Source organism: Arvicanthis niloticus, chromosome 5, assembly GCF_011762505.2.
Source record: "Arvicanthis niloticus isolate mArvNil1 chromosome 5, mArvNil1.pat.X, whole genome shotgun sequence".
NCBI classification, from domain to species: domain Eukaryota; kingdom Metazoa; phylum Chordata; class Mammalia; order Rodentia; family Muridae; genus Arvicanthis; species Arvicanthis niloticus.
This window is the reverse complement of record NC_047662.1, coordinates 31,464,318-31,525,265: the sequence shown is the minus strand read 5'-3', so window position 1 is coordinate 31,525,265 and position 60,948 is coordinate 31,464,318. Positions and strand designations below refer to the sequence as shown.

General features: G+C 44.2%; 1 protein-coding gene and 2 long non-coding RNA genes across 6 annotated transcripts in view; 1 reads left to right on the top strand and 2 right to left on the bottom strand.

Moving 5' to 3' along the window:
- Positions 1-261: 261 nt before the first annotated feature.
- Positions 262-18,213, bottom strand: LOC143442360 (uncharacterized). Its single transcript, XR_013110471.1, has 4 exons — positions 18,023-18,213; positions 10,962-11,078; positions 1,365-1,429; positions 262-530 (listed from the first exon to the last, which is right to left on the bottom strand). It is a non-coding gene; the product is annotated as an uncharacterized LOC143442360 (long non-coding RNA).
- On the top strand, positions 9,677-26,419 carry LOC143442361 (uncharacterized). 2 transcript variants are annotated; one of them, XR_013110473.1, is made up of 5 exons: positions 9,677-10,239; positions 18,452-18,510; positions 20,899-21,051; positions 21,162-22,646; positions 24,482-26,419. It is a non-coding gene; the product is annotated as an uncharacterized LOC143442361 (long non-coding RNA). The 2 variants fall into 2 exon arrangements; XR_013110472.1 differs by having other exon boundaries at positions 21,162-26,419.
- Positions 26,420-57,305: 30,886 nt separating this feature from the next.
- Positions 57,306-60,948, bottom strand: part of Mfsd2a (MFSD2 lysolipid transporter A, lysophospholipid) — a 14,185-nt gene continuing 10,542 nt past the window's right edge. For all 3 annotated transcript variants that reach the window (XM_076934268.1, XM_034502806.2, XM_076934269.1), the window contains 8 exons: positions 60,943-60,948; positions 60,699-60,820; positions 60,429-60,512; positions 59,933-60,016; positions 59,714-59,826; positions 59,243-59,386; positions 58,974-59,150; positions 57,306-57,759 (listed from right to left, as the gene is read on the bottom strand). The exon at positions 60,943-60,948 is cut by the window's right edge and continues 85 nt beyond it. In XM_076934268.1, coding sequence (XP_076790383.1) covers positions 57,696-57,759; positions 58,974-59,150; positions 59,243-59,386; positions 59,714-59,826; positions 59,933-60,016; positions 60,429-60,512; positions 60,699-60,820; positions 60,943-60,948 — 794 coding nt within the window. In that variant the 3' untranslated portion in view covers positions 57,306-57,695. The remainder of the gene's footprint in view (positions 57,760-58,973; positions 59,151-59,242; positions 59,387-59,713; positions 59,827-59,932; positions 60,017-60,428; positions 60,513-60,698; positions 60,821-60,942) is intronic.

Below are 60,948 nucleotides of genomic sequence, written 5' to 3'. Positions count from 1 at the left end.
ACAAAGTAGATATTGAAACTTTAAACAGAACAACATTTGACGGTCTTAGAACCAGTGAATTTAATTATCCCCAGTGATAGATCGATCTGGAAACATTTGAGGCATTGGATGCCTCTAGTTGTAGACGTAAGTTGGTTCCGTTCCTGACTCCGAGCCCTTTACTAGAGGCCTGACTTTAGTCAAGTCGCTTTGGACAATTTACTGGCCTCTCCCAATTTATGACTCCCAGTTTGTTTAAAACAGAAATGACAATATGCCAAATTATGGCACAAAAATCATACATTTAAAATATATTTATTTTGGGGGCAGGTGTGGTAATGCTCTCCTTTAGTTCCAGCCCCCGGGAGGCAGCCGCAGGTAGATCTTTGTGAGTTCAAGGCCAGCCTAGTCTACATAGTGAGTTGCAGACTATTGAGGGATACACATCGAGACTCTGCCTCAAACAAATACATTTGGGCTGGAAAGATGATGTTTCCGGATAAAGACATCTGCTTGCAAATCCTGACAACATGGGTTTGATTCTCCAAGATCTACATGATAGAGGAAGAGAAGACTTCAGAAAGTTATTCATGGTCCATGTAGGTTTAATCTCCCATACAACAAATAAAATTTGTGTTTTGTTTTGAGACAATTTCTCATAACCCTTAGCTATCCTGGAGCCAAAACCAGACCAGCTTTGGACACAAAGATCTGCCTGTCTTTGCCTCCTGAGTGCTGGATTTAAAGGTATAGGCCAACATGCCTGGTCAATAAATAAAATACGTTTAAATTTTGAAAGTATATGCATATGTTTAACCAAAAAAAAAAAAAATACTGTCTTAACATCAAAAGGTTAGACAGTTGTGGTGCACATCTATGATCTCACCTCTTAGAAGGCTGAGGTAGGATAGTTCTGAGTTTGAGGCCAGCCAGGGCTACATAAGCAACAATTCGCCCCCAAAAATCAAAAGGTTAAATTTAAGTATGTATGCAGCTCAGAGCGGACAGTCCCTCCCCCAATCAATTTTACCCTCCTAAATCTCTTTTTTGAGTGGGTACAAGAAGTATTCAGATCATCCGTGCATCTTAAGAGCAATAGCAGGAAGAGGAGATGAAAGAGGCCCAGTGAGATGGTTCCTGAATTAAAAGTGCCAGCCAAGTGAGCCTAAAGAGCCCTGTAATATGCATCGAGATGGAAGGACCTCCACACGTTTGAAATGGCATGCATGCCCACATACATGCATGCATAATACATGCGTAAATTAAAGACCATTTCCTTACCTATAAAACTGGGATGATAATGTATAGGGTTGCAATGAGAAATAGAAGCAAACTTTCTGAAGTCGTTTTGTAAAACAATGATAGAAAATGTACACATAACTTACAGCCACTATGCTAAGGAACTGCTCGTTTCAGCTGAACATATAGGTGCATACGCTTATGACTCCCGCTACGGATAGAAGGAAAATATTAGCTGTGGCGGAGTTGTCTGTACATTGCTGGAACTATATTTGGCCTTTCCTATGTACCGAGCACTATGCTGCCTTATTCCAGTTCCACAACTGTGACAAAACAGTAGCTTCCAGCCCTTTCTTTTCCTTTGCTGATACTGTCCTGTGCCGAGACCACGACACGATGCTTCATCTACAATTGACTCACATCTAGCACGTGTTCAGCAAGTGCCTTGAATGCAGAATAATCATTTCCTGAGCTAAGATGGATGGGGAAAACAGTAGAGTTATGAATTCGGCCAAGATGGACAAAGAGGCTAAACCAACCCCTCGAGAGGAGAAGCAGAGTCATACGCTCTACCCCTGGGCTGGACCCCCACAGGAGGGGTCGACTGTAATGGAAGAGCTATTCGATTGCATTTTAGAAATATGCTGTAAAGTATTGGACTTGAGTGGGCAAGACAAAGGGAGAGGGAGACCCATTAAAAGACAGAAAGAGGGCCGGCACAACGGCTCAGTGAGTAAAGGCACTTGCTGGAAAGCCTGATGACCTGAATTCTATCCCTGGAACCTACATAAAGGTGGAAGGAAAGCACCAACTCCACAAAGTTTTCTCTGACCTCTAAATGGTACTGTGGTATGCTCTCTCTCTCTCTCTCTCTCTCTCTCTCTCTCTCTCTCTCTCTCTCTCTCATGCATGCACACACACCAGTAATAATAATTTGATGATAATCTGTATTTTTTTTTTAAGAGAACAGGCACTGGAGAGATGGTTCAGCAGTTAAGAATGTGTCCTGCTCTTGTGGAAGACCCAAGTTCAGTTCCCATGTCTGGTGACTCACGATTGCCTGGGCTAAGATGGATGGGTAAAACAGTAGAGTTAGGAATTCAGCCAAGATGAGTTAAAAAGGCTAAACCAACCCCTGGAGAGGAGAAACAGAGTTGTACGCTCTGCCCCTGGGCTGGACCCCCACAGGAAGGGGGACTCCAGCTCCAGGGGGATCTGATGCTTCTGGCCTCCAAGAACATGTGCACTCATATGCATGTACTTACACAGAGATACACACACATGCACATACTTTTTAAAATATATAAATATATCTCTGTTTAGGAGAGAGAGGAGGAGGAAGAGAAGAAAAGGGAGAAGGAGGAGGAGAAAAGAAGAAGAAAAGGAGGAGGAGGTGATTAGGCTATGAGGACTCTACCCTTATGGATAAATAGCACTGATGCCTTTAAAGGGCTTGAAAGCTCTATGCCCTTCACCCTCCTACCTTCTACCCTGTAAAAATTTGGCAACAAGAAACTATCTCAGAAGCCCAGAGCAGGACCTTATCAGACACCTTGAGGACTTCCGGCTTCCAGAACTGTAAGAAATGAATTTATATGCCTTACAAATTATCCAGTCTTAGGCATTTTGCTACAGTAGCAGGAAGCGCTGACAGCAGGGAATATATTTCCAGTATTTCTGCTTTTCCTCCTCAGTGAGCCCTATAACCAGAATTGTTGGGGTGGGGGTTGCTTGCTTGCTTGTTTGTTTTGAGACGGAGTCTCACTGTGTAGCATTGTCCAGCCTGGTCATCATCACTATGATGACCAGGCTGGCCTCAAACTCATAGAGAGCCACCTGCCTCTGCCTCCTAATTGCTGGGCGCAATTATCTTCTGATGTCTTTCTCCCCCTATTAGGTTTTTTCTCTCTATAGTTCCTTGTGTTTCTGGCACAGAATTGATAATAAATATTTATGGAAAATTTGTGTCTAAATAATAAAGTTAAGGAGGTGGCTCTGAGACTGGGGGTATGGAAGATGGGAAGTTGAGAGGGGGTGGGATTTTGGTTTGGGGGTTTTGAGTTTCAGACCCCAAACTGTAGCTGATAAAAGAAATGGAGGACAGACTTGTAATCAGTCTGTAAGCAGGAGTTGCCGCAGTGTTCGAATATCGCATATGTTATCACCTTTTTTTTTTTTTTTTTTTTTTTTTTTTTGAGTAGGGGGAAGGGGGGTTGGGTTCAGCACATTCCAGATCTGCAGAATCGCTTTGTCTCTAAGAGTGCTACCCAAGTCTCCTCCCTTATCTCTCAGGGTTTCAGACACAAAATTCTGGCAGTTCATCTGGAGCACTTCCCAGCCTGGCTGGGAGGACAGCATGGATCCTTGCAGCCTGGCTCAGAGGACTGTGTGCATCTGTGCAGCCTGGCTCAGAGCCTGCGTGCATTCGGGCAGATCCTGTATCCTCTGGCAGGAAGGCTGATGGCAGACAATGGCCTTTGGGAGACCGTTGTCTTACTCCCCCCTAAGGCAGGGCCCCAGGCTGCATCTTGAGTCAGGGTCCCAGGTCACATTTAGGAGTTGCCAAAAGAAATAGCAAGGATGGGTTAAAATCTAACTTTGGGGTCACACTGACCCAAAACTGAATCCCAAATCTGCTACTTACTGTGTGATCTGGGAATTGTCCTCGCTTAACCTCCAAGAACAAAATTAATACCCAACTGAAACAGTTGATATAAATTAAGGAAAAAAATATACTCCTTATAAAAACACTTGGCTCTTAGAAAACAATGGTTAACAGTTATTACTTAGAACAAAGAAGCCATTGTCTGTACCCCTGATGAAGGCCACCAGCGAGCAAAATAGGATCTGAAGTGTCAGCACACTGGCTGGTGCCACCAGAACTGCCTCTACTATCTCGCCAGAAAGAGTCTCTACAGTCCCTACTTACTTTATAGCTATCTTTTGATTCAGACTCAGAAACTGTGTGCTTGGCTGCAAGTGGGACTAAAGTAAATCAGTTAGGAATCTGAATGCCTTTGCCTACAAATAACCAAAAAACCTGGCTGCAATGACACGGTTTTTTTTTTTTTTAAATGTTTTTAATGGCTCAATATCAAAGCCAGTATCTTCTGACACCCACGCCCCCCCCCCCCATCCCTGCTCCTTTTTTTTTTTTTTTTTTTTTTTTTGAAACAGGGTCTTATTATGTAGCCTTAGCTGATCTGAAATTCATCCACCTGCCTCTGCCTCCTGCGTCTCCTCCATACTCCCACTGACTCCTATCTTACCCTTACAGTTGTAAGTTTGGTGCTGCAGCTGAAACTGTCTCATCATATTTAAGGAAAGAGGAAAGGGAAGAGGCAGTGTCTGAAACTGGAAAGCTGACGTTTTCTCGACAACCCACAAAGCATAGCCTGTTTCCTGTCACAAAGCCAGATCTCATGGTGAACTGAGTTCAGCTTCCCTGTCTCTTAGGGGGACCTTTCTAAGTTTCATTTCACAATGTGTCTGAGGTGCCCAGAAATCCTAGCTTTCCCACAGCAGTAAGCATTCACACATATTTATGGTTAAGGTTTCTATCGTTGCAACGAAGCGTTAGACCAAAAAGCAAGCTGGTTTATTCAGCTCACAATTCCACATTGCTGTTTATCATTGAAGGAAGTCAGGACAGAAACTCAAGCAGGACCGAAACCTGAGGGCAGGAGCTGATGCAGAGGCAACGGAAGAATGCTGCTTACTGGCTTGATCTTCATGACTTGCTTCCCATGGCTTGCTCAGCTTGCTTTCTTATAGAACCCAAGACCACCAGCTCAGGGATGGCCCCACCCATAGTGGGCTGGACTATGCCTTGTTGATAACTAATTAAGAAAGTGCCTTTCAGCCGGGCGGTGGTGGCACACGCCTTTAATCCCAGCACTTGGGAGGCAGAGGCAGGCAGATTTCTGAGTTCGAGGCCAGCCTGGTCTACAGAGTTCCAGGACAGCCAGGGCTACACAGAGAAACCCTGTCTCGAAAAACAAAAACAAAAAAGAAAGAAAGAAAGAAAGAAAGAAAGAAAGAAAGAAAGAAAGAAAGAAAGAAAGAAAGAGCCTTTCAGCTGGGTCTTATGGAAGCATTTTCTCTATTAAGTTTCCCTTAATAGAATTGTGTAAGTTTAAGTTGTGTAAGTGTAAGTTGACATAAGATCAACCAACAGACTCACAAATTCTGTATTGGCTTTTCTCCCTTAATTTGTCAGGCTGGAGACAGAGTGTTTGCCTAACATGCCTAAAGCCCTGGATTTGATTCTCAGTATTACATAAGCCAGATGTAGTGGCACACACTGTAATCTTATCATAAGAGAGATGGGGGTAGGAGGATCAGACATTCAAGGTCATCCTGGCCTACCAAGTGAGTCCCATGTCAGCATGAGATGTATGAGACTCTACAAAATTGTCTCCTGACCTCCACATGTCTACTGGGGTGTGTACCATGTCCCTCCAACCCTCCAATATACACACCACTACAATAACAGTAATTATAATGATTTTTTTAAAGAGAAAAAGGAGGGGCTGAAGGGATGGTTCAGTAGTTAAAAGTGCTTGCTGGTTCTTGCAGAGGACCTGGATTTGGTTCCAAGCACCCACACTGGGTGGGTCCCAGCCACCTATAAGTAATTCCAGGAGATCCTCTTCTGGCTTTCACAGGCACCTGCACATGTGGTGTGCTTACAGAAAAGCAGGCATACATAGTTACACTTCAATTAATTTTAAAAGAGAATGGAATTGGTTGGGCCTAGTACACTAGGAAATTAACAGTAAGCATTGTTAGCTTTGGTGGTGGAAGGTGTACTCTCTCACATGTGGGATAATGCCTGCTATCATTTAAATCTTGACTGTGCCTCCAAAAGGTACATGTTTTGAGCATGGTTGGTCCCCACTTATGGCACTATTTTGAAGGCTGTGGGTCCTGACTGGTGGAAATAGGTGACCAGAAGTGGGACTTTGAAGGTTATGCTCACTCATAATTCTAATGTGCCTCCTCTGTTTCCTGGGCGGCTGTCATGTGAGCAGCTCCGCACCCTCCTCTGTGATGGCCACAGTACGCTCCTGTCCCTTTCTCTTTGAGGGGCTGAGATCCCTCTGAAACTGTGAGCCAAAATGAATTGTTCTTCTCTCAAGTTGTTTCAGGCAAGCAGTCTGCCACAGTAACACACCTTGCCCAAGCATGTGGAGGCAGTGCCAATGAGCGCTGTCCAGAGAGAATGACAGACGCACACTATGTCAAACCTTTTTGAGGGCTCAATATCAACATATACCCTTCTCTCTATTCTTGCCCTTCAAAAACTAAAACAATCCCCAAACATCAAACAATTCTTTTATTACCTAAAGAGTAAGCACCACATTCACTTTCTATCATAAAAATGGGATATCATTCCATCCAGCACGGAGTTCAGGATCACCAGATAACATTCACACTTCCTTCAGTTCTGTAATGACTCCATCCCTGTGCTCTGTTGCTATGGTAGTTTGAATTTAAAAAAAAAAAAAAAAGAGCCCATAAGCTCATGGGGACTGGCACTGTTGAGAAGGGCGGCTCTGTGTGGTCTTGTTGGAGGAAGCATGGGCTTTGAGGTCTCAGATGCTCAAGCCTGACCAGTGTGTCACTCTCTTTCTGCTGTCTGCAGATCCAGATGTAGAACCCTCAGCTCCTCTCCAGCACCATGTCTGCATGCACGCCACCATGCTCCCCTCCATGGTGATAATGGACTAAACCTCTAAACTGTAAGCCAGCCCCAATTAAATGTTTTTCTATACAAAAATTTTCATGGCCAGGCAGTGGGAGTGGGGTGAGGGGCACACCTTTAATCCCAGCACTTGGGAGGCAGAGGCAAGTGGATTTCTGAATTCGAGGGCAGCCTGGTCTACAGAGTGAGTTCCAAGGCAGCCAAGGGTATACAGGGAAACCCTGTCAAAAAAAAAAAAAAAAAAAAAAAACCGAAACAAACAGCAACAACAAAAACAAGCAAACAAGCAAAAGGGCTGCCATGGTCATGGTGTCTCTTTACAGCAGTAGAACACTAACTAAGACAGTCATCTATGGATTGAACTTTAAAGTTAGCCACTACAATACGCCACATCTGTTATATCAGAGTGTGAAGGGGAAGAAAAGGAGATGAGAATTAGGTATAATGTGTAAATATTAAGTAGATATCAAGAACCCTTCCTGTTGCTAGCTTTTTAGTGTATGTATTCTACATTTAAAACTTTATTCTACATTTTCTTCATCTCCAGTCAACATGTCAGTTCACTGGGGTCACAGCAATGAAAAGAGGAAGAAGGCCTGAAATCGCCATGCCACTGTCTTAAAAACCCCAGTCCCGGGTAGCACATAGCTCTCGTGTTCACATTGCATCAAGGAGAACTTGCTCTACATAGTGTCCATTTGGGACAATAGCTAAGTTTTTCCATATGTGGACCAGATCAGTCTTTATCCATCCTTCCCTCCTTCTGTCTCTTCCTCCCTCCCTCCCTCCCTCCCTCCCTTCTCTCTCTCTCTCTCTCTCTCTCTCTCTCTCTCTCTCTCTCTCTCTGTCTGTGTGTGTGTGTGTGTGTGTGTGTGTGTGTGTGTGTGTAGGGAGAGGTCAAGGTCATGAATTGCTTTCCATTTGATTATCTATCTCTCTATTAATTAATTTTTATTGTATGTATATGGGAATTTTGCCTGCATGTTTGTGGGTGTACTACCTCCAAGCACCAGAAGAGGGCACTGGATCCTGCCATGTGGGTGCTGGGAGCCAAACTCCAGTATTCTTCAAGAGTATTGGAGTTCAAATGCTCTCAACTATTGGGCCATCTCCCCAGCTCTTCCACCTTATATTTTGAAACTGGGTCTTCCACGGAACCTGGAGTTAGTCATCTCTGCTAGGCTGGCTGATCAGTAAGCCCTGAAACCTTCCTAAATCAAGCCCAGGAATTATAGACAGACAACACTGTATCCAGCTTTTATCTAAGTGCTAAGGAGTCTGGGACTTTACCCATTAAAGCAGCTCCTCAGCCCTAAATCTTCTTTCTCCTGATATTGCAGAGCCTGGAGGCCTATCCTATATAATAGTCTCATAGTTTTCCATTCGCTTTTTTGAAACAAGATCTCACTATGTAGCCTAGACTAATTTCATACTTACTATGTAGCTCCTGGCTGGAATTCATGGCCGTCCCCCTGGCCCAGCTTCCCGGGGGTTGGAATTACAGGCGTTGGCCAGCACACCCTCATATATTTACAATTCTCTTTGTCTGATAATAAGCCTGTCATTGTAACTAGAGATATGTATTCAAGAAAGGTTTAACAGCAGTTTCTCCAGGAGAGTAAATCCTGATTTGTAGCATTTTATAGTTTTTTTGGTTTTCTAGTTTTTCTGGATTTTTGGGGGTGTGTGTTTAAATACTCCCAACATGGCTAAGTTTTAACCATCAAAGTTGCATCACTAACTATAAAGCCAAGAGAAATTCACAACAGAATAATGGTTCTCCAAAAACGCCCACATCCTAACCTCTGGAAGTTGTAACCCTGTGACCTTTAGTGGCAAAACTGACCTTGCAGATACGATCGGACTAAGGATAGCAGGTGGGAGAGCATCCCAGATTATCTGGACAGTCAAACATAATCACACAGAGCCATAAAAGGGAAGGAGGGAAGACAGAGTCAAAAAAAAAAAAAAAAAAAAAAAAAAAAACCAGCAGATAGCACTAGAGGTACAGCTCTGGTTCTCCCAGTAAAGCCCTGAGTTCAGTTCCCAGCAGAGGGTGGGTGTGGAGAAGGAATTAAACAACAATAAAGATCATAACAAGAAAAGGAAAGAGTTTGATCAGGTGATGATAACAGTAGCCATCTCGGTGATGTCACTCAGAGTGTTGGGGGCTTCTGAGAGGCTGGAAAGGGGAAGGGGCCAAGCCGAGGCTGCAGATCAGTGGGATGCTAGCTTAGCCTTCTCCAGGTTCTAAATTCAATCATCAGTGTTGGTGGGTGGGGAGTAGCACAGTTGATTGGTTGGTTAGGGAAAGGAATTGACACATAATTACTCTTCAGGAATTCGCTTTATTAGAAGAAAGCGCCTGGCCCATAGTTTCAGGATGGGTGTGGAGGTGAGACAGCATTAGAAAGCAGAGTACAAGGTACGGAAACAGGGTAACAGGAATAAAGGAGAGGAGAGGCTTCCCTTTAAAATCTGGAGCTTTATTAAGATAGACAGCTTAAAGGAAGTGTAAAAGAGACAACCATCATAACTGATGGGGTAGGAGGCGGGGGAGTGGTATCCCAGAGAAAGTATCCTTGCCAGAAACCCTACCGAACAAAGGAAACATTTGATTTTTATATCTGTTCTGGGGGTAGCAGGAAGTTTCACCCAAGGATAGCCTATGTGACAAGGAAAATGGAGACGTCTTTAATGGGTAGGACCATATAGTAGGAGTTGTAAAACCACAGGCTTAGGGCTGTGGAGATGACTAAGCAGTTAAGAGCACTTGCTACTCTTCTACAAGACCCTAGTTCAATTCCCAACACCCGGGTGGCTTTAACCCCTGAAGCAGGAGACACACACACACACACACACACACACACACACACAATGGAAAATAAAATCAATTAAAACAAACCAACAAACAGGCACAGGATGGACAACTTTCTTAACTCTCTGTCCCAAGGAGGGACCTGCAGGAGAGATCTGGCCAGCTCCTTAAGGGGACAGTCCATAATCTAACACTAAGTAGAAAATGGAGAAGGAGTGGGAGGAAGGAAGAGGACCAGACTTCTCTATAGACCTTCAGAAACAGCACAGTGGAAGCTGTGGTTTGGAGGCAGGGTAGCACGGATCATCATAGTGGTCAAACTTGCTATCAAGCTTTTAAAGTCTTTAAAAGAGGAAGGGTGGGATCAGCTTTAGCTACTACTTCAAATGCATACTGCAGCCTTGGTTTGGTTTTCCTTCACCGGTCTCTTCATTTTTCGCCTGGGACCCATGGAGGCCAGAAGAGGACTCAGACTCCTCTGGAACGGGAGTTACAGGTGAAATTGCTCTTCTGGAAAGTACTAGCATATATTGACAATGTCTGTTTGCCCAATCCTCATTAAAGTTGGAGAGGCTCCCATGTAAGTGAATGTGCTAGGCATGCGTGGTCACTCCTGGCAGAGATCCTCTGCTGACTGTGTAATCCAGCATGTAAACTGCCATGTGGGTGCTGGGAGTCAAACCTAGGTCCTCCACAAAAGCAGAAAGTGTTCTTAAACGTGGAGCCATCTCTCCAGCCCAAACCAGCTGTTTCTTCCCTTTTTCAGAGACTCTCTACTAGATGTAAGTGTATTGGTGGTGATGGCAGTAGGGTTTCATTTTGTTTGAGTTTTGTTTGGTTTGTTTTGGGTTTGGGGTGTGTGTGTGTGTGTGTGTGTTTATTTTGTTTTGTTTTAAGAGTAAGAAATCAAGGTTTATTCCAACAGGTGAGAAAGTGAAAGCAAATAAGGAGCCCACCCCCCAGAGCCAAGAGCAGGCAAGTCAAGCAGCTGGCTCTGTAAACCAGGCCACCTTGAATCCAGAGACTGGTCTGCCTCTGCCTCCCGAGTGCTGGGATCAAAAGCATGCATCAGCACTGCCTGCCTTGGAGTAATTCTTAAAGGTTCCTTCTTAGGCCCTTATTTATTGCTCTTTCCAGGAATGATGCAATCTTGTTATTAACTATTATCTTTATCCCAACGTCCCTCTGGAGTGTCTGACTTACTTTGATATCGCTTACCTTTTCTGAACAACTTTTAGTTGTTGGGAATGACATTAGCCAGCACACATTTAAATCGCCACAAGATGGCAGCCTTACCAATTCCGGCTTCAGGGAGTTTGTAACCCGTTCCTTCAGCTGGAAGGGGAAAGCATTTAAGATTTAAATCTTAAGACTTCTTGAGATCCTGTTCAATCTTGATTCTTTTAATATATTAGAGGGTTTTTAAAATTTTTACAAAAGTTGGATTTATAGCCTCTTCAGATGAGGAAACTAAAATCAACCTTAGTTAACTTGCTTAGTCAGGGTCTGAACCAGAGTTTTCTGCTGACTCCAAAGATGGGTAGTAAGCCCCTCAGTAAGTGAGTAAATTTCATTTGAAAACGATGTTAAGTTTCATTTTGGGGGGGGGTTTGTTTGTTTGTTTGTTGTTTGTTTTGTTGTTGTTTTTTGTTTTTCGAGACAGGGTTTCTCTGTGTAGCCCTTGGCTGTCCTGGAACTTCACTCTGTAGACCAGACTGGCCTCGAACTCAGAAATCCGCCTGCCTCTGCCTCCCAAGTGCTGGGATTAAAGGCGTGTGCCACCACTGCCCGGCAAGTTTCATTTTTTTAAGATTTGTTTATTTTATGTATGTGGGCACACTGTAGCAGTCTTCAGACACCAGAAGAGGGCATAGGATCCCATCACAGATGGTTGTGAGCCACCATGTGGTTGCTGGGAATTGAACTCAGGACCTCTGGAAGAGTAATCAGCGCTCTAAACCGCTGAGCCATCTCTCTAGCCCTAAGTTTCCTTTTTAAACTGCAGGTTAGGGAAAATGAATTTTGGCCAGTCTGACAGAGCAATGTAACCAGCCTAACAAGAATGAAGATGGGCTGTAGACTCATCTTGTGGACCTGGAGAGATGGCTCGTGGTTTGATAATACTGGGGGCTCCTCCAGAGGACCTGGGTTCAATTCTCAACAAGAGGCAAGAACAGGAGGATCTCTGTGAGTGCCCAACAAAGCTGGTCTACATAGTAGATTCTAGGACAGCCAGGGCTGTGTAGTAAGACTAAGTCTGAAAAAAGAAGGAAAGAGAGAGAGAGAGAGAGAGAGAGAGAGAGAGAGAGAGAGAGAGAGAATGGCCCAAGTGTGTGCATTTTATGTAACAGGCTTCAGTGTAACCTCTGACATTAACCTCTAGGAGTTATTGACTTTCTTTTTTCTGCTGATTAAAGAATTAAAAGGCAAGGGAGGAAATCTCAGACACAACATACACAACAAGTAACAGACTTTATTACAGTAAAGAAACACAAAGAGAGAAGAGGACTGGAAATCTGTTTTCCCTTGTAGTGCTGGGGATATTATATATTTCCCGCCTAGACAAGTCTCTGAATTTTAGGTTAGTCAACTTTGACTAACAGACAGGCCCACAGATTTGGGTAAACATGTTAAGGACCTGTCTTAAAGGGTGTGACCATCTTGGACAGAAGTATGGCTGTCGGGAGAAAAAGCCCTCAGTTTTTGCTAGTTTATTGGAAATAGCATATGAGAGGAGAGGAAAGAATTAGATATGACTCACAATCTTCTGTGACTCCTGTTTTGTTTTGTTTTTGAGACAGGATTTCTCGGTGCAGCCTTGGCTGTCCTGGAACTCATTCTGTAGACCAGACTGGCCTTGAACTCAGAGATCCCCCTGCCTCTGTGTCCAGAGTGCTGGCATTAAAGGACTACACCGCCACCGCCTGGCCTGGCACGCCTCTCTGTTGTGGAAGGCTGTAAGGGCACAGAGTACTTCCATTTCTCTTGGCCTTACAACTTCCCTTAGAGGAGCCAGAGGTGTAATTTCAGACACTTGGAGCCTAAGCCTGAAAATCAGTGATTCTTAAGCCTCCTCTGTTTCTCCGGTAGTCCAGAAATGCTCAGGAAACAAAGTGCCACACACTACCAAGCACTGTGGAAACAAAGGTGAGTTCAGACAGGCAGAATCTGCCAAGGAGCTATCAAAGATGAGGACAGATGCAAAACAGACCATAAGGAATGTCAAGACTCTCTAAATGTTGCCATCTTGACCTCAGAAGATCAAGAAAAGACAACTGACAAAGTCGACTTCATGGAGCTGATCCCCAAGGAACACTCTGAGGAAACCCTACTTCCTGTGAGGCTTGAAAGATAGGTGTGAGGTGGCAGGTGACTGGATCAGAGAAAAGCGGTGCAGGGCAGGAAAACAGCCCCGAGGTCAGAAAGTGACAGGCTGCAGAAAGCACAGTCAAGAATGCAAGAAGAGATCAGTGTGGCTGAGCACAAGAATAAAGGGAAATGATGAGGTAGCAGGAGCTGGACCTGATGGTGCAGGCCTTCAATCCCAGCTACAGGTGAGGCTGAGGCAGGATTGCAAGTTGAAGGTTTGCCTTGGCTAAAGAGTGGGTTCAAGATCAGCCTGAGCAGCTCTGTAAAACCTTCTCTTAAAATTTCAAAAGAGTAGTGCTGGAGAGATGGCTCAGTGGTTAAGAGCACTGGCTGCTCTTCCAGAGGTCCTGAGTTCAATACTCAGCAACCACACGGTGTTTTACAACCATCTGTAATGGAATCTGCTGCCCTCTTCTGGCACACAGGTATACATGCAGATGGAGCACTCATAAAGTAAATAGATTTTTTTTTTTTTTTAAATTGTATTAAAGCCGGGCAGAGGTGACGCAAGCCTTTAATCCCAGCACTTGGGAGGTAGAGGCAGGCAGATTTCTGAGTTTGAGGCCAGCCTGGTCTACAGAGTGAGTTCCAGAACAGCCAGGGCTACACAGAGAAGCCCTGTCTCGAAAAAAACAAAACAAAACAAAACAAGCAAACCAACAAACCAAAAAACAAAAACAACAACAAAGAAAAATTGTATTAAAAAGTAAAAAACAAGGATGGGCAGTGGTAGCACAAGCCTCTAATCCCAGCACTCGGGAGGCAGAGGCAGGTAGACCTCTGTGAGTTTAAGGCCAACCTTGTCTACAGGACAGCCAGAGCTAAGATCCCCCGTCTCAAAAAAAGAAAAAACCAAAAACAAACAAAAACCCTCAGTCATGGTGAAGCCTTTGCCTAGCATGAGTGAGGCTCTGGGCTCAATTCTCAAGACTGCAGCAAACAAACAAAACAGGAAAATTTAAAAAGACAGACTGAAGTCAAAGGACCAGAGGAAACCAGATAGTACAAAGTCTCACATCCTAGATTAAAGATTTTGGACTCTCTTCCAAGGAAGACCATTAATATAACATTTTGTGTCTTTACTTTTCAAACAAAACATTTGTATAGAACCCTGAAATATAACGGTATTAAAATGGGGCTATTTTCATGGAACGGCAAATGAACAGACATTAATATCTTGGGCTTCCTTGTTTTCCTCTTCCCTCCCCCACTTTTCTGCCCCTCTTTAGTTCCGAAGCGGGTTTAGCTCCTGACTTTATTTATTCTCTCTTTTCTAAAGCCATACCATGGTGAAGGGGAAAATAAACACAAGGAGACCAGAAAAGGAAGCTGATGCAGAAGTCAGGGGCAAGAGATAGCGATGGCTTGGCTTGTGATACAACAGTAGGAATGAGAAGAAACGAAGGGATTTGCTGATGAATAAGAGTGGGCGGGCGCTATGACCTACCTACCTGTGGGCATGGATGTGAGGAGGCTGGGTAATGGCCTATCACTAGTTTTCTGGCTTACACAGGTAGACGGATATTTTCTTAGGCAGACAGGGTCCCCTGAACGGGAAATAAGGGATTACCTTCATGAATGTTCCATTTGAGGTGCTGTGGGGTTTCCTGAATGTATGAGTAGGGACTGGTCCTCAGAAGCTATCTGGCCAGCAGACATGGATTAGGAAGGAGTTTTGGGCTTGAAAGAGTGAGACGAGGAAAGGACTGCCCTGAACTGGTCAGAGGGGGAGTTAGAAGAGAAGGCAGAGAGAAGATTCAGAAGAAGCAACTAGAGAGAGACAGAGAGGAAAACCAGACAGGGTGCCATCATCCCACCCGGGGCTGAAGGCAGGATAGGAAGGTGCTGGAGAGATGGCTCAATGGTTAAGAGCCCAGACTGCTCACAACCGTCTGTAACTTAAGTTCCCGGGGGAACCAATGCCCTCTGCAGGCTCCTCCATGCATCTCGGGCATTACACCTAAGCACAAGCACACACTCCTTTCAGAATGTTACTAAGGGAAGAAACATTTTTTTTAAAGGTATGGGGGGGAGAGCCGTCAGGCACCATGCAGGAAGAGTTGCAACAGTCAAGGAGGCTCACCAGCTTCCGATGCTACTGGAAAGGCACGGCCCCAGGGACTTTGACCCAGTATTGCTTCTTCCTACTTATGTGCTTTCTCTCTTGTCATTGTCATACTCCTCATTTATTTGCCTTGGTGTGAGTGGACACGGGGAGACCCTCACTGCCTATACCCTGGTGTGATTACTTCCTGGGCGAAAGTCCACTCTTTTGGGCGAGTTTCCACGCAAATCAACATGAAAATGAAAGTTCTTGAGATGGTGCTGTTTAGATGAATTAAGATTTTGTGGAATTCCTGATCTGATTTAAGTAGTTTTAGAAAGTTAGCTTGATTTAAATAATTTTAGGAAGTCAGGGTAGTTGAGAGAAAGTTTAAAGTTAGAATCAAGACTAGAGTGTGTCCCTTCCTCATAGACTGGCAAGAACTGCGTGAGTTAGAGAACAGAGCACAGGGAGGGCTCGAGCACTGCAAGCACAGAATTGTAGTAGCAAGAAAAATAGGCTGGGAACAAGTTAATGATCAAAGAAGGCATTCACTGTGGATTGGGCCTTAGTTCCCTGGTCTGGTGGTAACAGGTTTCACTGTGCATGATGAAACAGAAAGGTTTTGAGTAAAGAATAAACAATTCTATTACGAGTATAAAAACAGAGACCAGATGATTAGCCAGTCTAAGCTGACCAAAATGTCAGAAATAAGACATAAGACAGATGACCTGTTCCTTAGTAAATCCAGATTGTCTTCAGTCAGGTACAGGGAGAAACTTGCTACTATAGACTTGACCTGCTTAAACTTCGTTAATCTATGACAAGAGAAAGACTGCTTTCGGGTTACAATGAGCTTGTGAAAAGAAAATTCAATAAGAGTTGTTTAGTTAGATATAAGTCTCAAAAAAGAAATAAATAATCCTGTTGTAATTTCCTCTTGTGTAATGATTTTAATCTGTTTTTGAAGAATATGTATTTGTGGTGATGGTTTAGCTTGTGGCTAGGAGGTAACTTTCTTTCTAAATAGAAAAACATTGTCTTAGGGGTATAAAAGGGGTTAAGAAAAAAATAAAACGCTAGAACCTACTATTGCATCAACCACTTTGTGTGTGTGTGTGTGTGTGTGTGTGTGTGTTTGATTCCCGCCTTTCTTTTCTCTAATAGCTGGCTGCCAGCAGCAGCAACCCCCATCACTTGCTATCAGCACTGACCCCTGTCAGCTGCCATCAGCACTGACAGTGATCACTGATGCCACACTTCACTGCCTGCCTTGGTTTACCCTGTGATGTCAAAGCTGGCCCTTGACAGAAAGCCGGAGAGATGGCTCAACTGTTAAGGACACTTGATGCTCTTTCAGAGGACCCAAGTTCAGTTCCCAGCACCATGTTCACCCATAGCTCACAAGTGCGTGTAACTTCAGCTTCAAAAGATCCGACATCCTCTTCCAGCCTCCAAGGCACCGACACGTAACTACACACATACACACACACAAATAAACAAAAAATTAATCTTAGGAAAAAAGGCACTGTACGTTTGTATTGCATGCCACAGGATGATCATGTGAGAAGGAAAATGGAAAAGAGTAGCATCATGGCCACTGGCCATATCACTGTCTGTAGAGGGGCAGTAGGCAGAGACCACATAGGAGTGGGATCAAAGTGGAAAGAGAGACAACAGAGACAGCAATGTCAGTGTTGGTCATGCTTAAACCTTCCCATGTGAAAAGAAACAGTCAAAATGGGTCACAGAGGAGGGGCTGGAGAGAAGGCTGAACAATTAAGGGCATCCGATGCTCTTGCAGAGTACCTGGGCTCAGTTCTCAATGCCCCTATGCCCCTATGGCACCTCACAAACTTCTGCCACTCCAGCACCGGCAAGTCCAATACTCTCTTCTGGCCTCTGTGGACACCAGGCACATAGACAGTACACATATATACATGCAGGTAAAACACTCATACACATAAAATAGAAATAAATAAATCTAGCAGAGCATGGTGGTGCATGCCTTTAATTTCAGCATTTGGGAATATCCTTTGCAGGATGTTTGATCACATTGTGATCCCTGAGATTGTGTTGTTTACTGAAAAAAAAAAAAAAAACTGTTTCTAGTTGTGGTGTGGCTCAGCCCTAGCACACAGCTTTAATCCATGAGCTTCCGCTCACTGTAAACAGGATTAAATAAAGTGAACAATAGGTCAAGAGGTGGAGCAAGCAACCAGTTGACAGGGAGTGAACATAGGATAAAACCATAGAGAGTAAGAGGAAGTCAGGAGGATGGATAGAGAGCTGCACAGGAAGTAGAAGGGAGGGACATTGGCTTTGAAGGGTTTTTGAGGTGATATGGAAAAGGAGAACTTCATTTTGGGACAGTGAAGTTCCCAAAGGAGGACAAAGGTCAGCTGGGTCTCTGCCTCTCTGAGCTGGCTTCTGAGTCTTTATTGATAAAATTGAACATTTGAGATTTTGTTAAAAACAAACAAATATCTAAAATGTTTAAGGAGTCACAGAATGTTCATGAACATAGTTCTGGAGTCATATTCAGTGTCCCACCCTGCTCATGTATCACTTCCAAAATACCAACAAAGTCTGTGGGCTGTAACTCCAAAATATATTCTAAGTGTCATCCCACGATCCTTTTATCCAGTTATCCACTCCAAACCACCATCATCTCCTACACAGACTGTCAGAATTCTCCTCGGTTGATCCCCTAAATGTACGGCCCTTCCTCACACACTGAGCTTGCGAACTGAACAGGCAGACTTCTGCCTCTTACAGAAACCAGAAGGCATGACCTTTGTATTATTACACTCTCAAAAACCGAGCAAAGCGGGAGCAAAGACAATTCTGAAACCCTAGAGTTTACCTTCACTGCTTGAGAGTCACTCACTATGGCTCTTGGTCGTCCCTCTGAGTCATCCCTTCTCTTCCAAAAGAAAATTAAGTTCACCTGTGTCTAGGCTGCTCAGTCTACTTCCTGCTTCGAGGGGGGCAGAGGTGCAAAGGCCTCTTTTCATCTCATTTGCTCATGTCCTACTTGGCTCTGGATGTAGAAAACTGTGCCAGAACGATTCTCTTTAAAGTTTGGGTATTAAATACCACTCCCCAGCCCCACCAACAGGTAAATATGTTCGAATGTTTGGTGCTTGGATTTCCAGATGGTGACACAGTTTTGAAAGGATAAGATTTGTCCACATGGGACCTCGCTGGCAGATGTAAAGACATGGGTGTGGGTTTTAATGGTTATAGACTGGCTCCACTTCTGACCTGTGTTCTCTATTTCCCAATTTGCCAGAAACGTAACCAGCTGAACTGCACACTCTGCTGCCATGGACAGGAGCAGCTCTTGGGACCGTGAGTGCCACCACACCATGCCCACCATGATGCACTGAATTACCCCTGAACGAATCTGAAATTTAGTAATGACAATGGTTGGGCAGCCTTACAAAATTTTTTTTATTATTTTATTTATACAAAAAGGTTATTTTATTACATACTTGGAAAGGTTAATTTCATAGTATGGGGATTATAGGTCAAATAAAGAACACCAAAAATCATAGCAAGGTGATTTATGCCACTACCAAATTTAGTTCCTAGATAGAGCTGTTCACAACAACCTGTAATTCTACCTTCAGAGAGTAAAACACTCTCTCAGACACCTGCACAAGACACACACACACACACGCACACGCACACCCACGCGCACACGCGCACACACACACACACGTGCGCGCACATACACACACACCACACCTTAAAAAAAGAACTACAAGCTATTGAAATCCTGTTTTGGATTTCTGACTTTTAAAATATATAAGATGGCAAGATGGCTCAGTGGGTAAAGGCGCTTGCCACCAAGGCTGACAACCTGAGTTCAATGCCCAGAACCTGTAAGGTGGAAGAACCTGATACCACAAATTGTCTTGTGACTACAACATAGACTCTGTGGTACTCTTGTGACCATACACATACATATTCACACGTGTAAATAAATAAATAAATAAATAAATGTAAAATAAAGTAGCTGTCATGCATTTGACATATTAGGATTGATATGTTAAACTATGAATAATTCTTTAATTTCTACAGTAGAATTAAAAGAAATGCTGACTTTCTACGCTATGCTTGCAGGCATTGTTTATATTTTGCAGGCTTTTGTATTGCATTCCTACTTAAAACAACGTATGTTTTTTAAAAGTTAGAGGTTCATAATCATAATCAGTTGTTTTTCTTGTTCTAGCAATAACTTTTCTAGCCCTGCCAGGGACCAAACCTATGCCGTGCTTGTGAAGAACGATGCTATTGGGTTATATTCCCAAACCCATGGACATCCGTTCCTCCTTAACATTGTGGTGGAAAAGATAAAGTTGGATGGTGTTACCAAAGTCCGGTGTCCAAAGTCTCCAAGCACAGACATCACCTCACTATCATTTCTGGTGTTCTTTATTGGCACATAATTCACACACCATAAAATCCACCCTCCCGAGTATAATATGTTCCTTCTCATAAGGTTGCACAACCATCGTCACTACCAAATTCCAGAAACATTTTATCACCCCCAGGAGAAGCCATGTGCTCATTAGAGCCGTTCCCTGTTCCCCTCACCTAGCACTGGGCAAACTCTACCTCATGTTCCTCATGTAAGCAGGACTGTGCAGTGTGTGCCCTTCGTTCCCTTCACAATGCTGTCCGAGTTCATCACATTGCAGCGACTATAATGAGTGCATTTTGGGACTCGTTATTTCATTTATGGGCAACTTTTTATTTCTTCATCATTTTTATCTATTCAGCAGTTAATGGACTTTAGGCTGTTTGTGTCTTTTGGGGGAGGGCTATTTGAATAGCCAGTTTTTGTATGAACTCAGTTTTAATCTTGGGTATGTACCTAGGAATAGCAATAGGCTTATTGTTATTGCTATTCTATATTTGTATGAACACAGGCTTTTTGTTTGTTTGTTTGTTTTTGTTTTTCGAGACAGGGTTTCTCTGTGTAGCCCTGGCTGTCCTGGTACTCACTCTGTAGACCAGGCTGGCCTCAAACTCAGAAATCCACCTGCCTCTGCCTCCCAAGTGCTGGGATTAAAGGTATGCGCCACCACTGCCCAGCAATGAACACAGTTTTAATCCGGGTATGTACCTAGGAATGGCAATAAGCCAGACTGTTCTCTGCAGCAGCTGCAGCACCAACTGCTCCCCACCCAATCCGCAGCAATGGATTGGGGTTCTTTTTGTTGTTGTTTAATGATTTTTTAATTTAGTTTATGTATATGAGTACACCATTGCTCTCTTCAGACACACCAGAAGAAGGCACCAGATCCCATTGCAGATGGTTGTGAGTCACCATGTTGTTGCTCATGGTTGTGGGATTTGAACTCAAGACCTCTGGAAGAGCAGTCAGTGTTCTTAACCACTGAGCCATCTCTCCAGCCCTGCTGTGTGTTGTTTGCTTTTTTTTTTTTTTTTAATTATAAGATTTATTTGGATTAGTCATTATGGCTTTGGTTTGCATTTTTCTAATGGCTAATAGAATTTGTGATTTGTACTATGTGTGGTGTGGTGTGGGGTGTGTGTGTGTGTAATGATGGTATGAAAATTACCTTGATACAGTGAGCAATGTATTTATAGATAATGTATTGAGGAAAACAATAGAACACATGAAAAAATGGTTTTATTCTATACTCTCACATCTTTTATTGACTGGTCCCCTCTACAAGAAACACTCTATTTTATCTCCTTATGTAGCAAGATGGACACAGCTGAGATGACTGAGGAGGAAGAGCTTTGAAGGATTAAATTGTCTTCTCTCCACATCCATGTATCTATTTGAACCTGTCTTTCTCTGCTTGGACTTCAGTCACAACATGTCATGGACTGAATGGCTTAGAGAACAAAAAGGTACTTGCCCACAGTTCTGGGAGCTGGCAAGTTTGAAATCAAGGTTTTAGCTGATTTGGCTCCTGGTGAGCCATTGCCCCCTGGTTTGCAAACTGCTATCTTCATTCTAGGTTTTCAGTGGCTTTCCTTGGTGAGTACCTGTGAGGAGGTGGAAAGGTATCCAGTTGCTGTCTCTCACAGAACACTGATCTGACCAGATCAAGGCTCCCACCTTGCTGTGCCCTTATTACTCCCTTACAGGAGTCGTCTCCAAGAGCAACCACACTGGGAGTCAGAACTATACCCTCACATATGAATTTAAGCACCAGTGCCATTTCAACACATTTCCAGGACGTTTTTGTTGTTGTTTTGGTTTTGGTTTTTTTCTTTGTTTTTATGCAGCCCTGGCTGACCTGGAACTCTCTAACATAGACCAGGCTGGCCTCAAACTCATAGAGATATGTCTGACTCCAGAGTGTTGGGATTAAAGGCAGGTGCCGCTATACTCAGCTCTCCTAGAGCCTTCGTAAGAAAGTCCTTTTTATTTTTTTAGACAAATTCTTGTGTTACCGAGGCTGGCTGTCCTCCAACTTAATACGTAATGGCCTTGAATCCTGATCCTCCTGTCTCTACCTGCCAAGCGATAGAATTACAGGCATGTGTCGCCAAGCCCTGCTGTAACTCTCTCCACCCTTTGATTCAGACACAAAGAAATTGGCTTGGGAACTGGAGTGAGAACTGTCCTTACAGAGGATGTGTGTCTGGCTTGCAGCAGCATGCCCACTGTGTGCCTCAGTCACTTTCTAACTCCAGCTCCAGGTGATCTGATGCCATCTGCTGGTCCCCAAGGGCACTCCTGTGAACATATCTGCATACAGACATACGTACACATAATTTAAAAAATAAAACACAAGGCTGAAGAGATTGCTTGATTGTTCAGCACTTCAGAGCATGTGTTCATTTCTCTTGAAGCCTAGACTCAGGCGGCTCTCACCATGTGTAACACCAGCTCCAGAGGGTCTGATGTCTTCTTCTGGCCTCCATAGGCACCGACACACATACATGCATAGACATGCACACACAAACGCATACATAAAAGTACATTTTTTAAAGACACAACTCTTTAAAACTAAAGAAAAAATAATAAGATGAATCTTTAAAAAAAAATTAGTCTGAATTGATATTTTCCTTTTTTAAAGAAGTCAGTCTGACCAATGTGGTGGTATATTCCTTTAATCCCAGCACAAGGAGGCAGAGGTGAGTGAAACTCTGAGTTTGAGGCCAGTCTGGTCTATATATATCAAGTTCTAGTCCAGCCAGAGCTACATAACAAGGTCTTGTCTCAAAAACAAAATAAAACAACAACAACAACCCCCCAAAACAAAACAGCAGCAGCAACAACAAAATCTATCTGTATTTGATTAAGCCTTAACCACTTACATAGAAGCTCAGTTGTGCGCTTGAAAAAAAATTCCGAGGGACAGAAGAGGCGCCAAAGAACAAATTCATCAAAAGGACTGACATAAAAGGACAAGAAGAGAGAGTGGCACAAGGCCCACACTACACAACAGGAAGAGACTGTTGACATCGCAGTTACACAAACCACAGTCCTAGAGGTTTGTGTCTGCATGCTATTGCTATTGCTGTGTCTGTGTGCATGAAGTGTGTTTGTGCCACTGTGCATGTGTGGACACCAGAAGACCAGTGTCTGGAGTCCACGGCCCGTTCATTTCAGGGATCAAACTCAGGTCCCTCTGGCTTCCAGGGCAAATGCTTTTACTTGAGCCCTTGTGCCTGCCTGTAGCACCTAACTTATACAGCCACACCTTGGGGAGCAGTTCTGGGTACAATGTGTCAGAAACTTCTGGCATTTTCCCAGGAAGCTTTTCTAACTTTACACACTGTGGAGGTATGGCTGGGGAGAAAATTGCCAATGAACGTGTTTTGGAAAAGCTTGATCATTATAATTTCCTCACATCTGGTCCATCTCCTTTGCTATGGTATTCTCCCAACTGAGCTAATGTCAAAGGAGTTCTTTGGCTGCAACTCACAGAAACCAGCTCTGACAAACTTAAGAGGGGACATAAAAGGGCTCATGCCCTCTAATCCCATCATGCAGGAGGCTGGGGAGAGAGGACTGTCTTATTAAGACAGGCCTGGGCTACCTAGCAAGATCATATGTCAAAATTTAAAATACTTAATGAAAGAAACATGTGAAAGATTCATAGATTCAGTACAATCCGGAAAAACTTGCAACCAAAGCAGTCAAGTGTTATATTAAAATATACAGGATCATGGTGGTTCCAGATATGCAGATTACAGACAGATCTCTTGATCCTGCTGTCTACCCTGGAGTTAATCAGCTCCGGGTGGTTTTTGCCCTCTTGTCTCCCACTATTTTTTTTTTTTTCCAAGAGAAAGCACTTCCAATTGGCTTTGTTGTGATGGGATGTCATCCTTTGACAAGAGGGTCTTTGAACCGTGACTGACAGCCCTAGCGAGCCAGTGTGCGGTGGGGGAGGGGCCTTCCTCCAAAAGAAAGAGATAGAACCCTGATAGAGGAAAACAACAGATGTCCTCCGCATTCCAACTGCGGGTTGCCAAGCAACGTCTTCCCACGTTTTAAAATACCATATACAATTTTTAAAATGCTTCTGTCTAACATAATATGATTATTTCAAAAGCAAACAAAAGACACACTCAGCCCCTTCCAACAGGACACAACCCTTGTCCAGTAATGGCATCCTTCCCCGACCCCCACACACCCTGAGTTCCATCCTCCATTGTGATTTGTGGGCAGATGACAGATTTAACCAACACCGGCCCACAACACACATGATTCTAGGACAAGAGAAGGACAGTTACCTTTTGGGGGACTGGTAGGAAAGCTTGAGACAGAGTTTCTCTGTGTGGCCCTGACTGTTTTGGAACTCAGTCCATAGACCAGGCTAGCCTGGAACTCAGAGATACACCTGCCTCTCTCTCCCAAGTGCTGGGATTAATGTTGTCCACCACCACCCAGCTAACTGTCTTGTAAATATATCTAACTTTATGCATAGTATTATTTGTAACTTATACTTCTTACACCCCCTCCCCCCATACGCACAAATGATACATAAAGGAAGCAGTATGTTCTCGTTTACAGTCTTACCTGATATGTGTAGGTTTCATATGGTTGGTTGGTTGGTTGGTTGGTTGGTTGATTGGTTGGTTGAGAATTTAGATTTTTGTTTTGTTTTGACCTGGGGTCAGGGAGAGTCTTTGGTGGGGGCTGGCCTAGAACTTTGTATATAGACCAGACTGGCCTTAAACTCACAGAGATCCTCCAGCCTCTGCCTCCAGAGTGCTAGAATTAAACATGTGTGCCACCACACCTGACTCTGTTTTCGTCTTATGTTTTTGCTTGCTTGTTTGTTTGTTTGTTTGTTTTGTTGTAATTATATGATGCCAGCGAAGGGGAAAGGTTCTCATCAGTGCGGTGCTTCTGTAGGCCAGAAGAGGGCAGCAGATCCCTTGGAGCCGGAGTTACAGATGGTTGCAAAGCTCCCTTCTCCCCCTCTCCTGTGGGTACAAGAAACCTTACTCAGGTCCTTTAGAAGAGCAACAAGCACTCTTGGCTACTGAGGTATCTCTCTAACCTCTCTCCGTGGCATTTGTAATTCTGTCCTCCCATCCCCAGTCAGTGCCATCTGGCCGTTGGCTGGCCAGCACTTTATTTGGTTTAGTGTTTTGCCAGGTGGGCTCTAGAGCCATCAAGGTAGCACGTACCAACTCGCACCTCCTGATATTACACCCTTGTGTAGTGTCCTCCTGCCTGAAGTATACTCCAGAATACTTCCAAATGTTGGAACAGCATTGCTGTCTGTCCTCTTCTCTCACACTGACCACTCTGGATTTCAGCACTGCATTCGCTCTGGACCCTGGAGATTTCTCTGCACTATGAATCAGTTCTGTACCTCTTTTCTTTTTACCCATTGTGGCTAAGCATTCGGAACAATGACTTCTCAGGTTATCTAATCTACGGAGATTACTGAAATTGGAAGACTGTGTTTTGACTTTCCCTCCTTCCGAGTAGAAAAGAAACTCTGTAAGATCAGGGAAGACGTTCCCTCCTTCAGGTCACCTGGTACCCAAAGGCACTCATTTCATGGTTAGTGAGTGAATAAGAGAAACCAAGGAAGGAAGAAATGGCAATACTGTGTATGTGCTTTCTTGCTGGAAGAAAGAAATAAGCCCCCCCCCCTTCTTTTACTTTTTTTCTTTTTTCCCTTTTCTTTCTTTTTTTTTCTTACACAGAAGATCATTGCATTAATTAGTTTCTTTTAATTTAAATACTAGAAAGGCACATAGAAGACTGCTGTCCACCAGACACGATTCTCTCTCACAAGTGCAGACACTTTACCCTCTAGACAAATATCATTGTTTAAACCACAAATAAATCTTGAGTTTATTTCTTCTATTGATTTCTTTGTTTTGTTTGTTTTCTTAAGACTGAGAAAGCTTCCAGGGGAAGTGGAATTTGGCTATGCTGACTTAGTTTTGGTCCTGACAGGACATGGATATCTACTTGTTAGCAGAAAAGGAACAAAATTTACCTGCACACATGTTCTTTGCATTGGTAATTATAGAGTCCACTCCTTGACTGACTTGAAAATTTGAATTGTTTAGACTCACATCCCATAGACTGGGGCATTTGAGCTGGTCAGTTTTGTGAACAAAAGAAATTCCTGGAGCTGGAGAGATGATTCAGCAGGTAGGAGTGCTTGCTGGTCTTGCAAAGTCTAGGAGTTCAGTTCCCAACACCTATATCGAATCTCTGTAACTAGGGGATCTGATGCTTCTGACCTCCACAGACCTGCAAACTCATGCACATACCCACACAGAGACACACATGCACATACCCACACACAGACACACATCCACATACCCACACACAGACACACATGCACATACCCACACACAGACACACATGCACATACCCACACACAGACACACATGCACATACCCACACACAGACACACATGCATATACCCACACACAGACACACATCCACATACCCACACACAGACACACATGCACATACCCATATGTAGACACACATCTACATACCCACACACAGACACACATCCACATACCCACACACAGACACACATTCACATACCCACACACAGACACACATGCACATACCCACACACAGACACACATGCACATACCCACACACAGACACACATGCACATACCCACACATAGACACACATATCTACATGTAGACACACAAGTACACATAATTGGAAAAGTCTTTTTAAGAAGAAAAGAAAAAGAGATTTTCTTTTAAAGCTGTAAGCAATGGCACAGCCTATAACCCTAACACTGAGAAGGCAGAGGCAGGATGATAGGAATTTGGAGGGCAAGGAAATGAGGGCTCTTAGTTTTTAAAAGATTTATTTGGGGGTGCTGAAGAGATGACTCAGTGGGGAAGAGCATTCACTGGTCTTGCAGAGGATCAGGGTTCAGTTCCCAGCACCCACGTGGTAGCTCCAATTCCAAGAGACCTATTGCCCTGTTATGGGAAATGTAAACAAAATAGACTGTCTTTTCTACCAAAGGGTTAAATAAAACAAAACTTCATTTAAAAAAAATTAGAGAGGACACTTGGCAAAACTTCTAATTTCTCCAGGGACAGCACTTTTGAAAATCAAAATATGTGCTCAAGGGTGCACGCTGCTCTCAAAAGTTGTGCATTGCTTACCAGCTTTACGATTTTGAGTTCGCCTACCATGTAAGCGGCTGAGTTCTCACCCCTTAGAGTGAGGCCCAGGACCCTTTGCATTAGGAATAAAATGAGAGTTCCAGGACAGCCCGGGCTACACAGAGAAACCCTGTCTCGAAACCATCACTGCCAAAAAGGAATAAAAATGATTTGTTTATGTTTATGAGTGTTTGCCGGCATATTTGCTCACCGTGTGCCTGACTGATGCCCATAGTGGCCAGAAGAGGGCAGCAGAGCCCCTGGAAGTAGAGTTATAGGAGGTTAGGCGCTGCCATGTGGGTACTGGGAACTGATCAAGGCTCCTCTACAAAAGCATCAAGTATTTCTTTTTTTAGCAGCTGGGCCATCTCTCCACTCTGCCCCCTAACCCCTCCACTCTTAATAAAACAAACAATGGTTGCAGACACAGCTTAGTGGTAGACTGCTTGCCAAGAGTTTACAAGGCCCTGCTATACAGCAGTAGCACACAGGAACTTCCTGCTCCTGTCTACCATTTACTACGCAGTTGCTGGTCAGCCATCGGGGTCGCAGGTCGAAAGCCCTGTGAGTACTTACATGAGTGAATAACCAGCTATCGGGAGGCAGATAAACTTTACGTAGGGTGATTCAAGGTTATAAAGTTTTGGGGGACTGAGGGTAGGAACATCTAGGGTGGGCAAAGATCATTGGCTGGGGGCGAGATGCCTCATTAGCATGGGGAAGATTTCAGGAATCTCAGGTGCTAGCTGAACAGGTTCTTATCAGGAGAAAAGCAGTTGGTCTTGTAATCTAACTAAAACTACATGATGCTCCTCAGGTAGAGGCATGTATGAGCGCTCAGAATTCCCCAGTCAAGGCCAGAGAAGGAGAAGCCCCGATAATGAAGGAAGTCTCCCACCCATATTGTGCCTAGCCCAGAGGCTATCCAGTCATGAAGGACTTCAACCTTAATTAGCAGAGTTTTCCCACAATTCCTGGTCAGTTTTGTCTGTCTCCAAAAGAGAATTCTTGTCTTTTCCAAACCTGCACCTGGCTTTATCTTTTCTTGAATTTCACTTAATAGTTCAGGCAAAACTTAAAAACAAATTTGAGCTTTCTTTTTCCTCCTATTCCTCAGTCTCCACCCTGCATCTAATTCATCATCTGTTCTGTTGACTCCTCTTCCCAAACCCAACATCTAACTGATTGTCAGAAGTCCTCAGTGTCAAGACTAAAATCTCTTGCCGCCGCTGCTCCGATAGCCCCCAGCTCCTCCACCTGCATCCACTCCGTTTCCACCAGGGGCTCTCCAAAGCACAGCCAAGATCAACTCAGGTCTCCTTAGATCTACTCATAGCCCAGGAAAGGTAACAGATAAACACAGCTCTGTAGCTCCTGGCTGCAGTACAGGAAGCCCAGAGGCTATCTTATTAACAATCTACTTATGTCTTTATTAGCTACTGGGGTCTGAAATCAAGGCCTCATACATACTGAGCATAATACACTTATTCTACCACTGAATTATACTCCCAAGCCCCATAAAATGAAAAATTAAAAAAAAAAAAAAAAAGGTAGGGTGGAACCATGTTGTTGCTATAGAAAGTTATAAATAGCTGAGCTTGGCCCTTCTCCAGGCTGCATTGTACGCTGTGAACAACTTCTGAGCAATCAGTGTGAGAATGCTGGGAAGGCAGTCATAATAACCCGGATGTTTTCCAGATAGGTTCTTGCCATGTCCAGTTGCTTCTCTCGTTTCAAAGTTGGCCTTTGATGAGCCAGAGAGTCTGGATTCTGTGACCCAGGCAGCTCTGATGTTCTGCCATCTATTCAGCAGAAATGAATACCATGGACTTTGGGTCTTTTCCACGCTGTCTTCCAAAAGAATAGACAGCCAGAAATATAGTGGGCCGGAAGAGGCCTTCTCAATCTCCGGCAGGCTTGGAGGCATAGTTACGGTGGAACTCGTAGGGGTTTATTGATGACCTCTTCCTTGTGTGACACCTTTCTAAGACCACTTAATTTTGTATTCATATTTTTAAATATTTTGAAACATGTTCTTATGAATCCTAAGCTGACCTCAACTTACTACACAGCTGAGAATGACCTTAAACTCCTGGCCCTCCTGCCTCTATTTTCCAAGTTCCAGGATTACAGGTATGTACAACCATGCCAGGTGCTGAGAACTGATTTATTGAGCTAGGATCTCACCCATGCTACGCAAGCACTGCGTTAACTGAGCTGTGTTTTCATTCTCTGTGTTCATGCTTTTAAATCCTGTTTTATTGTATTATTAGTATTGTATTATTAGTGTGTGTGTGTGTGTGTGTGTGATATGTATGTTGAGGGAGTTTGTGAGCCATAGCATGCATGTGGAGACTAGAGGACAACTTTTTGGACATAGTTTCTCTGCTCCTCCCCCCTCCCCCAAGCCTGGATCTTACTATATATATATATATATATATATATATATATATATATATAGCCCTACCTATCTTGGAACTTGCTATGTACACTAGGCTGACCTTCTGGCCTTGAACTCACAGAACTCTGTCTGCCTCTGCCTCCCTGGCATTAGAATTAAAGGTATGTTCTACCACATCTGGCTCTGCTTCCACCTTTAAGTGGTTTCCAAAGGATCAACCCGGTCACCAGACTTTTGCAACAATCACTTTTACCTGCTGAGCACCTCACTGGCCCTGGGATTCTTTTTCTTTAAAAGAAAATGTCCCTCTTGGCTGGAGGGATGGCTTTGTGGTTAAGGGCCCTTGCTGCTCTCCCAGAGGACAAGTTTGGTTCCCAACACCTACACCAGATGGTTCAAAACCTTATTTACAACTCCAGCCGAGGCATCTGGTCTCTAGGGTCACCTACACTCAAGTACACATACCCATATGCAGGTACATACACATACACAAACAAATAATTTAAATTAGTACAGGCTGGAGAGATGGCTCTGTGGTTAAGAGCACTTGTTGCTCTTTCAGAGAACCTAGGTTTGAGTTCTGCCATCCACATGGCAGTTCACGATTGTCTGTAGCTCTAGTTCTAGAGGATCCAACACCTTCCTCAATCCTCCATGGGTATTGCACAAGTGTGAGTGTGGTGCACAGATACACATGCAGTCAAAACACTGATCCCCATAAAATAAAACAAGAACTTATTTTTTAAAAATGTATACTTTCCCCAGGTTGTGTGGCTGCTCCCAGAAACAGGAAATTAAGGATCTCAGAAGCACCAGGACATAGGGGAAGAGAACAGGCAGTGCAGAGGTCCTGAGGCTCTCCAAATGCTTGCCAAAGGTTATCATTCCACTGGGAAAGCTTCTGTCTTAGCCATTCCAGGACACTTAGCACCCACACCCTTACCTCAACAAATGGTAAAAGAGCTAGCTAAGAATCCCGAGGGACTAGTCCCTTCAACAACACTGGTAAGGCTCCATTGAAAAAGATGTTCCTAGATATTTTTTTTTTCTTTAATGTTTGTGTTTAGTCTTGATGTATGTCTATGCACCATGTGCGTGAAGGCCGGCAGAGGGTGTCAGATCCCTCAAGACTGGAGTTATAGCCAGGTATTAGCTACTGTTTGGGTCCTGAAAATCAAATCTAGATCCCCTAGAAAAGCAGTCAGTGATCCTAAGCACTGAGTCACCATCCCTCCCGTCCCATTTCTAGATATCTTGATGATGAAACTTCATGTCAGCTTACTGGTCCCATCTGTACAGAACAGTGAGATCAGTGAATAAACAGTAGATGTGCTTGCCCTTACCTCCTCCCATTTATCTGGAATTGTGATTCACTGATGTCTGGCATGTTGCAGTTAAACGTCTTGGTACACAAGGAGAGCTCTGCTTTATTTAACTTGCTTATAATTGAGGCCTTTTGTTCTCATTTCTACTCAGTTCCTGAATAGTCAAAGAGTTGAGAAACCGTAGCTACAGCCGTAGCTTTACCCCCATTTTTAGGTAAAATTACCTCCAAGTAATTACACTGATGTGATTTGAATGAGTGTCTTGGAAAGGCCCATGGCTTGAACCCCACAGAATGGCATTACTGGGGAGGTGGTAGAACCTTTCAGAAGTGGGGTCTTGTGAGAGTTACTGAGAGTGTTCCCTTAAAGTACTGTGGGGCCCTGGCTACTCCTCTTTCTCTTCTGCTTCCTGGCTCATGAGCTGAGGGAGGTTTGGTTCACTGCACACTCTTGCCGAGTGCATTGCCCCTACCAGAGACTCCAAGCAATGTGATCACCCAGTCTTCGGGTGGCACCTCCAGGGCTGTGAGCTCAATAGGTAATTGAGTAATCACTCTATAAGCAGTGTCATAGTTAGCTTCTGGTGTCAACTTGACAAAACTCAAAGTCACTTGAGTAGAAGGAATATCAATTGAAGCATTACCTCCAACAGACTGGCCCAAGGGCAAATCTGTGGGGGCATTTTTATACAGTTGAATTTCAGTTTTGATTTGATCTTGTAACTGTGCCCTGATTTTCCCCTCTTGAAATAAGAAAGTGAGTAACTTATTTTGTATTTTATAATTTTGAGATTCTAAAGAGAACTTTTAAGCAATTGGAATTTTTTTCTTAAAAAAAAAAAAAGACTGTGGTAGTTTTAAAAGCTGTACTGTATTTTAATGGAAAAGTCAAACTGATGCCTATACAGAGTCTTTACTCCTACATGCTAGCAATTTTGGTATGGGAAGAGCTACATGCTACCAAAGGGGAAAAAAAAAACAAAACATAAACACCAACCCAGCTACAAACTCTCTAATCTACAATGGTGTCCCACCTGTGAGACATGTTAGTGCAATGGTGACACAAAGCTTGTGGGAGAGACCAACCAATGTCTGTGTGGTGGTTTGAATATTCTTGGCCCATGGGAAGTGCCACTGTTCAGAGGTGTGGCCTTGGTGCAATAGGTGTGGTCTTGTTGGAGGAAGTGTGTCACTGTGTAGGAGGGCTTTGGGGTTTTCTAATGCTTAGACTCCACAGTGTGGAAGAGACCCTCCTCCTGGCTGCCTGCAGAAGGGAGTCCCCCTCCTGACTGTCTTCAGACCAAGATATAGAACTCTTGGTTCCTCCAGCACTAAGCCTGACGACATGCTGCTATGATTCCTGCTATGACGGTGATAGACTGAACCTCTGAAACTATAAGCCGACCCCAATTAAATGTTTGCCTTTATAAGAGTTGTCTTGGTCATGGTGTCTCTTCACAACAATGGAAACCCAAACTAAGACAATCTGATTTAACTGAAGACCCACTCCATGAGATGGAACCCATATCTGACATTGCTTAGGTGACCAAGAATCTGAGACTAGCTAGCCCGGGAACCTAGACTAAAACCAAATACTACTGTTCTTCTGAAAGTGATGAAATAGTGATAAAATGACTCCTGATGACATTCTGCTATACTCATAGATCAGTGCCTTGCTCAGCCATCATCAGAGAAACTTCCTCTTGCAGCAGATGGAAACAAATGCAGATACCCACAAACAGATGATATGCAGCGAGTGAGAGACCTTGGAACACTTAGCCGTAAAGGGGATGTCTCCATCAAATCTCTTCCCTCAGGACTCAGGGAACCCAGAGGAAGAGGAAGCAGAAAGAATATAAGGGCCAGAGGGGATAGAGGTCACCAAGGAAACAAGATCGTCTAAATTAACAGGATGGACACTGGAATGAACTAACAGAGACTGAGGCAGCTTGCACAGGTCTATGCCAGCTGGGGTCCTAGAGCTCAAAGAAGTGGACACACACATCCATCCCTAACCCAGAAGCTATCTCCAGTTAATAACCACTTGCAAATGAAAGTTGAGTTTTCTCCAAGGGAGTCTCACTGGGGAAACAAACCACTCTTAAGGGTAGACTGCATGCCCAGCAGTAGATGGCTAACAGAAAAGGCATCTTTGGAGGCTTCCTCGTTTCATGATGTCATGCCAGAGCTTGTTTATTTATTTATTTATTTTTTATATTTTTAAATTTTAATTATATATTTCTTTTTTTTCCTTTTTTTCAACCTTCTTTATATATAGATTATGGCTTCCAGCTTTGATTTTTTATGGGATTCCTGAGGGCTCAAACAAGTGGGTCTCTCTGTCTAGATCTGTTTCTTGTGCCTTTTCATAGCCTCTTTTCCTTCTATTTGTTTGGTCCTATTCTGATGTATTAGTTTTGATTTTCTCATTATATTTTATTATTATTATTATCCCTCAGAAACCTGTTTGTTTTCTAATGAGAAACAGGAAGGGAGGATCTGGAAAGGGGAAAAGGGAGGGAGGAACTAGGAGGAAGAAAGCGGGGAATGGCTCTCAGTATATATTACATGGACAAAGAAATCTATTTTCAATAAAAAAAGAAAATTTGTGCCGGGCGGTGGTGGCACACATCTTTAATCCCAGCACTTGGGAGGCAGAGGCAGGCGGATTTCTGAGTTCGAGGCCAGCCTGGTCTACCGAGTTCCAGGACAGCCAGGGCTACACAGAGAAACCCTGTCTCGAACCCCCCCCCAAATTGTATTTATTATCATTATTATTATTATTATTATACTTATTCACTTTACAACCCGCTTAATGCCTCTCTCATGGCCATCCCTTTCTACAATCTCTCCCCATTCCCCCTCCTCCTCTCCTATGAACAGGTGGGGGTCCCCTGGTTATCCCCCACCCTGGCACATCCTCTTCCACTGAGGCCAAACAATAAGAACTGAACCCAGCTAGAAGAACATAACCCACATACAGGCAACAGCTTTTGTGATAGCCCCCGCTCCAGTTGTTTGGGACCCACATGAAGACCTAGCTACACATCTGCCTCATATGTTGCAGTATGTTTTATACTGTGATATTAGCATGAGATCTTGGGGGAAAGAAATGAAAAAGATATTGCTTAAAGTGATGTGTTTGCGTGTAAAAGCTGAGTAAGGTTGGATGGTCATAGTTAGTGTCCACTGTCAACCTGATACAACCCAGAGTCACAGGGAAGAGAGACCTTCAGTTACACAATTACTCAGTTACATGCCTCCGTCAGACTGGTCTGTGGCATGTCTGTGGGGAATTTTTAAACCATGAACTGACGTTGGAGGGCTCAACTCTCTGTGGTTGTCGCCATCCCCTAGGCAGGTGAGCCTAGGCTGTATGAGAAAGGGAGCTGAACGAGCCAGAAGAACCGTTCCTGTGTAGTGTCTGCTTCAACTGCTGCTCCCGGGTTGCTGCCTCCACCTTACCTGCCCTGGCTTCCCTTAGTCATGGACTGTAACCTGTAAGCTGAAATAAACCTTTTCCTTCCCGTGTTGGTTTTGATCATGGTGGTTATCACAGAAACAGAGAGAATCCCAAAACAGCTAAATTCTTCAGTTATTTGATGACAGCAGTAGAAAGCTCCCTGCTACAGTGACTTCTTGTCCTCCCCTTCATTGTCTCCAACACAGAGCATTAGAGAGACTTAAGAGAAGTTGTTGCTATGGAGACAGTTTAGTCAGTTACATACTTGCTGCTCAAGTATGAAGACCTGAATTGATTCCTAGTACCGAAGAAGAAGAAGAGGAAGAGGAAGAGGAAGAGGAAGAGGAAGAGGAAGAGGAAGAGGAAGAGGAAGAAGAAGAAGAAGAAGAAGAAGAAGAAGAAGAAGAAGAAGAAGAAGAAGAAGAAGAAGAAGAAGAAGAAGAAAGAGGAGGAGGAGGAGGAGGTTGTGGAGGAGGAGGAGGAGGAAGAGGCGGCAGCAGCAGCAGCTGGGCTTGATGTCTTGCACTAGAAATCCCAGCACTAGGAAGCAGAGACAGGCAGATCCCTGGAGTTCATTATCAGCCAGGCTAGCCTTATCTATGAATTCCAGAAAGGGACCCTGTCTCAAAAGAAATGGATGCTATTCATGAGGATGACACCAAGATGAGTACATACATGCACACACACACACACACACATCCACACACATATAGACGTGCTGAAGTACATTCTCACTAACTTTTCATTTGTTTTTTTTTTTTTTTTTTATGTGAATGTGTGCGTTCATGTGTCTATAAGTGCAGGCATGTGTGTGAGGAGATGGAGGTCAGAGGGCAATCTCAGGTGTCCATCTTCAACTTCCATATTATTTTGAGGCAAAGCTCTTGTTCATCTCTATAGATGCTATAGCTAGCCTGGAAATTTCCAGGGATTCTCCTGTGTCCAAACTCACTGTAGACACGCTGGGGTTACAGATGGGTCCGGAGATCTGAAATCTGGCCCTCACACTCACATGGCAAACATTTTATTCACTGAGCCAACTCACCAATCTCATATTTATTAACCTTATCAATGTTTAAGAATCACTAGTAAAAGGCTGGAGAGATGGCTCAGTGACAGTGAATGTTCTTCCAGAGGCCCTGGGTTCAACTCCTAGCAACCACATGGTGGCTCACAATCATTTGTAATGAGATCCAATGCTTTCTTCTGGTGTGTCTGAAGACAGCAACAGTGTACTCATGTACATAAAATAAATAAATATTTTTTTAAAAAAGTCACTAGTCTCTACCAGCAGTTATTGAACACAATTATGTTTGCATGTATCCCATATGCCAAGCTCTAGTGAGAGCAGTATAAAGAGAATGACTAGTGAGGAGCTGGGTGTGGTGGCACATGCCTTTAATCCTAGCACTCTGGAGGCAGAAGTCAACCTGGGTTACAACCTGTACTCCAGACCAGCTAGGTAAGACCCTGTCTCAAATTAAAATAAAATAAAATAAAATAAAAAACAACGACACCAACAAAACCAAAACCCAAAGGCTAAACTAACTTCTCCTCTTCAGTATTTTAAGAATGAAAGAGTTTATTATTAAAAGACTTGTATTTCAATTTAAAGAAAAATCAGTAAGGCCAATATACTTCTAATTAAGCTAGATATACCAAACACCTGTCTTTCCCAGCAGTATGGAAATCAATGCAACCACTTGAGCTTCTAGTATGGCTAAAATTTCTCTCCTAAGTTACTTACTGTTCTGTGCTTCCTCTGCTAAGTATTGTACAACCCAGAGGTTCACCAGAAAACTGCAGCGTTACATGAGGTTTTGTTGGTTGGTTAGGTTTTTCTTTGTTTGTCTGTTGTTTTTGTTTTGTTCTTCGTTTTGTCAACCTGACACAAGCTAAATGGAGAGAGTGGTTTCTGATGACTTCAGACTCCATTCACTGGCTGTAGCTATCCGAGCTGAGGTCTAGAACTGAAGAAACCTAAATTGTTCTGCATGCCAGAGCGAAAAGAACCTGGAGGCCCAAGGGCAGTCCTAGAAAGGACTTGGGAGGGGAGGGAAAGGAAATCAGGAAATTCTGATAGATGGGGGATGTGCAGAAAGCTGGACATCAGCAAGGACTCAGAGTGCTTGGGAAACTAAGAGAAATTTTAAGATGAGATTTCCTCCTGGTGCAAAGTCTAAGTATAGCTGACCTAATACAGGCATTTGTCTCAGACTGGAGACAGACCTGCGTCATAGAGAGCTTCGAGCCACACAGACAGACGTCATTTCATTTTCCTATCACTCATTGCCAAATATTTTATTTATTTCTTCATTAGGATTTATTTATTTTGTGTGTATGGCTGTTTTCTGTTTGTTTGTTTGTTTTATTTGCCTGTATGAATGCATATGCATACAGTGCCCTTGAAAGCAGAAGAGGGTGTTGGATAACTTGGAACTGGAGTTGTTGATGTTTGTGAGCCACCCTGTGGGTGCTGGGAATCAGACCCAGGTCCTGTGGAAGAGTAGACAATGCTCTTAACTTCTGAGCCAGCTCTTCAGTCCTCAGATGTTTTAGAATACAGCAATACTCAAATGAATGTTTAGAATGAGTAGTACTCATAAAATTCGGAGGAAAAACATGAGGTGATTTTTGTAGAGGGAATTCCAGCAAAGGATGTAGCCCAGTGGTTGAGTACCATCCTGGCCCAAGCAAAGTCTTGACTTCCATTCCCAGCACCACAAGGAGAAAAGGATTAGGAACCCAAAACCCAGAGGGATGATGACTCAAGAATACAATCCCCAGGAATTCACAAGATTCTTACAACAGTATAGAATACCCCATAGGGTTTAGGACTGAAGGTTAGAGCTGGTTTGAAACGACCTCTGAGGACAGAGGGCTTTTCACATTCATAGGTATGTCTGCATATGAGTGTGTGTGTGTGTGTGTGTGTGTGTGTGTGTGTGTCCCGCCTCTCCCTTGTTCTGCCCCCCATTTGTGCCCACTTCTGTTGGTAGATGTTCCTTGTGCTTGCCAACAATGAGGGCCACCATTCATTGTTTAGCATAGCCTTGAAGTCACACAGCCCACACTCTTTTTACCAAACAGGGAGAAACGCTGGCTTGGAGAACAGGCGCGCATTTATAGCTCTCACCAAGCAGCCTCAGTGCTGTAGAGGTAGGCTAGCTGCCACTGTATCAGAGCAGGAAGGGGAAGCCTACACCTCGCACCTCCCACCTCTGTCCTGTATTATACCTCCTTGCCTCCTTTCCCCTGGAGGTTTCTACAACTCCCCACTGAGGCTTCCTGAACTAGCAACCTCCCTCCCATAATTTGCAAAGCTGCCCCTCTCACAAAGGACTCTGGACTTCTCTGTGCAAGGAAGAACAATTTTCTTTCTTTGATCCTGGGTCCTTTCAAATCGTGCTCTTTTAGGCCTGCTGGGAATACCGAGCAAGTCTATTGAAGGGTCAGGTACCTCTTAACGACTTCTCCCTTTTCTACACAATGGCACAAAGGCCCTGCCAAAGCTTTGAAACTAAACCCTGAGATTCCTCCAGGCTGTGCCGGTGCCATTATGTAACGAGGAGCCCAGAAAGGGGGAAGGAAGGAGACAAAGTCTGTGGTTTTCTTGGTGTTACCATTGTTTGTCTTTTCTGGGTTTTTTTTTTTTTTTTTTTTTTTTTTTTTTTTTTTTTTTTTTTTTTCTGAAATGGAGTGTGCAGAGGCTCAGGGAGGTTATGTGGCTTGCCTGTGGTTACTCCCCTAGCTGGTTGTGAGCTGAGAGCCCATCAAACTTGGAACCTCCAACATGCCAGGCAGATTCTCTACCACTGAGTCACAGCCCCAAATGCAAAGGTCTAAACTGGATCCATCCCTGTCCATGCCCTGCGACCTACCTAGCATTTCCTGGGTAGTGGTTAGAACTGAGGTCCAGAGACTTGTCTTTGTTTTGTGCTGCGGTAACAGATTGCCTGAGACTGGATAACTCATAGTGAATCAAAATTGATTCACTATGGGTGAATTCCAGAATCATGGGTCTGGAGCCTGGGAAATCCAGACTCCTGGGACCACATGTGATGTGGGTTGATTGTGGTGAAAGGTACCACTCAGTAAGAAAACACGAGAGGACTGCTCTTGTTTTGACAGTATACCTGATCCTGCAACAGTGTTAATCTTAATCCATTCATGACAGTTCTGCCCTTGGGGTGTCTAGTTAAATGTTTACTTATTATTATTGTTTGGGGGGTACATGGTATGTGTTGGGAGGGTGCATATGCAGATTAGAGATAACATAATGGAGTCAGTGTTCTCCCTCTACCTTTACAAGAGTTCCTGGGAATCAAACTCAGGTCATCAGACTTATACAACAAGTGCCTTTACCCACTGAGACATCTTGTCAGCTCCTTAAAGGTCCCACATAAGTGTGGACACATTACAACTTGAGTTTCTAAAACATGAACTTCCAGGACACATTCCAGCTGTGCTAAGGTACTAGGACTTCTAGTGTAGTGCCACATCTCTGCTGTGGACTGGAGAACCAGGCCAAGCAGCCCTGGCCTGCTCAACTGGGCCCCTGTGTTTATGGAATAAAGGAAGAGGAAGAGCACTTAGTAATAGTTTTTAACAGATTTAAGAAGCATTTTGAAGAAAAAAAAATCTCCCGCCAAAGGTATTTGTTAGCATTTGGGAAACAAGGAAGTACAGAGCCCATGAGATCTTACGACCAATGACCTCATCTGCCAGAAACACCAAAGTAGGAGATTCATGGTAAGGCCTGAAGGCTGCGCCATAAGGTCCTGGCTGCTGGCTGCTGGCTGCTGGCTGCTGGCTGCTGGCTGCTGGCTGCTGGCTGCTGAAGGCCTTGGCCTCCTCAACAGGGAAAGAATAAAGATGGTTTCTGTTGTCTTCATTGTTAGAAGGAAGGCAGAATCTTGCTGTCAGGGGAATCTGGGAAGTGAAGTCTCAAGACTTCTGGCTTGCACGTGTAAGGGTCAAGCATGGGAGGAGATGAGGAGGGTCCTGAAATGTCAGCAGTGTGGTAGGATCTACACCTCAGGTTAGCTGGTGACATTCATACCTGCTCCTCTATCCATGCTTAACTGTTGATTCTTTTAAAAAGTTATTGGGACTGGAGATATGGCTCAGCAGTTAAGAGCCATCACTGGTTGCTCTTCCAGAGGTCCTAACTTCAATTCTTAGCAACCACATGGTGGCTCACAACCATCTGAAATGGGATCTGATATCCTCTTGTTGTGTCTAAAGACAGCAACAGTATTCTCATATACATAAAATAAATAAATAAATCTTTAAAAATATATTTATTGATGGAAAATGTGGTGTGTGTGTGTCTGTTACATATACATAAGAGTAGGTACCCAAGGAGGTCAAAGGGTCAGATTTCTGGAGTTATAGTACTGGAGTTATAGGCAGTTGTATGTGCTGGGATTTGAACTTGGGTCCTCTACAAGAGCAGAAAGAGTTTACGTATGCCAGATCATTCTCCTTTTCCACTGTGAGGCCTTCACCAGAAGCCAAGCACATGTTAAATATCTGATAACTTCCAGAACTGTAAACTCAAATAAACATCTTTACCAAAAAAAAAAAAATCAGTCTCAGGTATTTTGTTACAGTAACAAGAAACAGAGTAAGACACAGGCTAAGCAAATTAAGACCAGTATTTCATCCCTCTTCTAAAGGAAGATGAAAAGTCCCATCAGTCACTGAATCACTCTCAGAGTGGCATTAATTCTTCACATTGAGTCGTAATCCTAATTCAGTGTCCCTAATTCAGTAAAAGACAAGGTCACAAAGTTAGCCACTATTAATCCCTATATAAGACAATGAAGAAAGAGAGGGAAAATTGACTAATATATATAAATGTGGGCTGGGGATGCAGCTTATGAGTAGAATATTTGCTTAGCATGTAATAGGCCCTGAGTTTAATCCTGATGAATACAAAATAAATAGCATTTGTGTGTGTCTGTCTGTCTGTCTGTGTCTATGTCTCTGTGTCTACTGTCTGTGTGTGTGTCTGTGTCTATGTCTGTGTGTCTGTCTCTCTGTGTGTGTCTATCTTTCCCTTTCCCTCTTCTTCTCTCTCTCTCTCCCTCCCTGCCCCCCGCCCCCGGTCTGTGTGTGTTTCAGTCTCTGTATGTCTCTGTGTGTGTATGTGTGTGTGTGTTTGCTTGTGTAAATAGATATAGATCATTTCCTTGGCTTTGTCAGCAGAAGCAAGTTGATGATGGAAACAGCAGCATCAGCAGCACCTCAGTCAGATGTGCACACTGTGCCACTGGCGAGGCTTCAGGGTTCACTCCCTTCAGAAGTCCATCTGAGGCAAATGTAGGTACCCTGTGAGGTACCAGAGAAATCATAACTGGAATGCAAACCCCACCAGGAATGTTGAATGAAGCACCTACAGATTGTCTGTCTCAGAGTCAGACATGGATTCCATAAAGGAGTAACACCTAAACCCAAGGCAGTGGCTTTCATCACTCAGTCATAAAATAAATGTTTGGTTTCCAAAACTGAAAGAAAAACTACACACACAGAGAGAATGAATAAGAAAAGATACCTTGCAATAGTCTCAATTTCCATATGAGGTCACATGGCCATAGTTAAAATATATAACTTACTTCTTCTCCATTTCATCCTGAGTTCCCTCTGCTTTCAATCAAGGACACTATAAGGGCCAAGACTTACTAGTCCAGCCATTAGGAGAGCTTTGAGTGCCAGCAGAGAAACAAAACAGTCTTTAAAGGAAGGCTTTTCTTTGTGTTAATAAGCAAGATGTGTCAGCATTTTTTTTCTTGCTGTGGGGAAAAATAATGTTGCAGAAAATTAGTAATTTTAAAAGCAATGACCATGACCTTGACTAGGGAAGAGGAAAGGGATTCCAGAGCATAAGCAGAGAGATTGGCCTAGGATTGGGCTTGCTTAGTTTCAGTGAAGCACACTGGGTAGAATACATGAGCAGAGTCCTCTGGAGATGGAAACTGAGGACATCTTTTAAAGAGGGGAGAATCTTGTAGTTATATCTGTGCTTAAAAATAATCTCTCAACCAGGTGGTGGTGGTGCACCGCCTTTAATCCCAGCAGTCAGGAGGCAGAAGCAGGCAAATCTCTGAGTTTGAGGCCAGGCTGGTCTATAGAGCAAGTTCCAGGACAGGCAGGGCTACAAAGAGAAACCCTGTCTTGACAATAAATAAATAAATAAATAAATAAATAAATAAATAATATTAATTTCTCTTCAAAATCATGTGGATCTTGAAAAGAAATTATCTCTATGAAGATCATGTGGAAAACAGATTTAAGAATAGCATCAACCAGCTCACTTGTCCAGTGGCTTGCAGCTGGGTTCAGCCAAAAGCAGTTACTACTCCCTCTCTTGTCCTTTCAGGCCTGTGGGCAGCAGAGACTCTCCAGTACTTCATCGTCCTTGTTGATTTCCATAACTTTGCCATATTTTTGACAATATTCCTTTTATTACACAGGTCTCAATCAGACTGGGTTGGAGTGTACCATCTGTTTCCTGTCAGGCCCTAACTAACACAGTAGACGTATTTACTATCTTTGCATTTCATTCCAGAACAGTACTGAGCCAAATTACAAAAGATGGGTTATAAAAAAGGGAGTTGGTCCCCCAGAATGTGGAACATTCTACAGGATAGTTGTAGTGGTTCTATAGTAAACCAGTGGTTTGAAAATAACAAGGGGAAAAGGACTGCAGATTAAACAGACTGAAGGGTTCAACGCAATATAATATATAGATCTTTCCCACATTGAAATGTGAGCAAACGCAACTGTATTGGTAGCTGAGACATTCAGTAATAACTGACTGGCCATTCAATGACATCAAATAACTACCGTAAGTTCTGTTAAGTTTGACAGTGACACCAGAGATAGGCAAGAAGAATTATCCGTGTCTTTAAGAAATCCATACTGAGTTGTGCAGAAATAACAGAGCACCCAGAGTTCACTTTACAATATTGTAACAATGAAACAGAAATCATGGAAATGGGTGGTATCCTTAGGTACTTTTCTATTGCTGTGATTAAAACACCATGACCAAGGCAGTTTATAAAAGAAAACTGTTTGGGACTCACAGTTTCAGAGTATTAGAGTCCATGGCCATTATGGTGAGGAGCAAGGCGGCAGGGGAGGAGCAAGGCAGCAAGCAAGCAGGCATGGTGTTGAAGCGGTAGCTGGGAGCTTACATCTTGATCCACAAGTACAAGGCAGAGAGAGGGCTAACTGGAAATGGCATGAGGTTTTGGAACCTCAAAGCCCCACCCTACCCCAGTGACACACCTTCTCCGGTGGGTCCACACCTCCTAATCCTTCTCAAACAGTTCCACCAACTAGAGACCAAACATTCAAATACATGAGCCTATTGAGGACCATTCTCATTCAAACCATTACAGGTGGAAATACTGAATTCATGTATCTGTATCTATGAATACATTGTACTATTTCCTTTAGTTTTGTATATTTGCCATGAAAAAAATAGTTTACGAACCAACTATTCTCTTATTGGATCAAAGACATATCTTTGATCCAAAGACATATCTGTGTCTACAAACCTAATCAAAAGTTTGTGGCTGGGGAGGCCCTGGGGGCATGGAGGTATCTACTGCTATTGTTTTGTTAGAGGGATACGATACCAAACTGCCTTCTAAATATTTATGTTTGTTCCCTGTCTTAGGTAGGGTTTCTATTGCCATGAACCATAGCAACCCTTATAAGAACCCTACCATGCCCATAGCAACCCTTATAAGAAAAACATTGAATTGAGGCTGGCTTACAGGTTTAGAGGTTTGGTCCATCATCATCACAGCAGGAAGCACAGCAGCACACTGGCAAACAGGGTGCTCAAGAAAGAGCCAAGAATTCTACATCTGGATCTGCAGGCAGCAAGAAGAGAAGAGACACTGGACCTGGCTTGAGCATTTGAGACCTCAAAGCCCACCCCCAGTGACACACTTCCTCCAACAAGGCCACACCACATTCAAATCTATGAGCCGATGGGGGCCATTCCTATTCAAACCACCACATTCCTGTAGATCAGTGCTGCCAGAGAAGCATCACTGTGGTGGACGTCAGTGCACACACTCAGGTCAAAGTGCGGAGAGTAAGTGACCTTTGGATAGTCAGCCCTAAATGAAGCATCTATATCAACAACTCCCCCAGGTTCAGGGAACATGGAGGAAGAGGTGAGGGTAGGAGGAAGCATGTAGGAGTCAAAGGGTGGGAAGGAGAGTTGTAGAAGGCTGTCTTCTGAACCTGACAGCCTGTGGCACTCAGTTACTCACAGCAGTCCCCTACACACCATCTGTATAAACTCAGGCTCACAAGGTCAGTCAATATGCCAGCAGGCAGCTCTACAGGACTTGGTGAGTTATTTTAACACAAAGGAGAAAGCATGAGTGTGAAAGGGGGTGTTATTCAGGGTCCCAGGAAAGTTGGAGGGAAAAGCTAGGTGTGGGGATGATCAGGAAACATTGTATACACATTCTAACTTATTCGTGAATAAATGAAAGATACTCTAAAAACAGGAGCTGGAGAGACGACCCAGTGGTTACGAGCACTCATTGCTCTTACAGAGGATCTGAATTTGTTTCCCAGAGCCCACTTGGTGACTCACCTTTATCTGTAGCTACAGTTCCAAAGGATCTGTTGCCTTCTTCTGGCCTCTGGAAACACCTGACACACATGTAGTACACATACATACATGTATATTGACAAATCCCTCATGTACATAAAATAATTTTTAAAAAGGTATTTTAAAAAATGAAAAGGAGAAAAAAATGGTCTACAAAATAAAAGAACATGGATTAAAAAGGTACTTTGGTGTGATTGAGTTGAGAGTTACCAACAAACCACCAAAAAGGAACATGGATGAGAGAAGACAAAGACTGGGCCCAGAAAACACTTATAGACTGGGTCCTAGAAACTTAAGGTAGACCTTGAAAAGAGGTAGTGAGACTTTAGGGAGATTATGAATATGGATCTTTATGATATAATCTGTGCTCTTATAGAAAGTAGAAAAGAGATCAGGGATCTCTCTTTCGCTCTCACTCTAGTGTTCTCTCTCCCCCCCCCTCTGTCTTCCCTTTCTCCTTCTCCCCCACCCCCACCCCCTTATGTGGACACACCAAAAAGATGGCCAAGTGGCTATCTGCAAGCCAGGCAGAAGGTCCCCACCAGGCACCACATTTTCTCCTTTGCAGTCTTTAGAGCCTTGAGACATAAATGACTATTATCTAAGGCACCATGTTCATGGCATTCTGCATTTGGCAATCTCAGACAACTAAGTGAATCATTTGGACTCCAAGATTTGAATTTAAGCATTAGGATATCAAAAATACAGACTAAAGCTTTAAGATCAACAGAAGTGTTTTCTAACTTAAAAACATAGAAGTTTCATAGACTCATAACGTGAATTTTTAAAGTCTACTGGATATGCAATCAAGCAAATGCATTTCCATATAGTAACAATGAATTGTTGGAAAATGAAATTTACAAAACAATAACATAGTTGGGTATGGTGATGCTTACTTGTAATCATAGCATTTGGGAGGTTGAGGCAGGAAGATCATGATGCATTTAAGGCACACGTGGGATATAAAAGAACACTCATGTAATGGTTTGTAAGAATGACCCCCATAGGCTCATAGATTAGAATGCTTGGTCATCAGGAAGTGGTACTATTTGAAAGGATTAGGAGGTGTGGCCTTGCCGAAGAAAGTGTGTCCCTGGGGGTACACTTCAAGGTTTCGAAAGCCCAAGCCAGGCCCAATGTCTCAGTCTTCCTGCTGATTCTGATGTAGAACCATAAGTACTTCTCCAGCACCATGTGTGTCTGAATGCTGCAATGGTCCCCACCATGCTGACAATGGACTAAACCTCTGAAACTGTAAGCTGGCCCCAATTAAATGCTTTCCTTTTAAGAGTTTCCACGACTATGATGACACATGGCCTTCACAACAAGAGAACACTAAGACATGTTGTTTTAAAAACACCAAAAAAAATTATGTATTTTCGTGTGTGTGTGTGTGTGTGTGTGTGTGTGTGTGTGTGTGCATTACAATGTAGCATTACAACCATATCAAAAACATCAAAGGCTAGCCAGGTGCAAATTCACGGCAAACTCCCAACAGACACTTAATTTACGTGTGTGTGTGTGTGTGTGTGTGTGTGTGTGTGTTGACGAGCTCATTCTCAAATGTATACAATCAAAGGATCCTAAATACTTTTTTAATATTATTTTTAAAAATAAAAATTAGGGGTTGGAGAAATGGCTCAGAGTGCATGTCTGTGTATGTGTGTGTGTTAAATGTGTGTTGGTTCCTGAAGAAAGTGTTGAATGCCCTGGAACTGGAGTTACAGGGGGTTGTGACTTATCTAATAGATACAGAGAACTGAATTCATGTTCTCTTTGAGAGCAACAAGTGTTCAACATCAAACCAAGCCATCTCAAGCCTCAGGAAAGCATTTTAATCAGTATAACTATACTAGGGAGACATAGACAATCGGCAGTTGTAGGCCTGCCTTGAGGGGCCAACGCGATCTCTCAGGTTATATAAACGAGGGACATCGGGGGAGGGAGAAAACCATGAATCATTATGTAAATCATGTCTGCTTGGCCATTTTCTCAGGACTGGTCAGGCAAAGGCCTTCTAAGGATAACAAACTCATTGCTGTGTGGAGCTTCAACTAGTGATAGCTGTTCCTGAAGGTGACTGCAGAAGAGAAGGACTCAGAACAATGGGATACATAAACTGGAAATGGAGGCATCAAGCTTTGCTCTTGCTCCTTTACTGTATGTGTCCTGATATCTGTGTACCACATGCATGAGTTACAGGCAGTTTCCAGGTGCAATCTGTTTGCTGAGATCAAACCTGGGTCCTCTGAAAGAGCGGTTGTTGCTCTTAACCTCTAAGCCATCTGTTTTGGGTGCTGGCCAGAGCCTAAGGATGGTTCCTCTAGTACTTGGGCTCCTCACTCTTCCTCTGAAGTCCCCTTCCCTGTCTGCCATGATGTAGTTGACTTTCATGCTGGCTTAACTCAAATGACTTAGCTTCTTTCTTCTCCATGTCCCTCCTCCTAGCAGTTGTCACGCTGAACAGGTTTTTTTTTTTCTAATAAAATTGTCCCCAAGCTTTCATTTGAGTCTGCTTGGAAATTCTCTTACTAATGAGACTAAAAGGCCCAAGAGGGGACTCGGATTTCTTGAGCATCAGTGACTGTGATGGGATCCCCCCCAAATTTTCCAGTAACAGAGATGTAACATTCAAGACAGGAAGTTCTTTTTAATACCACTCTAAAAAACGAAAGTCAACCTCAGACTGTGATGAGCTGTCTGCCAATGGCATATGCAAACAGAGAAAACCGGCTACCAGGAAGCAATGTTTGACCAGGTCAAGGTTGGATCTCTTCCTTGGCCATTGGGTCAATTTAAGGAACTATAGAGCGGGTTCAGCTCCTCCCAAATGACCAAGCCCATTTGCTAGAAATTAGACTGCTGAGAAGAAGGAAGTGAAGGGGCGAAGAGGAGGTTTTGGAGGTGGGGCAGGAATCAAGACAACACTAAGATGGATTACTGGGGAATGAGGAGTTTATTAGAAGAGTTAGCAATGCCATGGATAAATGGATGGGGGAGGGGTGAGTGGAGAGCTGGAGAAGTGACTCAGCAATTAAGAACACTGGCTTCCTCTTCCAGAGGACTCAGGTTCTGTTTCCAGCACATAGTGGCTCACAACTGTCTGTAGCTCCAGCTCCAGGGGATCCAATGTCCTTTTCTGACCTTCATGGGCACCAGGCACACATATGGTACACAGGCAGGCAGGCAGGCAGGCAGGCAGGCAGGCAGGCAGACAGGCAGGCAGACAGGCAGGCAGACAGACAGACAGACAGACAGAACACCTATACACATACAAATAAATAAATGAAAGTATCTTTTTTTTTTAAAGACCAGGCATAATGGTACACGTCTTTAATCCCAGCATTCAGGAAGCAGAGGTAAGTAGATCTCTGTGTGTTTGAGGCCAGCCTGGTCTACATAGTAAGTTCCAGTCCAATCATGGCTATGTAAAGAAACCTTGTCTCAAAAAAAAAAAAAAGTACAGGTCTTACAACAGAGGAAGAGGATGCACACAGGGACAGGAAATGCCCTTGGCTTTTACTCTAAGGCAGGTGGTAACTGTGTCTTATCTGCTTTGATGGAGGTGGGGGGGGGGGGGGGTGGGGGAGGTACTGACTTCACAGTCTTTCATGATTGGCTAGTTTTGAAAGAATCCAAGCAAAGAAAATGAAGGAAATCAAGAGTTGAAAACTCAGAACTTGAGTTCTGAGAATATAGCAGGGACTCTGCGTAATGTAAGTTTTATAAGGTGGGGGAGATAAAAAGATTTGAGTTTTACAGTGTTTGACAGAAAGGCTAATATTTAATGTTACTACAATGCAAACTCACTTCCCAAGTGAGAAATCTGGCACCAGGATCTTCTCACAGGCAGTTGGCAGCGTGCCTGTAGGCATCTCTGAAAGGGGTTCATGAAGCTGCTGCACAGTGTGGTCTAATCTATGGACCTACAAACTGTTGGGTCCAAAGGAAACTCCAGTTCCCCAAACCCAAAACATAGTACAAATATCCAGAAATGAGCCCAACCCGGGCTGTAGGAGGATTTCTAGTCATTAGATAAAAGCCAGTATACCTCAGGAACTTGAGAAGCTGGTTTCTGTCTACCAAAAGGAGCCATTTCCCTTTCCTCTGACAGAAGGGATGTGTGCCTAGCTATGGCACCTATCGACATAGCAAAGCTCATGCTGGCCTCCAGGCTCCCCCAGTATCACAAGCATCTGTTATACCTTTCAGAGTCTATGCCAGCATCCCAGTCCTTTTTACTGCCTCCCCCACTCTAAATGCCCTCCCCCAGCTACTCATTCTCTTTATAACCCTGCTATTCTTGCTATGCGTTCTCTATGTTCTGTGCCTGCTTCTCTCGTTATTGTTTTTCCTATTCACAATCCCACACTACTCTCTGCTCTCTCACAGGTAGCCCTGGTCAGGCCCAGTCTGCTGGCCATGTTCCGTCTACTTTTTTCTCTCTGCTCAGGATTCTTCTAGATGCCTCTGGCTGTTCTTGCTCTCATATATACAATAAAAGCCTTCCCCTACACCATGCCATGGCTTGGTCATGTCGTCAGTTTATATACAGACTAGATTGCAATACCACACTCTTACAAGTAGATACAGGATAAGAGTCTTGCTTGGTCCTCAGGAAAATAACACATATAACGAGGAAGCACAAATTTCTGGTGACAATAAGTAAGTTAAATTTGAACAGGAATCCCCCACCAACATTCTGTTCTGCTTCTGTCCACGTCCCCTCTCAGAGCCTGGAGGCTAAGACAAGTGGTCCCTGTCTTTCAAGCTGCACGGGAGCTCCTGCATGGGAGCTCCTGCATGGGAGCACAGTGGCTATGGTGTCTGTCCAAAATGGGAGTCATAGAGGAGCTGAGTTTTGTGTCTCTTGGGAAACCACTAGGAAGGCAGATGCTTCTCTCCCTGTCTACTTCTCGGATCTCAGGTTATTTTAGAATGCCTAAGATTCTTCTTATGCCACTTGGCCACAGTGGATCACCTTCTGTGGAGAGGACCTGGCACACCCACCCCAAGCTAGTTTCAGAAGGATTTCTGTCAGAGGAAGGGCAACTTCCCTGAATGGTGAGCAATCAGGGCTTGCCCAGGGCTAGGCCTCTTTAGAGCCCAGGCCTCTCCCAGGAAACAGCCTTAGGACACAGCAATTAGGGACTTCTGTGATTGCTTTGGAGATATGGGCCCTATCCTGTCTGTCCTGGAGGAAAAAGGGGCTGGACTCTAGAATCTGGAGTCTAGATATGATCCAAACAGAGCCCTAACTTCCTACCTCTTCTCCCGTATCACTGTTTATCTGTTTCTTTTCCTGACTCCTATTGCCCAGCACTGATTTATATCCTAAAGACACAAATCTTAGACCTAAGGACCACACACTCCAGTAAAGGAGACAGACCTGCATAATTGGTTTTTATTAGTCCTCCTAGCTATATTCTAAAGTCTCCACAAATAATAAATTAGCTAATACTAGACTATTGATCTCTGGAAAAACAGGAGGTTAGATTCCTGAAAGCCTCTGATTACAGCATCATTGTCAACTGATCAATACATAACTTCTATTTAAAGACACCTTATTGAACTTGTATTATTGACCCATTCACATTGATTTCAGGCCTAACTGAGGATCACTTGACACGTGCTGTCTTTGTAAGGCGTCATCACAACTTCTTGTTGATATTATACCGCCTTTGATATTATACTTGGGAGCCATTTTAAACAGTGAAATCACCAAGAAGAACACGAAGATGAAAATCACACCATGGCGCTAAATAGACCACACGTAGGCCATTTGTTAACATGATAGTCAGAAGGAAAGAAGCAGAGATTACGGCCTTTTTCTATTGTAGCTTATTACTAAGGTCGGGTCTATCTAGTTGACACTCAAAAGCCAGTACACAGAAATGTCATGTTCTTTCTCATATATGCATATAAAATAATGATATGACTGCTCCCAGGTATGGTTGAGGGGAAGGTTTTTATTGTAGATATGAGAGACTAGAGCCAGAGGCATTCAGAAGAGTCCAGAGCAGGAACCAAACAAGGCAAGCAGAATGGACTGGGCTATAGGGAAGTGGGGTGGAGGACAAGAGAGGAAGAGAGAAGAGGAAGACAAAAGAGAGAGGAAAACAGGAGACAGGAGACCAAGAGGGTGCAGGTTACATAAGTATGAGAAGCAGGGTGGGGCAGTGGAGAAGTTTAGGGCAGGGGACAGGTAGACAGATGAGAAGAGCTGAGAAGACCTACAGGTAGTTGTGATCCTGAGAAAGCCTGGGCCCAGCACGTGCTTTAGGATGCCAACAGGTACTGCAGCTAGTCATTTGTGCAGTGTTCCTTTTGGACCTAATAATGGAGATCCTGACTTAAAATGGCATGTGTACATATGCATAGAAATGAGGGCGAGCCCGGCAGTGGTGACGCACGCCTTTAATCCCAGCATTTGGGAGGCAGAGGCAGGCGGATTTGTGAGTTTGAGGCCAGCCTGGTCTACAGAGTGAGTTCCAGGACAGCCAAGGCTATACAGAGAAACCCTGTCTCGAAAAACCAAAAAAAAAAAAAAAAAAAAAAAAAAAAAAAAAAAAACCAGAAATGAGGGCGAGTGAGAGTCGGTCTATAGACCTAGCAAGGAAGAAGGGGGCACGGCAGTTAACTTTACTGTCAAACTGGCCCAAACTAGAGTCACCTGAGAAGAGACTCAATGTGGGGTGATCTACTTAGGGTTGGCCTATGGGCATGCCTGTACAGAATTATCTTAATTAAATGAACTGGTGTGGGACGACGTAGCCCACTGTGGTTGGCACCATCCCTAAGCAGGCGGTCCTGGACCTTTAAAAGCGGAGAAATCAGACTGAGCTCAAGCAAACAAGTGGGCATATACTCAGTCCTTTCTCTTTGCTCCTTAACTGCGGATGTGATGTGACTGAAGCTCCTCACTCTCGACTCTCTCACAACCTGAAATTGTAAGCCAGTAAATCCCTTTCTTCCCTAAGTTACACTTTGTCGGGGTATTTTATCATAGCAACAGGAATGAAATCAGGATGGAAAAGACAAAGAACAGATGTAACATGAAAACGGAAAGGGGGCTATAGCAGGGTAGAAGTGGACAAGGGGAGTTGGGGATGGGGGCAAGGATCAGCAAAAGAAATTTTTAAAAAAATTTAAATGTTTTTATTTTATGCATATTCGTGATTATATATATCTACACACACACACACACACACACACACACGGACCACACGTGTGTGGAAAATCAGAAGAGGGAATGGGCTCTCCCAGGACTAGAGTTAAGGATGGTTAGTTGTGAGCCACCATGAGCATGTTGAGAATCCAACCCCTATTCTCTGCCAGAGCAGCAAGTGCTCTTAATCACTGAGTCATCTTTCCAGCCCAACAAAACAATTTTTGCTTGAAAATATCAGAAGGAGAGTTGATACAATATATGCTAATTTTAAAAATGTTTTTAAAGCCAACGCTAGAGAAATGAGAGCTTCATTGGAAAGCAATTTTATTCAAGAGTCGGAATTCTGAAAGATGGAAGGATATGCCGGCTAGTTTTGTATCAACTTGACAAAGGCTAGAGTCATTGGAGGAGGGAGTCTCAATTAAGAAGATGCCTCCATAAGATCAGGCTGTAGGCATGCCTACAGGACATTTTCTTATTGATGGTGGAGGGCCCAGCCCACTGTGGGTGGTGCCATCCCTGGCTGGTGGTCATGGGTTGTATATATAAAAAAAAGGAGACTGAGAAAAGCATGGAAAACAAGCCAGTAAGCAGCACCTCTCCATGGCCTCTGCATCAGCTCCTGCCTCCAGGTTCCTGCCCTGTTTGAGTTCCTGTCCTGACTTCCTTTGATGATGAACAGTGATGTGGAAGTGTAAGCTGAATAAACTTTTCTCCCTAAGTTGCTTTGGGTCACAGTGTTTCATCACAGCAATAGTGACTAAGACAAGGGACTATCATCCCTACCATTGCTTGTCTTTGTGGTTCTGAAGATCAAGCCCAGAGCTTTGTCTATGCTAAGCAAAAACTCTAATGAGCTACTTCTCTAGGATCTTACTACATAGCCCAAGCTGGCCTTTACCTTATAATCTGCGAGCCTCAGCTTCCTCTGTACTGGGATTGCAAGGACTGGTCATTACACCAAGCATTGTCTAATGTGATTTACATATTTATATGGTAATAGTACTGATTATAATATTTATCTTGTTCTCACCAGTGAGTTCCTTCCTTCCCTCTCAACCCCACCTTCAGTGCTAGGAAGTGAACCCAGAGCCATAAGCACTGTAGGTATAGATAGTAGAGTACCCACATGTGATTTCTTTCTCTGTTATATATATATGAAAGTGATAGAAACAAACAGTGGATGAATTCTTCTTCCTTCCATGCTTGCTTGCTCTTCTGTGACTTCTCTGCTGCCAAATAACAGTTTTTCCCTATACTTAACCACTCTCCCCGTCTGTCCCAGTCTCCTCCAGGCTAACTTGGTGACAAGCCATCATCCTTTGTTCTCTATTGCCAGCACCCAGGTGCCACGTCGAGAACTTCATTCATTCTAGGAACATTACACAAACAGCCTCTTCAGTTGGGGGGGGGGGGGGAAGGCTTCCTACTAGACTGGTGAGACAGATGAGCAGGTAAAGGCACTTGCTGGGTTCGATAAAGGCAGAAGGAAAGAACAGACAACACAAAGTTGTTCTCTGACCTTCACACACATGCTACGCATTCTCACGTCATACACATCCACACACGCACATCATCACTATATCATCGCCATTTTTAAAATCTATTTATTTATTTATTTATTTATTTAGTTAGTTTTTAGTTTTCCCGCTTTCTATTCTATTCCTGCTTTCTTGAGTCTTTTGTTGAAATAAGTTTGGGATCGAAATGAAAGAGACCTCAATTCCTACTCAAGTGTCTGGACAAGGGGAACTCAGAAGAGCATTGGGTTTTTAGTCTGACTCGGGTGGGGACCGAATCTTCTCCCCATTGGCTGTCATCCACCTCACAGTCTTATCCGATTGGCTAGTCTGAAAAGAACCGGAAATGAAGGAGGAAGGAAAATGGATTAGGGCTCTGAAGAGGAAGCAGCCACTGCTCCAGGCCCTCAAATTCCCCAATGCTGTAGGAGCCTTAGGGGTGAGAGGAATTAAAACACTTGCATCTAAGTCTTACAAGGTGGGGAAAATAAAAAGATTCTCATTACTTGTCCTAAACACGAGTTTTATAGCATTTAATATTAGACATATTTGATATCTCTTACACCTCCTCAGAGCAGTTGATGTGGTCCTTCTAAACCCTTAATATGCCATATGATTCACTTGCTTAAAATTAATGGCTGTGCTCTTTTTAGAAAAGGACAGCGGCATGTGCCCATCCTCCTCCCACCTGCATCCTCGGCCTCATCTTTGGGCTCCTCCTCCATCTTGGTGTTCCAATTGCACCCGGCTCTTTCCTTCGTGGTGCGTCCGTCTCTGCCCTCGGAGCTTCAGCACACTGTTCTGCCCTCTTCTCTTCACTTTTTTTCTACCTAATCTCATTCGGTCACTTCCATAGTTCCTTCCTCCTCCTGGGAATGCTCTTGCCACGCATGTCCACTCTACTTAATGTCAGTTTTTCCAAGCGTGGGAAAAGTCCACAAAGGCCGGAGAGGTGGGATTCAGCTGCAGACCCTACTCTTAGAACAGGGCCTGGCAAAAGGAGGGCTCACTCAACACTGAGTCCAATAAACAGCGTATCTGCCCTTGAAGTCTTGGGCACAAACTGCTTTCAGCATGTCTTCATCTGATTTGATGGGGGCAGCATTGTACCCCCCCCCCACACTTTGGAACTTCCGGTTGGTGATTGAGAGAGACACGTCATATATCCACAGCCAGCCATGTGTCCTCTCCCCTCAAGGTTTCTTTCTTTCTTTTCTTTATTTTTTTTGGGGGGTGGGAGAGGGTGATGTCAGAGTTTCTCTACATAACCCTAGCTGCCTTGGGCTCACTATCTAGATCAGGCTAGCTTCAAACTAGAGTGCTGGAATTAAGCACTTGAAAGGCAACCTGGCCTAGCAAGGTTTGCTCTTGTATAATACAGTAGTCAGGGTCTAGCACACTTCATTTTCAAACGTAAATTGCTTTCTGGACTTAAATATTTTCAATGGTATTTTGACTGCTCTCAAAATTAAATTAAAAGTCTCCAGGTCCTGGGGGTTCTGGGTTCTTGATATCCTTAGCTTAGGCTAGCCACCTTCTGGTTCCTTCCACTCTGAAGCATAAGGTTTTCTGTCCTTCAAATACATCAAGCTTTTTGTAATTCAGGGCCTGCAGTAGCTGTTTCTTATCCCCACGCTACCTCACTCCAAGATCTTTGAACATCTGGTTATTTCTTCTTCCTTACTTAAATGTCAGTAAATATTTTGGAACATTCTATCCTGATCTCCCCTCGATCAAATCACTCTGTTTTTTTATGTGCTTATCACAATCTAAAATTCTTTTTTCTGATGTTGTTGTCATTATTTCTGTTCTAAGATATTTTCTTGACATAAGGTTCCCTGGCTGGCCTTTAACTAGCTGTGCAGACTAGGCTGACCTTAAACTAGCTATGTTGACCAGGCTAGCCTTAAACTCATAGATCTACCTGTCACTGCCTCCTGAGTGCTGAGATTAAAGGTGTGCACCACCACACCCAGCTGAAGATGTATTTTTAGTAATCCATATGTGTGTGTGACTTTGAGTGAATGCCACATGTGTGTAGGCACCTGAAGGGTCCAGAAGAGTAAACCATAGGTGATGGGAACAAACCTGTGTCCTCTGGAAGAGCAGCAGGTGCTCTTAACTGCTGAGTCATGTCTCTAGGCTTCAAAAATAATTTGTTTTATTTTATACTTGTTTGCTTTATTTGTTTGTTACTGTGTATTGTGAGGGATACATACCATGGCCCATAGGTGGAAGTCAGAGGACACCTTGTGGCAATCATGTCTCCACCCATCATGTGGGTCCTGAGGATCAAACTCAGGACCTTAAGCTTGGAAGCAAGAGGCTTTACCCACTGAGCCATCTTGAAGACCTTACATTCTGAGATTTTTGTTTGTTTTTGCTTTTTGAGACAGGGTTTCTCTGTGTAGCTGGCTGTCCTGAAAATCATTCTGTACATAAGGATGGCCTCGAATTCAGAGATCTGCTTGCCTCTGTCTCCAAAGTGCTGGGATTAAAGGCAGGCACCACCATAACCCAGCACATTCTGATATTCTTTTTATTATATCCTATCTATTCACCATGGGTCTCCACCAAAAATCCAAGCTCTGTGTTGTCCACCAACATCCTCAGAGCCTAGCAGGTGCATGGCTCTATAATAGCATCATTGTAACTATGGAATAATATCTCAGATCAATGACTGATCCAGACTTTTTTTTTTTTTTTTTTACAATGTGGACATCTTGCCCTTACTTCCAGTAGGTGGCACTAAAAGCATGTCTGGTCCTCTGCCATGGTGGGCGTTGAGGGGAGAAATGTACTTAGTTGAGGGGTGGCTGCAATATTGGCGGATATGGATCCAGACAGGTGGAATAGCACTTCTTCCAATGGATAGGGAAGTGTGACAGAGGTAAAGGGAATGCTTAGCCACAGGCTATGTGTAAGAGACCAGGATAAGAGGGGCAAGGCTCTGGAACTGGCTTAAGAGGCAGAGGGGCCAGAACTACCTCCCAGACCCTTGCTCCAACAAAGACCTTCTGGGCGAGCACTTGCAGGAAGAGCTGAAGCAAGAGACCAAGAGGTGGGCTAAAGAAAGTACTACTGCATCTGGGTCTCAAGCCTGGAAGGTGGCAGGGCTAGAGAGACCCCCGAGAGTGTCTGCATGAAAACCCAGGTGAGAAGAGACCTGAGAAATTATTGTAACCATAGAAAAGGAGCAAACTTACAAGTCTAATTTTTGTGGGAGTTGTTTTTGCAGTGCTGGGGATTAAACATGGTGCCTCATATGTAGCAAGTAAGTGCTCCACCATTCAACTCCATGCGCAGTCATAATAACAACACTACTACTAATAATAACAACAATAACTATTATTGTTATTATTTTAAAGATAAGCCTTAGGCTAGGGGTATGATTCGATGGCAAATCATTTGCTTAGCTTGAAGGAAGTCCTGGGTTTGATTCCCTAAGTGCTGCCAAAGGAAGAAAACAAAAACAGAAAATAAAGACAAGCCGAGGTGGCTTATAACTGAAGGAAGGGAAAATACAAGTGGACCTTTATAAATGTTATCAAAATCCCTGAGGGGTTGGAGGTGTCCCTGAGTACTCCAGATGCAGGAGCCAGTCTAGGCTGCTGTTCCTGTCTTGTCAGGCAACCTCTGACTGAAGATGGCAGTTATAAAGGCCATGGGACTGGCCTGGTAGGATCTAACTATCATCAAAGTAATGATTGGAGGGTCTGGGCCTACAGCCAAACAGCTTGGACTTACATCAACCCATCCACTTGCTAAATGACCTTTGTCTAGTCATTTAACTTCCCCATGCCTTGGTTTCCTTATCTGTTAAGCCAGAATAATAACAGTACCTTCCTTGTAGGGAGCTCATGACAAAATGAGTTAATATTTATGAATACATATAACAGTGCCTGTTAGAAACATATCATGAAAATTACCAAAAGAAGTTTATCCATAACAATCGGGTCCAAATTTAAGGACAAAGGAATCCCAAATAATCCCAGGCCTTCTCTCAGGCTCCCATTTTTCTGTGCACAAACCTAGGTAGTTGGACTAGTCACTCCTGGTCCTTCCTGCTTTACTTCTCTGTGGTTTTGGAGCCTGACTTGGGTGTGTGCAATGCAGTGGTATGGTAAGGTGACCCTTGTGAATTTCTAAGAGGCAACTATTAAGTTCTCAGGAGCACGTAAGATTGTATAAGCAAGAGTAACTTGAGTTGGCCACAGTGGGAACATTTACACTGCGGTAATGAGACAAGTACTTTAACCGGGCCTTCTCCCACCAGAGCTGGGACTCTCCAGTACCTGTCACCCACCCCTAGACACATAGAGTCTCTGCCTTCAACATTACTGACAACAGTCAGGCCTCCAGGGACACTGCAGACCCCCAATCAGCACACCTTGCCCCACAGACTCAGTTATATATGCAGTGACTGACAGAACCACTGTGGTCTGCTGTTTTCTTCGCCTTTCTACCTCACAGGGCCATGGAGAGCAGTGGTTAAACTGCTAGATCTCACAGGGATGATGTAGTTTCACTTACATCATTCTTTGCCATGTGACCTTAGCCACATCCTCTTTAGCTTGGGTTTTCTTTTTCCTTTTCTTCTTTTTTTCTTTTTTGGTTTTTGGAGCCAGGGTTTCTCTGTGTAGCCTTGGCTGTCTATCCTGGAACTCACTCTGTAGACCAGGCTGGCCTTGAACTCAGAAATCCGCCTGCTTCTGCCTCCTGAGTGCTGGGCCACCAGCTGCTAGCTTGAGTTTGCATTTTTTATCTTTAAGACAGGGACAGCCCTGCCATGACACAGGGGTTCTACAAGTCCAATAAGAACACCACAAAATGTGTGCCAAGTCAGCAAAAGGCACTTGGTACAGAGTAAATGTTAGCCAAGGCTATTATCAGACACACTGTCCCACTCACCGGCACCTGGGCTTCGTGTGCCCACTGACTATCTGAGTCTTATCATAAAGGGCTCCATGGATGGCTGAGAACACAAATAGAAGCAGGCAGCTTTGTGTTTCCAGTTTTTATGAAAATTAATAACATTAATACCTCACAGACATATACATACACACATCCCTATATACAAAGTCATTAAGTTATTAATTAGTCTCTGTATAAAACGTTTCTACATTAGTGTCCCGAGCTAGGCCCAACAGTCCTTGGCATATTCACAGTAGCAGCCTTAGGGCTTGGCCCAGTGGGCAGGCAGTGAGGAGGTTACAGAGTGGCCATCCCTGCAGTAAGCACAGATGTCCTGGGCCGCTCACCCTCCAGTCCTTGGTCCCTGTCTTGACATAGGAAGAACAGCTGCTCAGTGCAAGGGCAAAAAGATCCCGTGCCTAGTGCTACCTGGTGCCCCAGGTCCTTTGCATGGTGGCTTCAGGCACCCTGGCAAGTCCTAGAGAATGCTGGCCAGCTCTGTGGAGTCTGTATCGGAGCAACCTGAGCTGCTGGCTTCATCTCTGCAAGAGTAAGAAAAGATGGGTTAGAAGAAGCATCTTTACCCTCCTCTGCTGCCACCTGCCTGAGGAATCTTGGCCCTGGAGTCCAAGCCAGCTGTCAGTCTTGTCTAAACCACAGGACAGTTTACTCACTCCTACTGACTGCCCAGAAACTGCTGGTTGCTGTTCCTAATGAAAGAAGGGCACCACAAACCTCAGAGAGCCACTGGCTCTGGCTGGCTGACATCATGACGTGAGTCATTCTAACCTGCTCTATCCTCTCTGGCCATGCCAGTGGGCCTGTATGCCAGGAGAGCACCAGAATACATGTTGCCGCTAGAACCCCGGGCAGGACTCTAAGCCTTATCCATAGTTCTAGCTAAACTTTCTTCATCTGTAGGATAGGAATCATAAGAATCATGCTATGGGGTTGGTGGTCATCCCCACACTTAGGAAGCAGAGCCAGGCCAATTGTGTTGGTAATCAGACAGGTAGCTGGATACCAGCCTGAGCTAAATGAGACCCTGCCTCTAAAAACCAAACAACAGAAGAGCTCAGCTGCCATGGGACAGATCGTTGGAATACTAGGGGGATCCTAGAAGCACGCCTCTAAACACGAGCTCCTTCAGGACAGAGAGTTTGCTTTTGCTTTTAGAGGCAGGGTCTTTCTACATAACCCCGGGTATCCTGGAACTCACTGCGTAGACCAGGCTGGCCTCAAATCACAAAGACCCACCTGCCTCTACCTCCTTGAGTGCAGAGATTAAAGGTATGTGCCATCATGCCCAGCCATTTTTTGTTTGTCTGCTTGCTTTTTCCTACCACAATGCTGGTACCTAAAAAGTGTTTCTTGGGCAGGGCAGTGGTGGCACACACCTTTAATCCCAGCACTTGGGAGGCAGAGGCAGGCGGATTTCTATGAGTCTGAGGCTAGTCTGGTCTACAGAGTAAATTCCAGGACAGCCAGGGCTACACAGAAAGACTCTGTCTGGAAAAACCAAAGAGCAATCAATCAATCAATCAAACACACAAACAAACAAAAAACTCAAAACCCCCAGCTTTTTGCCTGTTCAGTGAACACATACAAAGACAAAGGCGGTGTGGTACCTTGCATGTAGCTAAGAATTATCTAGCTCTGTCCATCAGCAGCACCAGCTGAGAGCTTAGACTGACGGACCACACACGCACGCACGCACGCACGCACGCACGCACGCACGCGCGCGCGCGGATCTCACCGTAGAGCCTGCAGAGCTTTCTTGTTCTGTCGCCGCTTCTCCTCATCAATGGGGTACAGCTTGAAGAGCAGCAGGCCCAGCAGGATGAGGATGATAGGAGCCATGGTCACCAGCATCTTCAGTGTAAACTTGACCTGTTCTGGCTGGAAGCACCCCTGCGTCTGGTACTCAGCAAAGCTGTGGGACCCAGTGGACAAGGAGTGGTAAGGAAGGAGTGCCTGGATCCTATCCCTGTCCCCAGCCTTGCCCAAGACTCACAGGCCACTCACTCTAGACTGAGGGTAGAGACACCCAGTGAGACTCCAGAGGCAAACTTGGTGAAGAAGACATAGAAGGAGAAGAAGATGGGCTCGGTGCCAGGGGAGTGAGGGTGTTTCAGGTGGAAGTCATCGATGACATCAGGCAGCATGGACCTACACAGAGTGAGTGGTGGCAGCCATGAATGACCCTCACCTAGCTACCAGCTCATATGGTATCCATGGCAACTGTCCTCTGGGAGCTTGAAGTGAGGGAATAGCTCTACAGGCCCCATCTCGGAGATGAGTCCCACTTTAGACGTTCCGCTTGGCAAAGAGAGGGCAGGCTAGGTGTTTCATAGCTCACAACCTCAATCGCTGTATCGGGCAGACCCACCTCATCCCAGACCCATAGAAAAGCAGGAGGAGGAGCCACCAAAGCGCTCTCCCCAGCTGGAGGGTGTTGGCTGGGGAATACACTTGGTGAGCCTCTGATTAACCTACCATGGTAGTAAGAAGGCAGCCGCTACACTGACGCCAGCGGCTATGGCCACCACGTAAGTGACAGTTAGATTACTCTTCACGAGGGCCACCAAGATGAGAAAAGGAACTGCAGACTGGAACAGGGAGTGCAAGAAGATGGGTCACCCAGGAGGCTCCCATCTATAACCCCCCACATACACCCCAACTCATCTCCATCTCCACCCTTTGAGCCCCACTCACAGAGATCCCAACGTATACAGCTGTCTTCTTGCCAAACCGGGTTAGGAACCACTGCCAGATGGGGATGGTGAAGGTGGCCGAGAGCTGTGGGCAACAAGAAAGGTGAAAGAGGATGCATTATTGTAGAGACCTTCCTGCCCATTTTGGTCCCCAAAAGACGCTACTGGGCCAGCCAGGGGCCATGGTGAGAAAGTCACCAGGCATGTCTGATACCTTCCCAGGGGAGCACAGAATAAGCAGTCCACCTGTCTTTTCATAACTCTGAATGCAAAGCCGCACACAGTTGTTGGCATCCTTGCCTTTAGTGGACTGTGCTCTCTAACCATCCAGCCTCAAACGCTCTTCTTTCATAGCCCTCCCTAAGCAATTGGGGGGTGAGATCCAGGGAAACCTCCCTTATCCCTTCATGACTAGGGAGCACCCTGAAGGTATCCTCCCATGCTCAAGGAACCATCCAGACATATACATCATCGGCTGACCTTATGCCTGTACTTACCATGATGGCCAGGAGGAGGTTCTGGAACTCGTTTCGGAAGTCCAAGGTATAAGTGCAGAACAAGGCGAAGTTACCTTCCACCAGCTGGAGCATGGGACAGGTCAAGGAAATGAAAAAAAAAAAAAAAAGTGACTTGGGGATCCCAGAGGCTTCTCCTCCCCCCCTCCCCCATTCCGTCCTGCCTGCCCCTCGGCTTCACCACAGTCCAAATCTTCTCTAGCCCCATCCCTATTAGATGGATTTTGGATGAGCATCTCGGGCCCCACTCACCATAAAAGCCAGGGAGGTAAAAAGGAAGCCAGCAATGAGCCTGACGTATGGGCCATGGCTCATGACCAGCCGGAGGCCCTGAAAGAAGGGCATCGACTCGGCCTGCTGGGCCTCATAGGGTTCTAGGGATCAGAGAGGACAATGAGGAGGTGGCAGAAGTCCCTTCCAAAGCCTGGTGAGCAGGCAGAAGGGGACTACTGCTCCCCAGAGCTGTGGGCTGAACCCTTCCCAGTAGGCTTCTCACCTCTCT